Consider the following 72,089-nt stretch of genomic DNA (forward strand, 5'->3'; position numbering starts at 1 on the left):
CTTTTGTATGGTAACTGCTCTGCTCACAAATGCAAGAAAGTGTCAAGGGCTGCAGATGCAGTCAAGTCGATCACATAAATGAGCATCCCCTCCATTGACACACTCCAATATTCTTCTACCTTGGGGAAGCAGCCAGCATAATCAAAGACCCCTCCAAAACCAGGTTATCTCTGCTCTCCTCTTTCCTGGTGGGCAGAACATGCAAAAGCATGAGAGCACAACCACCAGACTCAAGGACAGCTTCTATTCCATTGTTAACAGAATCTTGAACACACCTCTCATACAATAAAGATGAACTCTCAGTCTCCCAATCTACCTCATCATGGACATTGCATTTTACTTGTCTATTTCCACTGCATTTTCTCTGGTACTGCAAAACTATATTCTGCATTCTCTTATTTGTACTACCTCGATGTTCTTATCCACTCAGTGCCACTTTACTATGTACACATGTTAACTTGCTTGTTAAAATGCAAATATATGATCAGCCAATCATGTGGCTGCAATTCAATTCATAAAAGCATGCAGACGTGGTTAAGAGGTCCAGTTATTGTTTAGACCAAACACCAGAATGGGAAAGAAATGTGATCTAAAGGATTTTGACTGTGGAATGATTGTTAGTGCCAGACAGGGTAGTTTAAGTATCTCAGAATCTGCTGATCTCCCGGGATTTTCATGCACAATAGACTTTAGAGTTTGCAGAGAATGGTGCGAGAAACAAAAAATAATCCAGGGAGTGGCAGCTCTAAGGGTGAAAATGCCTTGCTAATGAGAGAGGTTAGAGGAAAACGTCCAGACAGGTTCAAACTGACAGGAAAGCTAAAGTAATTCAAATAATTACATGTCACAATAGTGGTGTGTAAAAGAGCATCTCTGAACGCACAGCACTTTAAACTTTGAAGTGGGTGGGATCCAGCAGCAGAAGACTACAAATATATACTCAGTACAGAAGATAACTAATAAATTGGTCACTCTGCTTGGATAGCACACCTAATGAAAGCTTTTCACTGCATCTTAGTACATGGGACAATAATAAACCAATACCCCCCCAATCATGTTCGCAGATCATCGTCATCAGCAGCGCATGATAACAACATCATGCCGTTCCTTTCTGCAAGCATTATCTCCTTGCCCAATTCTTTATCTCTCATTCAAGTTCCAATTTGAATAATAGTGTTCTTTGTGGCTGAGTTAAATAGTGAATTCTCTTCTCATCTGAATCCCATAATTACCTTGGGAAGATTCATTAAATTAAGGGCACCCTTTAAATATGAACTGTTCTTGGCATTCTTGTTTAAGTTGGGCAAAATAATTAACTAACACTAGAGATAATTGTTATGACTTATCCACATGATAAGACTAGGTAGGAGGTCCTGAGCTGAAATAATCCTTCAAGAACATCAAAATGCACCTTTCAGTGACTTTAATAATTCCATAACCTTATATCATTTTCTATCATAAAATCAATAAAATAAAAGTGGCAGCTCACCTTTAAGCATCTCAGAATGTTGTGTTTGCCTGCTTCATTGCCAATTAAGGTTACCATGGATAATTAGGTTTTATGACCCCTAGTTTAACATCCCTTTAGCAACATCATGATCATCAATATCTAGCAATCAGCTCTCTAGCCCAGAAAATGAATGATTATTTTAAGTGGGGTATTATTTTGAAATTTTAACATGTAAAATTAAATCATTCTTTCACTCATTTTGTTATTCCTTCTTTTCTTGATTTGGTAAGAAATTCACACAGTTTACTTCACTCCCATTTTCTGCCTTACCTCTAAATCCATATAATTTGCTCAGGAAGTACGAAATTATAGCCTGACTCAGTAGACCACAGTCAGCCTTTTCCCTTTCTCTTTCCATTATCAGCTCACAATTCCAGCAGGTTACAAGGGAAAATATGTTTGCACTTTAAACTGAGGAACGCTAAGCTAATCATGCATGCCATGAGAAGTGCCATGGCCACTAAATTCTGGACCTTTACATTTTGACGCTGTATGTGATCCTTGCATTGTGCTGTGCACCTTGGCCCCTAAGGAATGTGGTTTTGTTTAGCTGTATAGATGTGTACTGTTGAATAGTGATAAACCTGAAGTTAAGCTTTCAAATGATGTTCACTCCTCTGTCTGTAAATTTCCTTGAGAAGGAAACTAACATGGGAATAGTGTAGTGAAGGCCAGTGCAGTCTCGATGGGCTGAAAAGCCTCTCTCCGTGCTGTGTGACTCTACAGTTCTATGAAGACACTAAGTCACATTTCAAAGACTAAAACATAATTCAGAATAAAACTTGGGACTATGAAGTTAGGCATGTTGAGGTTCATCATGTTAACTAAACCGTATTACTTAATTTTTACTGTGTTAAAGTTAAGGAATAGTTTTCAATGCATGCAGAATGCAAACTCTGACACCAAAGTCATCATTGTGTCCATCTCCTGGGACTGGTTAATGCCTCAGTGATGGCTCACCCCTGAAGGGTCTGAAATTCCCCTCACTGTCGAGGCACTACAGAGCTCTGAAATCCTTTCCCTGTGTTTCCCTAACCTTTGAGTTTCTTGCTATTCTCTTCTGCTTCCTTCTGGGCAAAACCTCCCTACAACTCCCTTCTCCTTCTCCACACCAACTTTCAGCAGTGTCACTATTGAAAACAGCATCCCATGCCCAACAACTCCCCCCTCCACTCAGCTGCTCTTTCTAAATCTCTCACTATATCACCCCAACCACTATATAACCAACTTTCACTTTCTGACTGTTGTTTAACAACTTGCTTAAATTGTCACACTCTACTCAGCTCCTGCCCTTTCCCACACTTATAAAGACCCCATTCAAGACCTTCTCCTGGATAAAGGTTCCTTACCAACGTAAGTTATTGTAGTTGGAAGACAGGATTTAATTATGCCATCTTGTGGTGTTTGCAATGAGTCATTGTGCATTCTATATTATTTTTTTAAATATCCAATTGCATTTTGCTGGGTTTCAACAGAAAGAATTAAACCAAATCACCCCCTGGAAATGAATGAGTATTGAGTTTCTTCTTTGAATGAGTAGAAAGGGTGCACTTTAAAGGATTTTTTACAGGCTGCAGGTTTAATCGTCCCTGCCTGTCAGCCCAAGACTGTGGGTGGGGTCTTGCAGAGCGTCACCAGGAGGGACAGAAGGAGGGAGTGCGGAATCATTCTTAAAAAAGTCAGCCTGACGACAGCTGGCAGAAGACGTCTCCACAATTCGCAAGAACAAGAGGTTTGAGGCCAGAGGGATGCAGCTGTCCAACACCCTCACACCTGTGGCTGTTTTGTTTTGCTCCACTGTGCTAATCCCTGGTGGTGGTGAGCCAGTCTTCAACAAAAGGGATCACTCTGACGCAGTGAGGAACAACTGGCACGCTCCCCGCATCTTCACTATTGGAACAGCAGAGGTGAGAGAAGAGAGACCCCTCCCCACCCCCAGTTTCATAGGAGATGACTCAACTCACAATAACCCAATCTCTAATCATTTGTGTAAAATTTTTCTTGAAGCTGAGCTTGGTGTGAATCTTCTCGACATGTTTTGTTGTCTTTGCTCTTTGCTTATTACCCTCGATTGAGTGGAGTGTTGGTCTGTAAATGCGTTCATCCATTTTGAGTTTGGTGACATCTACAGTGCCTTGAAAAAGTATTCGGTCTCCAGCTCTTTGTTCACATAAATGAGTATTACAACCAGGGATCTTGATCAATTTAACTGAGAATTTTTATTTGTGAATCAATGATCCTTCTTTTTCACAGGTGAGCCCAAAAAACAGAAATTATAAAGCATGAAAAATTAAAAATTCAAAAACTGAAATGTCAGCAGTTCAAAAGTATTCAGTAATTAGTTGAACCATCTCTCACAGCTATTACAGCCAATAGTCTTTTGGGATAAGCCTTTAGAGCTTTGCACAATGTGGTGGAACAGGATTTGCCCATTCCTCCTTGCAAAATTGCTCAAGCTGTGTCAGGTTAATTGGGAAGCACCAGTGGAGAGCAATCTTGAGCTATTGCCAGAGATGTTTTATCAGGTTGTCAGGACTCTGAATGGGGCACTCAAGAACATCAATTTTCTTAATTTGAAGCCACTCCATGGTAGTTCTGGCAGTGTGTTTTGGGTCGTTGTCCTGCTGAAAGATGAACTTCCTCCCCAGTTTAAGCTTTCTGGCAGAGGCTAGCAGGTTTTTATCCAGGATTTCTCTGTATTTACCAGCATTTATCTTCCCTTCAATTCTGATCAGATTTCCAGACCCTACTGCTGAAAAGCATTCCCATAGCATGATGCTACCTCCACCATACTTTACAGTGGGGATGGTGTTACCTGGCTGATGTGCAGTATTAGATTTATGCCACACATACTGCTTAGAATTGAGACTAGAAAGATCCACTTTAGTCTCATCTGACCACAAGACCTTCTTCCACATCTTTACAGTAGCTTCTAAGTGATACTTTGCAAAATCTTTACAGCAAGAATATGTTTTTTTTTCTTTGCAATATGAGATGTGGTTCAACTACGTACTGAGCAAAGGGGTTGAATACTTTTGAACTGCTGACATTTCAGTTTCTGAAATTTTAGGTTTTCTTGCTTTGCAATTTTCCCTGTGTTTTGGGCATGTGATTCATGAATAAAAATTCTCAGTTAAATTGCTCAGAATCCCTGGTTGTAATATTAGCTTACGTGAACTAAGGGCTGGGAGCTGAACACTTTTTCAAGGCACTGTAGATGCTGATCATACAGAACGGGAGCTGGTCCTCTGGGCCACCGAATACAGTCTAAACACCAAGCATCTATGTAGGTGCATGATGTCGAGGTCTGGAGGGTCAGGTACAGGGGTCTACAATTTTGCTGTGAATGGTGTAAAATCCAATCATGGTGCCTCTAAGTGTCCATTTGCAATCAGTTCATAAAATATGACAAGTTTCAGGAAATCTCCGACACCCTGTGAATCATACCTCACAATTTATCTTGATCCCATTCACACTTTTGATGTAAATTTTAGACAGTAATCCCATTCACATTAAAGGATTTTAACTACAAGTTTCCCACCCACAGGGAGTCTGGGGCTCCTTTCCTTCAAGGCCCCAGGTTCGCAGATGTCTGTCAAGTTCATTAGCACAATAAACACTGGCAAAAAAAACATTTCTATCACCCCCTGTTGTCCAATGTTATAAAACTTCAGCAGGAGATTACCAGAAGCCTGACAATTTCCTTTGTCCAAAGGCAGTACATGAAAATTATTTGGCCAAGAACAACAAATTAATTAGAGACAAGCAATCTAATCTTCCTAGGATGTAATCACTCTGGGCACCTAGTTGCCCATTATACATCTAATGTTTGCTTGGTCTGTACTAAACTGCATAAGCCCCAACATCAGGAAAAAGCAGATTACCTGTCAAGCATATCAAGCACCTCAAAGAGATTATGTCAATGTAATAATTGAGGGAATATGAGCCATTTAATGAAAGATTATTGATGAGCTAATATGCCTCTTCTAAGGTAAATAAATCCTGCCTGAAATGTAGTGCACCAAGCTAGACAGAGTACTTGAGAGTACGGGCTTCTTAAAGCCTTGGCCATTTGGACTTGTATAGGTTAATGCCAGCTCAGGTGAAAAAATTAACCCAATAAACTAGAGGTGCACCCTGAAATAATTATCTTTAAACATCCCGTGACATTGACTCTTAAAAATATTTAAAGGTAAAAGGACTTAACATTGAGATATGGATGAAATCAATGGCCTTGGCTCTAGCAATCTATTCAGCCATATTTTAGTTTCCATATAAGATGAGGTCAACTCACCTCACTGGAGTTTGTCTTTTGTGATAAAGAGAACTCGAGGAGAATGGACATAGTGATTAGCACAACTCTCTACAGTACAGGTGACCTGGGTTCAATTCCCACTATTGTCTGTAAGGAATTTGTACATTCTCCCCACAACTGCATGGGTTTTCTCCCACCGTCTAAAGACCTATCAGTTGGTAGGTTAATCGGTCATTGTAAATTGTCCCGTGATTGGGCTAGGATTAAATTGGGGATTGCTGGGCAATGCAGCTCAAGGTACTGGAAGGACCTATTCCTCACTGTATAATCAATCAATAAATAAATAAATACCAAGTGGAATAAAAGTTGTATCACTTTGGTCTGTTTTTCACTTTACCATGTTGTGCTCCACTATCTTTGAGGATGGTGACATTCATGGAACTTCATCCTCCTAACTGTAGCTTAATTGTCCATTACCTTTCCTGGTGGGAATAGGACAATTACGTAGCTTGCCAGATTATTTCAGAGGACAATATTTCCATGCCAGAAATGGGCTAGAATGCATGGGAATTATAGACTTCCTTCCTTGAAAGACGAGATTAGTTTATAAAGTAATTCTGTTGTTTCATGGTCACCATTGTTAATAGCAGTTTTTATACCTGATTATCATGCAAAAGTGGGATTTGAACTCAATACATTCAGAAAAATGCCACTGTAATGCTGGTCTGGTAAAATAACAACTGTGCCACCTTATCCAGGCAGTTGAAGCTTTCCAGATTAAAACTGATAGGACTCAATATGAAATTCTACAACTTCAGACAACTTATTCTTTCTCTCTGTTTGTACAAGAACGGGCAACTTTGCCCTGTCATTGTTTTGTTTTAGTTGTTCTCTTGTATATATATTGTCCTGTTGGCCATGGTGCATATCCTCACCATCAGCAACACATTACAGACAAGAAGTTTAACCTAATCTTTACCTGCTGCGTTAGGCCGTCCTGTCTGACTTATTCCCATCTTTGTCCCACCCGTGCACTGCTTCACCTTCACTGCTAACTAGTTCCTCTCCTCGTAAGATTTAAAGCACTGGAAGAATTCAACAAGTCAGTCAACGTTTATGGAGGGAAATAGATGCTGCCTGACCTGGTGAGTTCCTCCAGCTTATTGCTCCAGATTCCAGTGTCTCTTACTGTATCTCCACATTTCTCTCTTTCTCAGTTCTGATGAAGGTTTTCAGACTCGAGAAGTTGACTTTTTCTCTGTCTAGAGAAACTCCATGATCTGCTGAGCGTGTTCAAAGTTTTCTGACTTAATTTTAGATGGCTATGTGTTACCAAGAGCATGGAACATCGAACAGTACAGCCCAGTCAGGCTCTTCCGTCACCATGATGTTGCACTGACCTTGTAACCTACTCTAAGATCATTCTAACCCTTCCCTCCATTTTTATTTCACCAATGTGCCAGTCTTTAAGAGGTTTATGAAGAACATGGAGCTGAAACAGGCAAATGAGGCTAGCCACAGCATTTAAATAACAGATTAAATCCAAGGAGCTGGTACATCTTTGGACTGTGGGAAGAAAACCGGAGCATCCGGAGGAAACGCACGTGGTCACAGGGAGAACGTATAAACTCCTTACAGACAGTGGCAGGAAATGAACCTAGGTCACCTGTACCGTCAAGTGTTGTACTAACCACTGCACTACCATGCTGCCATAGCTCTAAAGCTTGATCCCAGCTGTAAAGACTATATGTGTGATACCACAGTGCTGCCTGGACAAGAAGGCATGACTTACGAAGATTCATTGAGCAAGCTAGGGCTATGCCTTTAGAGTGAAGGAGGATGAGAGATGACTTGATGGAGATGTACAAAATCCTAAGAGGCATAGATCAAGTGGGTAGACAGATACCTTTTCCCAGGGCAGAAATGATTATTACAAGGAGGCATAATTACAAGGAGGCAGCTGAGGAAAGAGGACCGGGTCGAGACAACAGAGACTTTTGGAGAAGAGGAGTTCGGTGGGTAATACCATTCTGGCTGACCAGAAGTGCACTGAGAGCAGTAAGCGTAAAGGAGTTGGGTGCTTACTGATCTGGTTAACAACAGATGGTGCAATCCGGGGTATATTACGATCGAGGAAAGTGTTTGCAGACTGGATATTGAACTTTTTACTGTTGGACTTCGGCCACATTCCACCGTGATACAACACTGGCGGCACAGGAGGTCGTTCCTGCCTGTGGCCATCGAACGTTGTTTGATTGTTGGGGTTTTTTGTATTGCTATATTTACGCTCTATTCTTGGTTGGTGCAGCTGTAACGAAACCAAATTTCCTTCGGGATTAATAAAGTATATCTATCTATCTATCTATCTATCTATTTAATGTGATTGGAAGAAAGTATGGGGGGAGGGGGGATGTCTGAGGTATGTTCCTTACAAAGAGAGTGGCAGATGCATGGGAGACCTTGCCAGTGGGTGTGGCAGAGGAAGATACATTAGGAACATTTAAGAAACTCTTAGATAAGCATGTGGATGGTTATGTAGGAGAGAAGCGTTAGATTGATATTAGAGTAGTTCAAAGGTTAGCACAACATTGAGAGCCAAAAAGCTTGTACCTGTCTGTACTGTCCAGTTTCCTAGGTTCTATGTTCCATGAGAGGTGTGACAATAGACAATAGGTGCAGGAGTAGGCCATTCGGCCCTTCGAGCCAGCACCGCCATTCACTGTGATCATGGCTGATCATCCACCATCAGTGTGGGGCAAGTGTTTCTACACAGAGAGTGATAGGTGCCTGGAATAGGCTGCTGGAAGCAGATATGATACTTGTGAGGGGCGTAAACCAGACACAGGCAGAACAGGTTGGGTTTAATTTTGGCATTGCGTTTGGCAAAGGCATTGTGTTCTAAAGGGCCTGCTCCTGTGTGTACTGTTCTACCTTCTGTGCTCTATAGCATCAAGCTGAGAGGGGAGGCGTTTAGAGGTGATTTGTGAAGCTGTTTTTTTTTACAGAGGGAGTAGTGGATGGCTGGAATGTGCTGCCAGTGGAAGCAGATATGATAGTGGAGTTTAAGAGGCATTAAGGTCATCACATGACCAGGCAAGGAAAGGAAGGATATGGACCATGTGTAGAAAGATGAGATTAGTTAAAACTGAAATGCCTGCACAGACATAACGGGCGGAACATAATGTTGCTGTGCTGTGTAATTTGATTACATAGAGGCCAAGAGAATTGACTTGTAACTAAGTTGTCTAAGGAGAGAGCTTGATAGGATGTTTGATCTCAAGTGTAACCTCCTCCAAATCCACCACCTAAGGGCAGGAAAGAAACATTTGTCACTTCTGCCAAAAAGCCCTTTAATGATTACTCAAGTACTGAGTCTAAAGCTTCATGTCAACAGGACACAGGCCCTTAAGGCTTGGTTAACTTTATCTCTGCACAGTGTTCATCACCATTTTGTTTAATCTAACAAATGTCTGGAGAGCTAAGCATTAGTAATTGTAAAAACTTATCCTGCAGGAATATTTGAAAAAATTTGGCTGGGGTCAACCTGTGGATTGGGAACACCAAGCAAATGGTAAGGACGTGGCTCCAAAGGAAGACAACCCTGTTGCTGGAGAAGTGCCTCAGATCATGACTGAAGGACTTTCTGGAGAGACAGCCGCAAGGAATGCTCCAAAGGCAGCCACAGACCACCCATCTTATCTTCAGAACCTCAAGGAATTCCAAGAAGCTAATGGGCTGAGACCTACTGGAGTCCTTGACAACGTCACACTTGAGATAATGAATCTGCCTCGTTGCGGTGTGCCTGATAAGATGCGCCTGGAAAACAGCTCCCAGGTCAACGGAACGACACACAACAAGTCCAACAACAGTACCTCGGAGACCACCCAGCCAGAAACAGAGCAGAGATCTGCCAGGAATAAGCGTTTCCTTGCCAGACTGGTGGAACATTCCAGAAAGAAGCGAGAGAGCCTGGATGCCCTTGGAGGAGCATCCACCAGCATGGGCTTCTCAAAGAGAAAACTGAAATGGCGCCTTATGGATGAAGCCTTCACCATCCAAATGAGTGTCGAGCAGCAGAAAAGTATCCTGCGATTGGCCTTCCGGTTGTGGAGTGAGGTGACCCCACTGGAGTTCGAGGAGGATCTGGTTTCTCTTCCTGCTGAAATTAACATCAAATTGGGCTTTGGAACAGGTAAAGAGAAACTCCCATACAAAGGTGTGCACACTTGTAAACTCTAAACAGTGTCCCAAATTAAAGCAGTGTATGCTTGAGTCCGAACAGCCATATGTGAACTGGATAAAGGGTCAGAGTGCCTGGGCTAGAAAAATGAATGCCAATTACAATCATCCTCCCTCAATAAAGCTGTATAGGTCAATCGTCCATCCAGTGGTTGCAATGGATTACAAAAGCGTTGATAAACTCCCACCATACCATTGTCTTCTGAGGACGATGGAGGTGGGAGGTCATCAATGGCCTATGCTCCACTGAGGAGCTAAGGGCCCAAGTAAGTACGTAAGTCCCTCAACAAATGATCATGAACGGACACTTGTTAGTGTAGCCTCCATCTACCAACTGCACACTGATCCTTAATATGTCAGTACTCACCTAGATGCTGAAAGGCCTGGATAGACTGGGCATGTAAAGGATATTTCCATTGCTAGGAGCATCTAGTGTCTGAGGGCACAGCTCTGCAATCAAGTTCACTACTTTAAAACAGAAATCAGGAGGAATTCTTCGACAAGAGAGTGGTGAATATTTGGAATTCATTGCTACACTCCAGTGGAGGCTAAGTCATGGGGGTATTTTGGATAGAGATTGACAGGTTATTGATTGGTATGGGAATTATGGGTTACAACAAGAAGCTGGGACAGTGGTGTTGAAAACATCAGCCTTGATTCAATGGCAGATTAGACTTGATGGTCCTGAATGACCTAATTCTGCTGTTATATCTCGTTGTCTGAAGGAATTTGGGCTTCAATGAGAATATATGCAGTTCAGTGGGCCAGGTGGTGGGGTGGGGGGGCTACCGTGGCACATTGTTGTGTAATATTTTGATACCTTCTTGAATTGGATCATTAGAGGTGTTTCAGATTACAATAACGTGGAATCCTGCTATAAAATTATTGTATCCATGAAGTCGCTACTCTGCAACAAATTAATTAAATGGAAGTCCACAGGACTGTGGTAGAAAATTTTTTAAAAATGGAAGTCCAGTTTTATTCTTGCATTTTATGCATAAAATTGTTCAATACCATCTTTTTTACTAAGAAAACTGAAATTCTGCGATTTTTTTTTCCATAAATAAATGTGCTTGTCTAATGTGAAGGAAGTCAGAGAGAGCCGGTCAGCTTATCACAAAAGTACTCCTTTAAGGAAGTAAAATGACAGGAACAGGGACCTGCAGAGTACTTACAGAACAAAGGAAAGTACTTCTTGCCTCACTGCTCACCTCCTTCATCCTTTTTTATTATATCCTTCTTCTCTGTTGTCTTGAGTGATGTACCGACTAAAGTGAAGTTGCACAATTTACCTCAACCTCTCTAGTAGGAGTGAGTTCTATACTCTAGCCACTATTGGGGTGGCACGGTAGCATAGTGGTTAGCACAACTCGCTACAGTACAGGTGACCGGGGTTCAATTCCCATTGCTGCCTGTAAGGAGTTAGTATGTTCTCTCCTTGGCCGCATGAGTTTCCTTCAGTCCCACAGTCCAAAGACGTACTGGTTGGTATATTGAAGTTGTCCCATGATTAGGCTAGGATTAAATCAGGGGATTGTTTGGAGGTGTGAATTGAAGGGCCTGAAAGGCCTATCTGCACTCTATCTTAATAAACAAGTAAATAAATAAAATTGGATTTAGTTGAGACTGCTTTATGCATGTGATCTTTTACCTTGGTCCCACTGACAAGTGGAGCCATTATGTTTTTCTACCTTATCTAAGCATTTCTTAATTTTGAAAATCTTTACCTGTAAAGACCAGCAATGACAGCCCTGATTAAATGAGGGCATATTATTAAAAAGTTACTGAGTTTGGAATTTCCTACTGTCTTCCGGCTGCTTTCATTTCGGCATGAATACAGCTAGATTGTTCGAATACTAAATGTTCAGAGTCGAGGCAAATCTCCGTAATTTTTGCTGTAGAGGGCTATGGGTGAACCTAAGTAATTTCTAAACTAAGTACATGTTTGGCACAGCATTGTGGGCTGAAAGGTCTGTATTGTGCTGTAGGTTTTCTATGTTTCTAACCACAGAACAGCATTACTGACAGAAACTTCAACACTTCCTGCACCAACTATCCTGTGTCCTTCCTGAAAACTGATGTCCAAGTAAGGCCAACTGTGAAGTTTTCTTGTACTGCTGAACACTGTCTTACTGTGGACTGCTTTTGAAGCTGACTTAAACTATCTTGGTGAATGACCCTTCCCTAATGAAAAAAGAGTGACAACCCATTTGTTTGGGCTTGATTCCAATTTAGTTTCTCAAGGTGTAAAACCAGTGTCTAATCCGCTGCCACACCCACAACCTATAATTTGGCACACAATACATACTTGTTCTCTGGCAACCTCCCAAAATGTAATGGCGGTGTAAAGGTGCTTTGGATGATAGTCAAATAAAGATATAAATAGCCATTGAAACAACCCTTTAATGATGCAAAATAATAATTGTGCTTAGATAATAGTCTTGCGACTAACATTTGCTCATCAGACACCAGATATCACATTTGTTACAATCTTTATTAGGAAGAGATACCAAACCATTTAGCTTGGATTCGCCTGACCTGCAGTCTGAAATTTACCAGCTGATTACTGCTCTGAAATAGATCTCAGCTATTGGCTATCAGCTACAATTGGCTGGATTCCCATGAGGAGTACTCAGATGGTGACTTTAAAGTGTCAGTCTTGATTAGCAGTTAAACATGTTTCTTTTGCAACATTACAGGCAATTAACTCTTGCCTCATATTGTGCCTTCTGTGTTAAGCACTAAGATCTACTTATCAATGAAAGAATAACAACTCTTGTGAAAGGCATGCCTAATATCAGAAGAGCATTGTTATATTTTGTCCCACTGCATGACACAAAGAACACCTGAAAAAATGTTTTCCTCTGAAGGAGAACCATCAGATGACATCAGATTCTTTTAGATTTCCAATCCGCAAGGTTATTTACATGCAAGTTTGATATGTCTATTAATGTTACAGAGAGGCACAGTACAAAAGCAGGATTTTCAGCATGTTCACCATCAAGTACCATTTTTACATCAACCCCATCCAAATCCACACTATTGTCTAATTCCCATCAGCTTTCCCATATGCTACTACTCCCTTACACACTGGGGGAAATTTACCATGAAGCAACCAGCCCATGTCCCTATGAGATGTTGGTGGAAAATGGAGCGCTGGGAGGAAGCCCACAGGGAAAAGATGAAAACTCTGCACTGACAGCAGCCAGGGTCAGGATTATGAAGTGTGAGTCCTCATCTCTACTGTATGTGCCACAATTAGTTGTAATGTCGCACAAACGGCATATTTAACTACTAATCAAGGCAGATCTCTATAAGTATTCCTCACACACATCTTAAACATGGTTCAAAAATCTGTGTTATTGTACTGAATGGTATGCAAGAAAGAAAAATTATATAGATTGTTTACAAAGCAATCTTTCACCACCTCAGGTTGTCCCAAACAGTTTGCAGCCTGTAGTATTTCATTACTATACCACTATAGGAACTCCACTGCAGACAGCACTAACAAATGGAACAGAGAAAAATGATAGATAATCTGGTTTTAAGCAACACACAAAGCACTGAACGAACTCTGCAGCTCCGGTGACATCTTTGGAGGGAAATGGACGATTGATGTTTGGGTTGAGACCCTTCATGTGGATGGCTCTTAACCCAATACATCAGCCCTCCTCCATTTCCCTCCATAGATACTCACTGACCCTCTGAGTTCCTCCAGTGCCCTGTGTGTTGCTCCTGATTTCCAGCAAGTGCAGTCTCCAATCTAATTTTAAAATTGCTGATGGAGAGATAAATAAAGCAAGGACACAGGGCCTTTACCTTCTTCAAAGAATGCCTCGAGAATCATAATATCCACCCAAAAGCAAAGATGGTGCCTGGGATTCACACAGTGTTTCTAGAAGTGCAGCTCCCTCAGACAGCAGTAGAGTGGGCCTAGGTTTCACTGCTGTCATGCAGCGAGCTCACACCAAATGCAAGGTGGCTTCTTTCACTTGTGCCTGCATCCTCATCTGGAGTTCAGTCAACAGTTTAAACAAATGGTAGTTATGGAAAAAGATAAAAGGCAAAAGAAAGAAATGATAAACAGGGAAATTTGAGAGAGAGAGAGAGAGAATATATTTAGAATGAGTTGACTCCAACCTCATATCTTTTGAGGAATTGAGTTCTCAAAACATTGTTTATTACATGTCTGATAGCCCCTGACAATCCTTGTAAGCCTATATTATTGAAAAATATGGGGCATGTTAACTCTTTTAATGCCAAAGCCTCATTTGCAATGCCTCTTTTATGGTGCTAACGCTCTTTAACATCCATAGTCTCTGAAGTTCACCAGTTGAATGCATTTGAGATTTAAGCTGTGTCAACAAAAGGCTGAAAGTCAGCAGACAGTCATCAGCAGTGAACGGTTTCTAGGTCAGTCATAGAGCAGCTTATTCTTAAAGGAGAATCTTTAAACCAGCTATTGATTTCTGGGATGATGAGGGACTAGTATCCTCCACCTTTGGTACACTGACTGCCACAACAAGAGAAATCAGTGGTTCATTGTTGGATCCTGGCCAGCCTGGGGTGGATGCCAGATAAATGTTTGTCTAGTGGCTGTTGGCCAGCAAAGGCAAACAAAAAAAAATCACCAGAGTGTTCCATTTGTTCAAATGGAGAAGTTTCAGGACTGTTTCTGAATGTATTATGATAGCTCCAGCTGGACGAGTTATGCTTACAATTGGACTTCAATCAGTCCATAATCTAAGGGCCATTTCCTAATGGCTACATTGCTAATTTATTATATAATAGTTACTGTCTACCTTCTTATAACTGGAAGCAAATAATCCTGGAGCATTGTAAACTGACACAATACTTATAAAGATCAATCTCGGAAGAGATTTCTATTATTTTATGAACTTACTTTCTTGGCAGTAAAGCTATTTTACTTTTGGTGGGCAATTTGACCTCTCCCCTTCTAATATTCTCCAAATATATGCAGGTACAACAGAGAGAACAATTAATAAGAAGGGACAGAATATTTATTCAATATGGGTGGAAGTCAGGAACAGGAAGGGAGCAGTTACTCTATTGGGGGTATTCTATAGGCCCCCTGGTAGCAGCAGAGATACAAAGGAGAGGATTGGGAGGCAGATTTTGGAAAGGTGCAAAAATAACAGAGTTGTTATCATGGGTAACTTCAACTTCCTTAATATTGATTGGCACCTGATTAGTTCCAAAGGTTTAGATGGGGCAGAGTTTGTTAAGTGTGTCCAGGACAGATTCCTGTCACAGTATGTGGACAGGCCGACCAGGGGGAATGCCATACTAGATCTAGTACTGGGTAATGAACTGGGTCAGGTCACAGATCTCTCAGTGGGGGAGCATCTGGGGGACAGTGATCACCGCTCCCTGGCCTTTAGCATTATCATGGAAAAGGATAGAAGCAGAGAGGACAGGGAAATTTTTAATTGGGGAAAGGCAAATTATGAGGCTATAAGGCTAGAACTTGCGGGTGTGAATTGGGATGATATTTTTGCAGGGAAATGTACTATGGACATGTGGTCGATGTTTAGAGATCTCTTACAGGATGTTAGGGATAAATTTGTCCCGGTGAGGAAGATAAAGAACGGTAGGATGAAGGAACCATGGGTGACAAGTGAGGTGGAAAATCTAGTCAGGTGGAAGAAGGCAGCATACAAGAGGTTTAGGAAGCAAGGATCAGATGGGTCTATTGAGGAATATAGGGAAGCAAGAAAGGAGCTTAAGAAGAGGCAGAGAAGAGCAAGGAGGGGGCATGAGAAGGCCTTGGTGAGTAGGGTAAAGGAAAACCCCAAGGCATTCTTCAATTATGTGAAGAAAAAAAGGATGACAGGAGTGAAGGTAGGACTGATTAGAGATAAAGGTGGGAAGATGTGCCTGGAGGCTGTGGAAGTGAGCGAGGTCCTTAATGAATACTTCTCTTCGGTATTCACCAATGAGAGGGAACTTGATGATGGTGAGGACAATATGAGTGAGGTTGATGTTCTGGAGCATGTTGATATTAAGAGAGAGGAGCTGCTGGAGTTGTTAAAATACATTAGGACAGATAAGTCCCCGGGGCCTGACAGAATATTCCCCAGGCTGCTCCACGAGGCGAGAGAAGAGATTGCTGAGCCTCTGGCTAGGATCTTTATGTCCTCGTTGTCCACGAGAATGGTGCCAGAGGATTGGAGGGAGGCGAATATTATCTCCTTGTTCAAAAAAGGTAGTAGAGATAGTCCGGGTAATTATAGACCAGTGAGCCTTACGTCTGTGGTGGGAAAGCTGTTGGAAAAGATTCTTAGAGATAGGATCTATAGGCATTTAGAGAATCATGGTCTGATCAGGGACAGTCAGCATGGCTTTGTGAAGCGCAGATCGTGTCTAAGAAGCCTGATAGAGTTCTTTCAGGAGATGACCAGGCATATAGATGAGGGTAGTGCAGTGGATGTGATCTATATGGATTTTAGTAAGGCATTTGACAAGGTTCCACATGGTAGGCTTATTCAGAATGTCAGAAGGCATGGGATCCAGGGAAGTTTGGCCAGGTGGATTCAGAATTGGCTTGCCTGCAGAAGGCAGAGGGTGGTGGTGGAGGGAGTACATTCCGATTGGAGGATTGTGACTAGTGGTGTCCCACAAGGATCTGTTCTGGGACCTCTACTTTTCGTGATTTTTATTAACGACCTGGATGTCGGGGTAGAAGGATGGGTTGGCAAGTTTGCAGATGACACAAAGGTTGGTGGTGTTGTAGATAGTGTAGAGGATTGTCAAGGATTGCAGAGAGACATTGATAGGATGCAGAAGTGGGCTGAGAGGTGGCAGATGGAGTTCAACCCGGAGAAGTGTGAGGTGGTAAACTTTGGAAGGACGAACTCCAAGGCAGAGTAAAAAGTAAATGGCAGGATAATTGGTAGTGTGGAGGAGCAGAGGGATCTCGAGGTACATGTCCACAGATCCCTGAAAGTTGCCTCACAGGTGGATAGGGTAGTTAAGAAAGCTTATGGGGTGTTAGCTTTCATAAGTGGAGGGATAGAGTTTAAGAGTCGCGATGTAATGATGCAGCTCTATAAAACTCTGGTTAGGCCACACTTGGAGTACTGTGTCCAGTTCTGGTCACCTCACTGTAGGAAGGATGTGGAAGCATTGGAAAGGGTACAGAGGAGATTTACCAGGATGCTGCCTGGTTTAGGAAGCATGCATTATGATCAGAGATTAAGGGAGCTAGGGCTTTACTCTTTGGAGAGAAGGAGGATGAGAGGAGACATGATAGAGGTGTAAAAGATAATAAGAAGAATAGATAGAGTGGATAGCCAGCACCTGTTCCCCAGGGCACCACTGCTCAATACAAGAGGACATGGCTTTAAGGTAAGGGGTGGGAAGTTCAAGGGGGATATTAGAGGAAGGTTTTTTATTCAGAGAGTGGTTGGTGTGTAGAATGCACTGCCTGAGTCAGTGGTGGAGCAGATACACTAGTGAAGTTTAAGAGACTACTAGACAGGTATATGGAGGAATTTAAGGTGGGGGCTTATATGGGACGCAGGGTTTGAGGGTCGGCACAACATTGTGGGCTGAAGGGCCTGTACTGTGCTGTACTATTCTATGTTCTATGTTCTATGTTCTATTTATCGCAACACTTCTATTTTTACAGATGAACATGCTCTCACACACCTAAATTGACTAAGAGATCCTTACCCCTAAGACTTTTACTTAAAGCAGAGTTTGATAGATTCCTGTTTAGTCAGGACATGAAGGGATACGGGGAGAAGTCATGAGATTGGGGCTGAGAGAGAAAATGGATCAGCCATGATGAAATAACAGAGCAGACTCGAAGGGCCAAAGGCCTAATTCTGCTCCTATATCTTATGGTCTTATTATGATCCTGTCTGGTCGAGACTTAACAGAAGTTTGGCATTCACAGAGAAACAGGGCGAAATTCAAAACACATAACCTTATTCTTCAACTAGTCAGAAAAAGACCTGAGGGAATCAATTTTTTCCACAAAAGAGCCGTCTCCAATACTTCCATTACTATCACAAGATTTTTAGTTTGATCCATTACAGACAAATGACTGAATGAGGATTGGTTGGTTCTTTAAAAAAAAAAGATTGGGTATAGACAACTGAGTTTTAATGGAACTGAAGTTTACAGATTTAGGAGGATGAGCATATCATGAGCTGATGGTTCCTTGGAAAACCTTGGGCTCTCTGTAGCGTACTGCTCAGCTCACTTTGGACTCCCACGCACAAGTCCAAGACAAGCTGAAGGCAAGATGCCAGTGCACTGGTGTGCTGTGCCCAAGACGAAACTCACAGCTTCTTCCCATTATCTCACCAATATGTACATGTTGAGAGGGAAAGGTTGAAATAAACAGGATAGTTGAAGAATAGACAAGCAGAGACAAAGAGGGGTAATTTTTGTTGAATTATATTTTCATTCTATTCTCTATCTGACATTCTCAATCTTCCTGCAGCTCAGGAACTGTAATTTTCTAGAAAATATCCAATAGTATTTCCAATTAATCTTACAATCATTAATCATCTTCCAACTCATCTCCGAGTAACTCTTTCCTTTTACATTAAATAGTTTTATGCCCTTCCTCATCATTCTTAACCTTTCCTTATAATATAGCAAGTCCCACTTCTGTTGCTATTAAAAGTTTTCTGCAATATTTCCATTATTTCTCTTTGACATACAGAACCAAGGCTGGACGTTTCTTAGCAATGTGTGAATATTATTTAGGAGAATAAAACATTCATCATGTAAACATTTTGTAAACTATTTTTATGCTTGTGTTCCAGGGCAACACTTTGGCTGTTCTCAGGACTTTGATGGGACAGGACAAATCTTTGCCCATGCCTGGTATTTAGCAGATATCCACTTCGATGATGCTGAACATTTTGTTGTCACCAACAACGGTCAAGGCATTAGCCTCCTCATGGTATTTCCTATTTATATCTTTACAATGTGACCATGAATACATGAATCTCTCTCACTCTCTCTCGATTGATCTCTATCTCTTTATTTCCCTCCTCTCTCTTAGGGAAAATGACACCTCTTTGAATAATGTATGTCACAGTTAATCCAAAAAGATTTACATCTTTGTAAAATTAATGCAGCCGTTGACTTTATGATGAGTGGAGTCACCAGATTAAATATCACCTGATCCAGATGTAAAGATGGCATTAAAATGGAGAGGGTACAAAAAAAGATTTACATGGATTTTATCAGGGCTAGAGTGCTTGAGCTATAAGAAAAGGCTGAATAGGCAGGGAAGATTTTTCTTCCTTGGAATCTAAGAGTCTGAGGTTGGGGGTGACCTTGTTAGATGCTTTGAATATTGTATGGTGCATAGATAAAGTGAATAGACAAAGTCCGCAGAGGAGGGGCTGGTTTGCATAGTGGACCGAGCAGTGTTGACAACTCTGTGCATTTTCTTGTGGACTTAGGCACAGAAGTTGCCATAACAAACGGTGATACAATTAGATAGGATGTTTTCCATGGCAAAGGTAGGGGTGTCCAAGGCTAGAGTCCAAAATGTTTATTGTGAGAGGAAAAATATCATTGGGTCCAAAGGGCAACTTTTTCACATCATAGGCAGTGAGTAAGTAGAAAAAGCTGCCACCAGAGGTGGTAGATCTGGGCACAATGATAACTTTTGAAAGGCATTCGGATAGCAACATGGATAGATCATTTCCCAGTTACATCAAATAACCAAATATTATCAAATGATTTTAAAAAGCAGATAATAGACAATAGACAATAGATAATGGGTGCAGGAGTAGCCCATTTGGCCCTTTGAGCCAGCACCGCCATTCACTGTGATCACGGCTGATCATCCACAATCAGTATCCAGTTCCTGCCTTATCCCCATAACCTTTGATTCCGCTATCTTTGAGAGCTCTGTCCATCTCTTTCTTGAAAGCATCCAGAGACTTGGCCTCCACAGCTTTCTGGGGCAGAGCATTCCATATATCCACCACTCTCTGGGTGAAAAAGTTTTTCCTCAACTCCGTTCTAAATGGCCTACCCCTTATTCTTAAACTGTGGCCTCTGGTTCTGGACTCACCCATCAGCGGGAACATGCTTCCTGCCTCCAGCGTGTCCAATCTCTTAATAATCTTATATGTTTCAATAAGATCCCCTCTCAGCCTTCTAAGTTCCAGAGTAAACAAGCCCAGTCGCTCCAATCTTTCAACATATGACAGTCCCGTCATCCCGAGAATTAACCTTATGCTGCACTCCCTCAATAGCAAGAATGTCCTTCCTCATACTTGGAGACCAAAACTGCACACAGTACTCCAGGTGTGGTCTCACCAGGGCCCTGTACAGCTGCAGAAGGACCTCTTTGCTCTTATACTCAATTCCCCTTGTTATGAAGGCCAGCATGCCATTAGCTTTCTTCACTGCCTGCTGTACTTGCATGCTTGCTTTCAGCGACTGATGTTATTTTATCAAAGTATAAATAACCTGCAGTATGCTGCTTAGTAATCCTTATTTTTTACAGATGTACCAAGTCCATCACAATTTGTTATGGCAACTGTTGTGCCTAAGTCTGCATGAAAATGCACAGAGCTGTCGACACAGCTCAGTCCATCACACAAACCAGCCTCTCCTATATGGACTCTTGTCTGTACTTCTGACTGGCTTAGTAAAGAAACCAGCGTAATTGAAGACACCTCCCACCCTAGTCATTCCACCTTCTACCCACCTTCCAATAGGCAGAAGATAAAAAAGCTGGTGAATATGCACTAGCAAGCTTAAGGAAAGTTTCTATACTGTTATAAGACTCTTGCACAATAAAGGTGAACACTTGATCTCTCAGTCTGCTTTGTCATGGTCCTTAAACTTTATTTATCTCCCACACTTCATTTTAGTTGTCTCTCTAACTGGAAGACTATATTCTACATTCTATTATTGCCCTTCCATTTGTCTACTTCAAAAAATACTATAGAATGATCCATATAGATGGCCTGCATAGCAAAGTTTTTCGGTGTACTCAGCACATAACAAGAATAAACTGATTACAAGTTACCAGTTGCCAGGGTGTTCAAAATCAATACTGAGTGACCATAGGAACACATGGAGGAGTACACCTTACGTGTGTGCCATTCTGATGAAAGGCCAGTAAAGTGACATAGTGCTTTGCTGGTGATCTCCAACTTAGAGAAATTGGTTAGAAATTGGTTATGGAGTGGTACAAGTTTGGTTCTTATTTTATTCTCATGAAGTAACCTGAGGCAGCCTAACATGTTGTTAGCCAGCAGTTACCTCCCTGGGTCAGGGGGTCAGGGAGAGAGAGAGAGAGAGAGAGAGAGAGAGAGAGAGAGAGAGAGAGAGAGAGAGAGAGAGAGAGAGAGAGAGAGAGAGAGAGAGAGAGAGAGAGAGAGAGAGAGAGAGAGAGAGAGAGAGAGAGAGAGAGAGAGAGAGAGAGAGAGAGAGAGAGAGAGAGAGAGAGAGAGAGAGAGAGAGAGAGAGAGAGAGAGAGAGAGAGAGAGAGAGAGAGAGAGAGAGAGAGAGAGAGAGAGAGAGAGAGAGAGAGAGAGAGAGAGAGAGAGAGAGAGAGAGAGAGAGAGAGAGAGAGAGAGAGAGAGAGAGAGAGAGAGAGAGAGAGAGAGAGAGAGAGAGAGAGAGAGAGAGAGAGAGAGAGAGAGAGAGAGAGAGAGAGAGAGAGAGAGAGAGAGAGAGAGAGAGAGAGAGAGAGAGAGAGAGAGAGAGAGAGAGAGAGAGAGAGAGAGAGAGAGAGAGAGAGAGAGAGAGAGAGAGAGAGAGAGAGAGAGAGAGAGAGAGAGAGAGAGAGAGAGAGAGAGAGAGAGAGAGAGAGAGAGAGAGAGAGAGAGAGAGAGAGAGAGAGAGAGAGAGAGAGAGAGAGAGAGAGAGAGAGAGAGAGAGAGAGAGAGAGAGAGAGAGAGAGAGAGAGAGAGAGAGAGAGAGAGAGAGAGAGAGAGAGAGAGAGAGAGAGAGAGAGAGAGAGAGAGAGAGAGAGAGAGAGAGAGAGAGAGAGAGAGAGAGAGAGAGAGAGAGAGAGAGAGAGAGAGAGAGAGAGAGAGAGAGAGAGAGAGAGAGAGAGAGAGAGAGAGAGAGAGAGAGAGAGAGAGAGAGAGAGAGAGAGAGAGAGAGAGAGAGAGAGAGAGAGAGAGAGAGAGAGAGAGAGAGAGAGAGAGAGAGAGAGAGAGAGAGAGAGAGAGAGAGAGAGAGAGAGAGAGAGAGAGAGAGAGAGAGAGAGAGAGAGAGAGAGAGAGAGAGAGAGAGAGAGAGAGAGAGAGAGAGAGAGAGAGAGAGAGAGAGAGAGAGAGAGAGAGAGAGAGAGAGAGAGAGAGAGAGAGAGAGAGAGAGAGAGAGAGAGAGAGAGAGAGAGAGAGAGAGAGAGAGAGAGAGAGAGAGAGAGAGAGAGAGAGAGAGAGAGAGAGAGAGAGAGAGAGAGAGAGAGAGAGAGAGAGAGAGAGAGAGAGAGAGAGAGAGAGAGAGAGAGAGAGAGAGAGAGAGAGAGAGAGAGAGAGAGAGAGAGAGAGAGAGAGAGAGAGAGAGAGAGAGAGAGAGAGAGAGAGAGAGAGAGAGAGAGAGAGAGAGAGAGAGAGAGAGAGAGAGAGAGAGAGAGAGAGAGAGAGAGAGAGAGAATATCAGCCATTTCTCCTGAAAATCATCCACTCAGTTCTGATATCCTTTGGGAATGAATAGACCTCTGATTACAGCTGGAGTTAGAGGGGAGAAAACTGCAAAACAGTAAAAATAACATAGTTTTGTGGAGACAAAATGATCTTTGAAGCTGTAATGTAATATTTGGGGTTAGGTGACAGCCATAAATAACTCTCACTTTGCTCTCATCATGCTTACTACCTGGGCCTACCAATTATGTGCAATCACAATACTTATTCATACGAATGTAATAATCAGTGCTTGTTCAAAACCTGCAGAGAGAAATAACAACTTTATTGGAATATTCAGGAGAAGATTAGTTTATTCGAAAAGCTACAACCAAACAGCTGGGCTGAGATCCATGAAATTCTGCATAAACTATGTGCCTTCTCATTGTTAAACATCTTAATGAATCTTCAAAAAAGCCAAAGGAAGAGGGATCCTGCATGTTTAAGTAAACCTCACTGAGTTACCCAACTCATTTTAAGTTACCTAAACACAATGTAACCAAGAAAATGATCTTGTTCAACTTTGTGCTTATAGACTGCTTCCTTGCGCTCTTCCCTATAGGTTGCTGTCCATGAAATTGGCCATGCACTTGGCTTGCCCCATCTCCTTCGAACAGGCTCTGTTATGCACCCAAATTACAACACGCATGGTGAAAACTTTGAACTAGACTGGTTAGACAGGAAGGCTATACAACGTTTATATGGTAAGTACAGGCTCTGGAAGCAGAGATCCTGTTACAGTGAGAGCGGACTATTCCATTCAACAAAAGGGGGAAATGAAAAGCTGTCTTTCTTGATCAGATTGTCTACATCCTTTATCAATTAAACTGAGAAACAAACTCTAGACAGATTTAGTGCTTGTTTACAGAAGGCCATGTAATGGATCTTCTTCAGTTCTAGCACAGTACAGAACAGTACCTTTTACTTCACTCAGATTAGTGGCACTGAAGTCTATGGGAGACTGATGCAGAGATGGCCAATCGCTGAAAATCATCTCACCCAAAGGTTTTGGAAAATGGTCCTCACAATATACCATGCACCTTGAAAATCTCATCTCAGGAGTAGATTTGAAGAAGGATGTATCTTTGTTGGTAACAAAAGCTATTTACTTTAGAGTTGAAGACTAGACCCAGTTGAACCTTACAAATTAAAATTCTCTATGCAGTCCTCTATCCTGGAGTAATCTTGTAATGAAGGTGAAGTTATTAATTTCTGTTTCTTCACCTTGCTTGTCTCCACATCCACAGGCAAGTTAGTTTAACTCATTTGCTGCTATAATCTAAGCTTGCAGATGAGGTGCCCTATCACATTGATGAAGGGAGTTCATTGTCTTTCACCCAGTTGGCATTTGACAGTTTGAGTGAGTGCCTTTTCCATATTCAGCAAGAACCACACATAACTTCCATTAATAAAATACTTGAATGAAATACTGTAAAAATTAATAATTAATAAAACACTTCAACGTCAGAATGCCATTCAAAGAACTTCACAGGGCCAGAACAGCTACTGAAAGAAGGAGTTATTCACTATGACAAAAAGCTTAAATTGTGCCAGGTTTTAGGGAGGGGAAAGGAGATGAGACAACTAAAGGCTCAGCTGTGTTTAATGGGGATGAGGGAGCAAGAGAGGGGAGGGAGCTAGAGGTGACTCAGGCAGTGGTGTTTAGAGATGACTCAATATATGATAGAGGAAGATTTAAATAAAAACATAAGGAAGATTATGTTTCCAGTGGGCCACTGTAAGACATACCGTAAGCATGAAAACTGAACAGGACTTGGAAGATTGAAAACTGGCTCCAGGGACTTCAGGGATTATCTAATTTTCACTATGGATGTCCAGTCCCTATACACCTCCATCCACCAGTTGGAGGGCCTTAAAACTCTCCATTTCTTTCTGGACAACAAGCCCAACCAGTTGTTCGTCACCATCACATCTGGCAGAACCGGTCCTCACCCTCAATAACTTCTCCTTCCACTCCTCCCACTTCCATCAAACCAAAGATGTAGCCTTGGGCACTTGCACAGGTCCCCGCAATGCCTGCCTTTTTGTCGGCTATATTGAACTACTAAGGTGTCCTCCTTCTTCAAAGAAAGGGTCTTTCTCTGCCCTCACCCACATCTCTTCCATTTTGCACATGTCTGACCTCACCTTGTCCACACCAGTGATTGAGGTTCTATTGTCCTCACCTACCACCCCATGTCCAGCCTCCATGTCCAGCACACAATTCTCCATATTTCTGCTATCTCTAGCAGGATCCCAGTATTAAGCACATCTTTTCCTCACCCCTACTTTCTACTTTCTGCAGAGATCTTTCCCTTGTTCACTCATCTCTCCCCACTGATCTCTCTCCCAGCATTTATCATTGCAAGTGGAACAAGTGCCACACCTGCCCCCACACCTCTTCCCTCACTACCGTTCAGGGCCCCAAACAGTGCTTCCAGGTGAGGCAATATTTCGCCTGTGACTCCGTTGAGAATATAATAAGCACAGTGGATAGAAGGGAACAGATGGACGTTATTTACTTGGATTTCCAGAAGGCATTCAATAAGGTGTTGCATGAAAGACTTATCCATAAGTTAGGGATGCATAGAGTTGGGGGTGATGTATGGATGGCTGGCTAACTAATAGAAAACAGAGAGTCGGGATACATGGCTAACACTCTGGTTGGCAATCAGTGATGAGCGGTGTGCCGTAAGGGTCGGTGCTGGGCCCGCACCTGTTCCTGATATACAGTAACAACCTGGAAGAGGGGGCCAAGTGTAGTACGAGGGGTGATTGATAAGTTCGTGGCCTAAGGTAGAAGAAGTCAATTTTAACAATTACAGCATGGAAACGGGCCATCTCAGCCCTTCTTTAGAAAAACTAGCACATTTATTTTAGTCCCCTCCCACATTTACACACTTAGTCCAGCAGTCGTGGAGCATACGGATCTTAGACCTCCAGAAACTGTCCACAGTAGGGATGATTGATACGTTCGTGGCCTAAGGTAGGAGGAGATGAGTTATACAGCTCTCAATACATGCACATGCAGTTCAACTCTTTGAATGATTATGCAGAAAGTTTGAAGTTAATAACTCATCTCCTTCTACTTTAGGCCACAAGCTTATCAGTCACCCGTCGTATATCTGATTTTGTTGATGATACGAAATTGAGTGGAAAAGCAAATTGTGCAGAAGGTACAGAGAGTCTGCAGAGAGACATAGGTAGGTTAAGTGAGTAGGCAAGGATCTGACAAATAGAATACAATGTTGGTAACTGCAAGGTCATCCACTTTGGAAGAAAAAATGGAAGAGCAGATTATTATAAATGGTAAAAAATTGCAGCATGCTACTGTGCAGAGGGACTTGGGAGGGCTTGTGTATGAATCACAAAAGGCTGGTTTGCTTGTGAAAGCAAATGGAGTGTTGGCCTTCATTGCTGGAGGGATAGAATTTAAGAGCAGGGAGATTATGCTGCAACTGTACAGGGTACTGGTGAGGCCACACCTGGAGTATTGTGTGCAGTTCTGGTCTCCTTACTTGAGGAAGGATATACTGGCTTTGGAGGCAGTGCAGAGAAGGTCCACCTGGTTGATTCCAGAGATGAGGGGGTTAGACTATGAGGAGAGACTGAGTCGTCTGGGACTGTACTTGCTGGAATTCAGAAGAATGAGAGGAGATCTTATAGAAACGTATAAAATTATGAAAGGAATAGATAAGATAGAGGCAGGAAAGTTGTTTCCACTGGTAGGTGAGACTAGAGCTAGAGGACAGAGCCTCAAAATTCAGGGGAGTAGATTTAGGACGAAGATGAGGAGAAACTGAATTTCCCAGACGGTGCTGAATTTGTGGAATTCTCTGCCCAGTGAAGCAGTGGAGGCTACCTCAGTAAATATATTTCAGACATGGTTGGATAAATTTTTGCATAGTAGGGGGAATTAGGGTTATTAGGTAGGTGGAGATGAGTCCATGGCCAGACCAACCATTATCTTATTGACTGGTGGAGCAGGCTCGATGGTCCAGATGGTTTACTCCTGCTGCTATTTATTATGTTCTTATGTTCTTATATCATCTAATGCATTTGGTGCTCTTGGAGAGCCTCCTGCATACCAGTAGATTGGGAGATCACTTCACTGAGCACATATGCTACATCCACCAGAAATAGTGGGATCTCCCTGTAGTCATGTATTTCAGTTCTACTTCCCATTCCCATTCCGACATGATAGTCCATGGCCTCCTGTACTGCCGTGATTTGGCCACACTCAGGTTGGAAGTGCAACACCTTACATTCTGCCTGGGTAGCCTGCAACCTGATAGCATGAACATCAATTTCTCTAACTTCCAGCAATTGCCACCACCACCCCCCCCCCACCATTCCCCATTCCTTAGCATTTTCTGTGTGTTTCCCAATCCACTAGCTTTCCATTATATTTTGCTTTATTTTATGTCTTCTCTTTTGCTTTTATGGTGTCTTTGACTTCCCTTGTCACCCACAGTTGCCTCAGCCTTCCTTTAAAATACTTCTTTGGGTTATATCTATCCTGTTCCTTCCAAATTTCTCCCAGAAACTCCAGCTATTCTTATTCTGCCATCATCCCTGCTAGTGTTCCCTTTCAATCAACTTTGACCAGCTCTTCCCTCATGCCTTTGTAGTTTCCTTTATCTGCAGGTTGAATTCTATTATATAATGATTACAGGTCAGGCAACGTATGCAGAAAGAGAAAGAGTAAAGATTTCAAGTCAAAGACCACTTGTCAGAACTGAGAAGGGGGGACAAAAAATTTAATTTTTAAGTTACAAAGTTGAGTTGGACAGGACAGAAGGAATTCTTCTGATGATGTGAGGCCAAAGTTGACATGGTGATATACTGGGTTAAATTAGCTTCTATTTCCCAGATGTTGTTTGTCCTGTAAACTACACAGTTTTGAACCCCTGAAAAAGGGATTCACAAGGCTGACTCTGAGGATGAAAGAGTTGTCCTATCAAGAGAGACTAGGCAGTTTCAGTCTGTTTTCCTTTGAGTTTAGAAGAATGAATTCAAAACACTTAAGATCCTAAGGGGGCTTGACAGTGTAGCTCGTGAGATGTTTTCAGGAGAGGCAGAGTCACAAACAAGATGGATGTAGCTACAAAATAAGGGGTCAGTCATTTAAAACTGAGGTGCTTTGAAATTTATTCTCCTGGATGGTGGTGATTCCTTGGAATTCAATGGCACTTCGGGTGATAGAGACCACACAGTTAGAAATATTTAATGTGGAGATTGATAAATATCTGAAATATCGAGGAAATGACCGTTACAGGAGTCTGATGCAGAAGTGGAGTTGAAGCCAATATAGATCAATTTTGATCTACATAGCCCTATTTTCTCGAGAATATTTCCATCATTATTTATTTCAAATTTTCAGCGTCTGCGGATTTCTGGTTTTCAGAAATGAGGTGGTGAAGGTCAGCAAATGGGAGAGAAGCAAAAAATATATCATTGAGATCCTCTGTGAATTACAGTAAAAGAGTGAGAAAAGTCTTCATGTCAGATTGTCTAGGTTAGAAAGCATGAGAAGTAACATTATTTTTGACAGAAATTACAGACACTACAGTCAGATTGTCTGTACATTTCTTCCATCACTTCACTACTTAATAACTAAGTAATCATAGACCCAGACTGGGTAGTGAGTCTGTGAGCAAGAGGTTGCAAAATTATCTTGCAATTTTGCAAATCTGGTTCATTTCCTCTACTATAGATGCTTTAATAGCAGCATTAGATTAATGGTCCCAAGTTATCGAGCAACTAAAGGGAAGAATGAAAAGGAATAAAATCACAGAAAGAAGTGCTGAAAATACTAGAATGTTATAAAAATATATGACTTGTAGTCCCGATTCAACTCTCTAGAGTCATGCGAAAATCAGGTGCTACAGTCAGAAGCAGGCCCTTTAACCTACTGCATCCATACCAACTTTTACACCTATCTGTACCAATCACATTCATTACTTTAAGAAGTTATGATGCAACTTTATACCCAGTTTGATCACTCTTGGAGTAGTGTGTTCCATTCTTGAGAATACACTTTAAGAAAGGCATGAATACCTCAGAGAATCTGCAGAAGAGACTTCTTATAAGGATCAAAGAGACTTATAAGGATCCTGGGGATGAAGGAATTTATTTACGTGAATCACAGAAGAAGCCAGAGTTGTTCCCATTGGTACTTCGAATCTGCATTGTTTACTTTTTTCCCTTTCATGAGTCAGTTTCCCTCGATGTGTAATTAAGTTGATGTAGTTTCTGGGATTATGGAAGCACAGCTGGATCACTTTGGATGGATGACTCCTTTCTGTCATTAGTTCTGTGAATCAGCTTCAGTACTTGTCTAGAGAAGAATAGCACTCCTTCATTTTCTTAGGTCGCACTAGCCAACTTGTAATCAAAATGTTGTTGGCTGAAGAAGCCGAATATAAAATTTAATCACTAAAAGGTTCCGGAAAGAGGATTAGGAAGATAAGTTCTCAGCACTTCAGATGGGATCATGTAGCATCACTAAATATAGTGGATATATTTATACACCATATAAATATATACAGTAATGTATGTTGTTCATTTGGATTTTCAGAAAGCCTTTGACAAGGCGCCAAACATTAGGCTTCTTAACAAGTTAAGAGCCAATGGTATTACAGGAATAACACCAGCGTGGATAGAAGATTGGCTGACAGGAGGAAAAGAGTGGGAATAAAGTGAACCTTTCTGGTTGGCTGCCGATGACTAGTAGTGTACCACAGGGCTTGGCATTAGGACTGCTTCTTTTCATGTCATATGCCAATGAAATGAATTAAGATCTTGATGGCTTTGTGGCCAAGTTTGCAAATACTACAAATACAGGTGGCAGAGCAGGTGGTGTTGACGATGCAGGATGTCTGCAGAAGGACCTAGACAGATAGGGGGAATGGGCAAAGAAGTAGCAGATAGAATATAGTGTAGGGAAGTTGTAACACCTGTGTAGTGCTTGATCTCATATGTCTGGGAACCACACTCTTTATGTGAAAATCTATTCATGTAGTACATACTACACTGGGCGCTAGTGGGCCCTCAGAAACTCTAGGTATTGAAAGGAGGCAGTGAGGAGAAGACACATATTTCCAGAGGCAAGTTTATTTATAAAAATAGCAAGATATACAAAATATTTACAGGGGTAAGCACAACTCAAAATTCTGTTTTAGGTTCCAAATCTCAGATATCAAATGAAAACCGAATTCCATTTTAGTTAGAATCAGTGAGTTTCATTAGAATAACCAGTATTACTCCAATTTCTCTAACTAATTAGATCTAGTACCCTTTTTAAAGGTTTACAGACTGACCTTTCCTTTTTACTTATCCTTAGTTAGTCAGAAAACTAATTGAATTTCTATTCTTAAGTAGTATAGTTAACCTTAGTTTCGGTTCATGTCAGCGTGTCTACAAATTCAAACTCAACACCTCCAAAATTATATACCATATATACAGCGTAACTCCCTTTACGACAATTTACGACTTAATCTCCAACTCTTAAACAAAATAAATCTCATTCAGTCACTTATCAAAGTTCTTGTAAAATAATCAGTTCTTCCAAAAAATCAAATTCAGATCCTTCAAATGAGAACTAAACTTATTTATCCAACCATATTAAATACTCTATGTCTTGAAACATTTCATTCCCTTGATGATTCTTCAATCTTGGGTGGTTCGCCATCTTGTTTCTTGGCCTTTTGGAGGAAATAGTGAGTCATCCATGGAAAGTCCATTCACAAAACTTACACAAAAAAAATCTGACCTGTGTACAGCAAGACTATAATCCGTAAGTTCTTACTGTATACGCATTTTATTTTCTATTTCAAAATAACTCAATTTCACATTGTCATTTCGAAACATTTCTCAGTTACAAAACTACTGAACGTATTTCACACACAAATGGTACACTCAGAACAGTAAAAGTGTTTTAACTCACCAATCCCTTGGTGTGATTTAACAGAACTAATTCCTGGTTGTATGGTAGAGATCACTTTGCCGATATCATCTCGCTACAGCTGGCGCTCATTATAGATGTAGCTTCAATAAATCTTTTATTTATATTATCTCCCTCCAGGGGTTTCACCCTGAGGATTTCCAATAAGTTAGGTAGAGATACTAACTTCTAATTCCACTTCTAACAGTTTTTTTATCTTTAGTTGGTTTCTATAGTTTGCTGTGTTTCTGTCGCTCATCCACGCTTCATCAACCATGTCTTGTTCTGACATAGATTTCTTTTTTTAAGTTCTCTTGTTTTAAGAAAATTTGGGAAACCTCATTTTCATCCCTTCACAGGTGGAGCTTTCCAACTTTATATCCTTGGGTTTAATTAACCTGGGTTACAAAGTGTATGGTCATGCACTTAGGCAGAAGGAATAAAGGCATGGAGCGGTTTTGAAATGGGGAGAAAATTAAAAAATCAGAGGTGCAAAGGCCTTGGGAGTCCTTGTACAGGATTCCCTAAAGGTTAACTTGTAGGTTGAGTTGGTGTGAGGGAGGCAAATGCAATGTGAGCATTAATTTCAAGAAGTCTAGAATACAAAAGCAAGGCTAGGATGCTGAGTCTTTGTCAGACACTGGTGAGGTCTCACTTGGAGTATTGTGAATAGGTTTGGGCCCCTTCTCAAGGAAAGGATATGCGGGCACTGGAGAAGGTCCAGAGGAGGTTTACAAGAATGATCCCAGGAATGAAAGAGTTAACATATGAGGAATGTTTGATGGCTCTGAGACTGTACTCCCTGTAGTTTAGAAAAATGAAGAGGTATCTCATTGAAATATATTAAACACTGTAAGGTCTAGATAGAGTGGATGTGGAGAAGATGTTTCCTAGATGGGGGGAGTCTAGGACCAAAGGGCACAGACTGAGAATTGAGGGACATCCATTTAGAACAGAGATGAGGTAAAATATTTTATCAGAGGGTGGTGAATCTGTGAAATTCATTGCCACAGGCAACTGTGCAGACCAAGTGATTTATTTAAGGCTGAGGTTGATAGGTTCTTGATTTATCAGTGTGTCAAAAGTTATGGGGAGATGGTAGGAAAGTGGGACTGAGAGGGATAATGAATCAGCCATGATGGAATGTTAGAGCAAGTTCAATGTGCCTAATTCTGCTCCTAGGGTGTGGTCTTATGGGCTTATGACATATTGTCAAATTTATAATCCAAGGGGTGTTAAGTAGAAATCCATCACAACATTTTTAGAAATTAAATTCAGTTGAAGGTAAAAGATGTCTTTTCCATACAATAAAACTGATCATAAAACAAGAGCGCTATTGAAAAAAGCACCTGGTTTATAAATGTCATGAGTTGTCCATAGCAAGTCTGGTCCATTTGTGATCAACACAATTCATTATGATAAAATCAATCAATGTTGGAAACACACAAGTCGCTATGCATCCATGGAGAGAGAAGCAAGAGCCTTTGTTACAGGCTGATGGACTTTAATTCAAGTCAGATAATTTCAGAAAACCAAATTTTAATCTGCATTAGTTCAAGAAGAAAGTCATCACTGCGGCTGAAATGGCTAGCACAAGTGGGCACAGTTTTAAGGTGCTTGGAAGCAGGGACAGTAGAGGTGTCAAGGTAAGGTTTTTACGCAGAGAGTAGTAAGTGCATAGAATAGGCTGCCGGCAACGGTGGTGGAGGTGGATTCGATAGGGTCTTTTAAGAGACTCCTGGATAGGTACATGGGGCTTAGAAAAATAGAGGGCTATGGGTAACCCTAGGTAATTTCTAAGATAAGGACATGTTCGGCACAGCTTTGTGGGCCGAAGGGCCTGTATTGTGCTGTAGGTTTTGTATGTTTCTATGTTTCTACTTTAAGGATACCAGGGATGAATAAACTTTGCAGATATCCCTTACAATGTTATAAAATAAACTGTCATTTCACAATCTCAGACCAGGACAGAATGTTGCAGTTTATACTGAGTAGTTTTGCTGGAATTGCACTTAAATTGCATCACATTGCTAGATCTGATACCCATGAACTCTGCCCCTCATCAGGTATTAGCATAAACCCCATTCAATGACAAGTAACTTATCCCGGCGATGTCAAAATTGGTAACGTGTGGTTCCTCCCTCAATTCTTAGGTGTTTGTGAAGGTGCTTTCAGTACAGTTTTTGACTGGATCTACCAGCGTAAGAATTCCGATGGCACTGTGACTTACCACTTCAACACGTACTTCTTCAGAAAGAGCTGGTACTGGCTGTATGAAAACAGAAGCAACAGAACTCGCTATGGAGATCCAATTCCCATCTCCATTGGATGGCGAAATCTTCCTGAATCAGATATAGATGCTTTTGTTCATATCTGGGCCTGGAGTAACAATTTTGAGGAGAAAAGAGATGTACAGTACTTCTTCAAAGGTAAAATATAAGGAAGTTTATTACAGGGTAAATTATAATTGCCCCAGTTGTCTCAAAGATAAATAAGATAGTACAATGGTGCAGCTGGTAAAGCCGCTGAGTCACAGCTCCAGTGACCTGGGTTCGATCCTGACCTCGGAAACCATCTGTGTGGAATTTACTCATTCTCCCTGTCACCATATTCTTTCCTGGGGGTGCTCTGGTTTTCTCTTTCATCTCAAAGGTATGTTGAGTGGTTAATTGGCTACAATGAGTTACCCTTAGTACAGGTAAATGTGAAGACAATTAAATGGGATTTGATGAGTATGTGAGAGATATGGAGAGATGGAAGTTGTATCCTAATGAGACGGAGAGTTAGACTGATGGGATTACTCTGATGGGAGCTAGCATTGATCTGATGCATTGATTACCCTCCTGTGTTACAAGTAAGTTTCCCAAGAGTGAAATTTGAGCTAGAAAGATTCAATGTTCAATTTTACACTGCACTGAAAAAAAACATTTATCCCATCATTTCCATACCTGCTTCCAAGGGGACAATCTCATGAGTTCCATTCAAATAATTTTCCCTTTACATGTGTCCATCAGCTTCACAGTGATTCCCTCTGCTTTTAATATACATCAAGAAATAATTAAGCTACCAATCCAAACATTTTTGGAATATAAAAAGAGAGTGGAACAATCAGCGGAAATCAACACGGTCTTGGCGAACAGATGCAAACTCCACGCAAGCAGCTCATGAGGTCAGAAACAAATCCAGTTTATTTCTACATCAGTGAGGCTCCCCACCTTTCCACTTACCATAGAAGGTAAGATAGTGGCATGGCCTCGCTACTCCAGGATTTGACCCTGAGTTGCTGGTGCAAAGTGTGTATGGTTGAATTTTCAAGGTGGGGTGGAGCTCGCCGAATTCACAGAGAGCACTGGGTATTGAGGTATAACAAAGAGTTTCAGTTTCTGCATCTAATCAATGCTATAACTGGACTCCCTGAAGTGGACTCTAACCTAGATTACATGGTGAAATCCACAAACTTCTCCCTCCAGGCAAGAGCTCTACCACTGGGCTACATCCAGAACTGAAATCAAATTGAATTGCCCTTGCTGGGAGTTTGCAATTGCACTCAGCAGATGATGCAATGTCATCATCTTCTGTGACATTTTCCAAACTGGCTCTTTCACTATCACGCATTACAAAAAATTCACAGTAGATACTGGAAATATGAAGTAAGTTTGCTGGAAACACTTCACAAGCTAGAGAGTATCTGTTACTTTTCTTTTCTACTCAACTAATTTAATATTCCCTTTCCCAGTTCTGATGAAGACTATCTGACATGAAATATTAATTGTCACGTTCCACAGGTACTGCCTGTCCCGCTGAGTGTTTCCAGTATTTTCTGTTTCAAACCTTTCCCAAAGTTCCTGTTAGTGTGTCCAGAATCAGAATCAGGTTTAATATTCTTGGCTTATGTCATGACATTTGTTTATTTTGTGGCAGCAGTACAATGCAATACATATTAATGTTTTAAAAAACCTATAAATAACAATATATATATCAATTTAATTAAATAAGTAGTGTAAAACGAGAACATGTAGCAGTGAGGTAGCATTCGTGGGTTCACTGTCCATTCAGAAGTCTGGTAGTGAAGGGGAAGAAGCTGTTCCTAAAACATTGAGTGTGTGTTTCAGGCTCCTGTACCTCCTCCTTGATGGTAGCAATAAGAAGAGGGCATGTCCTGGGTGATAGGGGTCCTGAATGATGAATGCAGTCTTTTTGAAGCAGTACGTTTTGAAGGTTTCCTTGATGCTGAGTAGCTAGTGCCCATGATGGAGCTGATTAAGTTTACAACTTCCTGCAGCTTTTTCGATCCTGTGCAGTGACCCCTCCATACTGGATGGTAATGCAACCAGTTAGAATGCTCTCCAGAGTAAATCTGCGAGTATCATTGGTGACGAACCAAATCTCCTCAAACCCCTAATGAATAATAGCTGCCAAATTACATCAATATGTTGGACTCAGGATAAATCTTCTGAGATGTTGACACCCAGAAACTTGAAACTGCCCTCCCTTTCCAGTTCTGATTCTTCAATGAGGACTGGTGTGTGTTCCCTCAGCTTCCACAATCAATTCCTTGGTCTTATGACGTTGAGTGCAAGGTTGTTGTTTCAATGCCACTCAATCAGCTCATCTATCTCGCTCCTGTACACCTCCTTGTCACCATCTCAAACTCTACCAACAATAGTTGTGTCATTGGCAAATTTATAGAAGGTGTTTGAGCTGTGCCTATCCACACAGTCATTGGTACAGAGAGAGTAGATCAGTGGTCTAAGTACATAGACTTGAGGGGCAGATGTTACTTTCGATCTGCACAGATTGTGGTCTCCCAGTGAGAAAGTCAAGGATTTAGTTGCAGGGTGAGGTACAGAGGCCTAGGTTTTGGAGCTTGTTAATTAGAACTGTATGATTGTGTTGAACACTAAGTTGTAACCAATGAACTGCAGCTTGATGTAGGTATTACTATTGTCCAGGTGATCCAAGGCCAGTGAGATGGTAGACCTATTTTGGTGATTGGCAAATTGTAGTGCGTTCAGGTCCCTAAATAGGCAAGAGTTGATTCTAGCCACAACTATCCTCTCAAAGCATTTAATCACAGTAAATGTGAATACCATTGGGTGATAATCAGTGTGGCAGGCTCACCCTGCCCTGCATGGGCACTGGTATGATTGACACCCTTTTGAATCAGTTGGGAACATCCAACTACAGCAGCAAGAAATTGAAGATGTCCTTGAACACTCCTGCCAGTTGGTTGGCACAGGTTCTCAGAGCCCTGCCAGGTACAGCATTAGGGCTTGATGATTTGTGAGGGTTTACACTCTTGAAAGATATTCTGATATCTGCATCTGAAGGTCATTAAGTACTGCAGGGATTTGCACAAGTTTAATTTTATTCTCCCTTCCAAAGAATGTATAGAGGGCATTGAGCTCATCTGGGAATAAAGCATAATGGCCATTCATTATGCTAAGTTTCTCTTTGTAGGAAGTAATGGCCTGCAAACCCTACAAGAGCTGACATGCATTCAATTCCAACTCGAGCCTCAATCAGAATTGTTTTTTTGCTCTTTAAATAGCCTTCTGTAAGTTCTACCTGAACTTTTTGTATAGCTCTGAATCACCAGTCTTGAATGCCACAGATCTAGCCCTCAATAGGCTATGAATCTATTGGTTCATCCAAGGCTTTTGGTTTGGGTATGTCCAATATGTTCTTAAAGACACACACTCATCCAAGTAGATCTGGATGGTCCACCATAATTTATGATGACAGGTTACATAAATGGTTTTATTTCCTTGTGAATGGCTGTCTGAGGTGATCTCAAAGGCTCTTACAAAAGATCCTGTGCTTTATTGGGTAAGGAAGTTGCAAGAATGAGGGCACGTAACCTGAAAATCAAGTTGAAACCCTGTAAAAGCAGAACTGGGAGCATCTATTCACAGGGAGTATTGGAAATCCAGAGTGGATTCCCCCCCCCTCCCGCCAACCAATAGGTGAGAGTCAACAAGATTCTCCAAGACAAAAATTGCAAATCATTGGTGAGTTATAATGTTAATGGACGTGGACCAAATACAAGAAAATGGAGCTGAAACATAAGTAAGTCATGATTTGACTGAACAACAGAATAAGCTGAAGAAATTAACGGAGCCTCCATATGTCTGAACAATTTTTGATCTCACCCTCTTCACTGGAATGGGCAAAATTGCTAAGGGACAGCTAGTGTGGCTGGTAGAACCACTACATCACAGCTCCAGTGGCCTGGTTCGATCTTGAATTCAGATCCCCTCTGTATGGTATTTTCACATTCTCCGGTGATTGTTTGGGTTTCCCTTGGTTCTTCAGTTTCCTGCAATATCCTAAATGTTCCCTAGTGTGTAGGTGAGTGGTAGAATCTGGGGGGCTTGATAGGGTACACAGAAGATTTTAAAAAAGGGTGATGAGGGTAAATGGGTCAGAATCAGTAAGCCAAACGGCCTGCTTCTGTGTTGCATGACTTTGTGCATGATCCTTCACCAGTGCAACTGGGTGATGAGGACTCTCGAAGTACTTGAGCATCAGACATCTTTAACTCCTCCATTTCGTTTATAGGGACACAGTACTGGCACTACGACCCCATTAATGATATGGCTTTTACTCAAGACGCACATGGCAACACCTACCCCAAGCCCATCAGTGAAGGGTTCCCCGATGTCCCCAACCCAATAGACACAGCTTATTTCAACAGAAATGACAGGAGCATTTATTTCTTCAAAGGTGATGAGGTAAGTTGCCACATTTATGGCACCTACTGTATATATTACAATTCCTACATATCAATGTTCCCATTTACTTAAAAACTCAGCATGATATCAAGAATATAGTAAAGGATCCTCAGTAGCCATTGCACTAAGTGGTACTGAAACCCAAATTAGAGAGCTCTAAAGTACTCCTGGTCAGGTAGTGATGCAAACTCTTGGCTATTGTGTATTGCTCTGAGATTTTTGTCTTTTTCCCAAACTCACTGTTATTTCCCCTATCTTTCAGTATTAGGTGCCCTGGATAGATGGCCAGGTTTTCCCTTTCCCCATTCTCAGACTCTTACTGCCCAACTCTTAGATGCTCTATCCTATTTCCCAGCTTCCCCTTTCAGTTCTCAGCCACTACCTAATAGTTTATCCGTTCCCCTCTCTATTTATCTGCTCACAAGAAATAGTGACATGGGTCTTTTACATTCCAGCTGAGTAAGAACACAGGTAAATTTAAGGGTGCATGCTTCCTCAGTGAGACACAGAGATGTTAGCTGAGATCATTTGGCAGCACAGAAGGTGTGGTTGGTAGTGACGCTTCCTCACAGTACTGTTCGATCCTAACCTTGGGTTAATGAATGTGGACCAAAGGAGTGAAAGCAGAATTGAGGCACAAGTCAGCTGTTTAGGATGGTGGAGAATATTGGTAGCTTGGGTTGAGGCATTTGATGTTGCAGAATGGAGTTAAGAGATTTAATAGGGCCTCTGTATGTCCAAACTGTTCTTGCATTAACAAGGCATCTCTCTCCACACTGAGATGCCTGAAGTTGTTATGGGATAGAGCCTCAGAGCCCCAGTGACCCAGGTATGATCCTGACCGTATCTGCAGTTTGTGTGGAGCTTGCACGTTCTCCCTGTCACCGCATTGTTTGCCCTTGGTGCTCTGGGATCCCCGAACAGCCCAAAGGTTTGTGGATCGGAACGCTAAGTGGGTAAGTGGAGAGTTGATCAAATTGGATTGGTGAAGGTTAAGTGTAAATGGATGCTTGATGGTCGGTGTCTCCTCAGTGTGATGAAAGGCCTGCATGACTCTATTACTCCAGACAAACCATCTGTAAAGACTCACTATGCTTTTCTATAAATCTAGTTGCTCATCTCCATGGCATAGGTGCAATACTTTTGCTTCGGGTAATGTGTTCTCACCATCAATACCTCACCCCCTGCTGGAAATATGGAACTTAGGAATGAAGGGTTAATGGAAAGGAGGGGAAGCTCAAGTTCGGTGTAAAATTGTCTGTTTGATTCATGGTGCCCTTTCACTTCAGGTGACTGCCTTCAGCATCGATGTTAACCAGAAGGTGAATGGCTTTCCCAAAAAGATAGTGGACTTCTTTCCATCAACGGTGGCTGGAGACCACCCTGTGACCAACCTAGATGCAGCCTTTTATTCCTACACTCACCGTGCTCTCTTCCTCATAAAGGACCACTACTCCTGGAAGGTGGTGACTGAAGAGGAGCGTCAAGCCAACCCCGCACTGCTGGCCAGAGGCTTGCGTGGCCGCATCAGAGTGTCCGAGCAGTGGTTCGATATCTGCGATGTCCATTCGTCAATGCTCAGCCTGTCATCTGGTTAAACCCTTGGTGTCCCTGTACAGGTGGCTGGAGGGGTGAGGAATGAGGCACAGGGCACATGGGTGGGCAAATGAATGGATTGCACCTGCATTTTATGAATGAATTCCAGCATTAGCACTAGATCCCCCTTTTTAAATACATTTTAGTTAAACAGGCAGGTAAGAGTATTTTAACAAGGTACTGTTTCCTGTTCTTTTTTGAATTTAACGATGGGTGTCTGAAGCTTGAAAAGACCACCCGAAAAAGGGAAATGATGATGCTGAACATTGGTGGCACAGGTAGGACAATAGTATAATAGCGTAACACTGCTTCCTCTTACCATATGGAGATACTTTCCAATGAGCATCAGTTCAGAACAGGAACAAATCTTAAGTCAGCAATAAACTGTCTGGAAAAGAAAAAGTAAACTCCCCATTTTAAAATAAACTTTATTTTTGTACAGAAATTTGTAAGATTCTTCAAGCACCAGAGTTTATTGAAAACAGCCCCACTCTTTAAGGGCTGATCTCAACCACTCTTGTGGTCAGTCAGTGTACGGTCAGAGTCTAGTGATTAGACCATTGCCAGGTCTTTCTTTATTTTTGCTTTTCAGGATAAGGCAGTGTTGCTTAAAACTGAGGCCCAGGGACCTCTGTGTCACAAAGAAACATGAGGAAATTAGTGTTTCCATTCCCTTGTCCATCCGTCCCTCCCCACTAATCTCCCTCCTGATACTTAGCCCTGCAAGTGGAGGAAGTGCCAAGCCTGCCCATTCACCTCCTCCCTCTCCTCTGTTCAGGGCCCCAAACACTTCCTCCTGGTTGAAGCAACACTTCACCTATGAATCTGTTGGTGACACTTACTTTATTTGGTGCTCCCAATATGGCCCCCTCTAAATTAGTGAGACCTGACATACATTGGGGATCGCTTTGACGAGCAGTTTCACTCTATCTGTAAAAAGCAGGATTTCCCAGTGGCTGAACATTTTAATTCAAATCCTCACTCTCATTCCGACATGTCGCTGCATGTCCTCCTCTTCTACTCTCATATTTCATCTAGATACACTCCAACCTGATATCATAAACATTGATTTCCACAAATTCATGTAATTTTCCTGTTTCCCTTCCCTCTTCTTCAATTCCCCACTCTGCCCCCTCTTCTCCTTACCTACCTATCAGCTCCCCCGGTATCTCTCCTTCTCCTTCTACCATAGTTTTCTCTCCTCTCCTATCAGATTCCTTTTTCTCCTGCCCTTTACCTTTTCCACCTATCACCTCCCAGTTTCTTACTTCATTTCTGCTCCATCACCCATCTGTATTCACCAATCACCTTCTAGCTTGTACCTCTTCCCCTCCCCCCACCTCCTTTGTCTGGCATCTTCCACCTTCCTTTCCATGCTTAAAGAAGGGTCTCAGCCTGAAATGTCAACTGTTTATTCATCTCCGTAGCTGCTGCCTGACTTGCTGAGTTCCTCCAGCATTTTGTGTGTGCTGCTTAGGAAATAAGTCCCCCTCCCCCAATCAGATTCAGGTTTATTTTCATTGGCATATGTCGTGAAATTTGTTATTTTTGTGGCAACAGTACAATGCAATACATACAAAATGCTATAAGTTACAAGAATAAATAGAGCAAAAGACAAATAACAAGGCAATGTTCGTGGATTCATTCACTTCAGAAATCTGATGGCAGAGGAGATAGTGTTGTTCCTAAAATGTTGAATGTGAACTTTCAAGTCCCGTACCTCTTCGCTGATGCAAGCGTGAAGAGGGCACGTCCTGGATGGTGAGAGCCCTCAATGATGGATGCCACCTTCTTGAGGCCCTGTCTCTGGAAGATGTCTTTGATGGCAGGGAGGGTTGTACCCATGATGAAACTGGCTGATTCTACAATCCTCTGCCATCTCTGTGATCCCGTGCACTGGAGGGTCCATACAAGGCCATGATGCAACAAGTCAGAAAGCATTACATCTGTAGAAGCCATACATTTGTAGAAATCTGCAAGAATCTTTGGAAACATGTAAAATCTCCTCAAACTCCTAACAAAGTAAAACCACTGACCAGATCATGGCTGATAATCCACTCAACCTCATTTCCCAAGTTTATCTTGATCACTTGAAATGTTTACCAAATATAAATCCATCAATCTCAGTACCAGGTGGTCTACCGGTCCCACTGTATGCTACTTTAAGGGTATGGAGAGTAGTAAACATCCGTAACCCTTTACTTGACCTTTTTTGGGTCATTTCTGGCTTTGTGTAGATCTATCTATGTTAATTACATTCTTCACTATGCCTTGTTATTAGAGCCAAGAATTAAGAGGGCACCATCTTATTTTGTGCCAATTGGAAGCAGAATAATCTCCTATATGTCTGCATCTGGTAAAATATTGCTCTTCAAACATCCATTCTATGCTTGTTGTACATAATATATACTTTTTCACCTTTCCCTGAGGAAGGCTGCATGAAAGCATGGCAGCGGATCATGGAACTTGTTTAGGCTTTTAGTTCAAGTATCAGCAAGTTAGGTCGCAGCTTTTTAAAATTCTAGTTAGGGTGCCTCTAGAGTATTGCATTCAATTCTGGTCACCGCATTAATGAAGGATATTGTAGCTATGGAGTGGGTACCAAAAAGGTTGTCCAAGATGCTGCCTGGATTAGAAGTCATGTGCTATAAGGAGAGGTTAACCAAACCCAAGTTGTTTCCCCTGGAGTGGTGAAGGCTGAGGGGAGATCTGATAGAAGTTCTTAAAATTATGGGAAGCATAAATGGAGTAAAGAGCCAGTACCTCTTTCTTGGGGTCAAACTGTCCATTACTAGGAACACTGCCAGGAATGGTGGTGAAAGCAGGTAGATTGACATGCTTAAGAGTTTCTTACACAGGCACATGAATATACATAGAATGCAGGGATGTGGATCATGAGCCGGGAGAAGGGATTTGGAGTCTTCAATTAGTTCAGCACAACACTCTGGGCCGAATTCCCTGTTTCTGCATTGTACTGTACTGTATACTACCTGCTTTCTGGAGGAGAGTTGACCTTGAGTTGTTTCACATTAAACTACCAAACCATGAGTTGGCCCTCAAGGTAGGCACCTCAATTCTATATCAAGAGGATAGTCACTGGCTGTCTCAGAAGTGTGCTGACATATCCTTCTCACACAATACTCAGCCATGCATCCTATAAGTAACAGTGCCATTATAGGGGACAGTTTCTTCAGCAGGATCAATTAATAACTTTAGGCTGCTGCAAAACAGCCAAGGAAAACAAATCTGAATTGCTGTCAGTTTCTGAATTGCATTTCTCCTGTAGCCTAAGAAGAGGACACAGTCTTTTCCTGCAGCTCTAGGAACAAGGTGCTTTAAGGTCACAGTTGGCAACCTGGACAGAAACTCCCTCCTTACCCCCAAACAGATGTGAACAGTCTGTGGTGAAAGTGTTAGCTACTACAATGCATCCCAAAATTCAGGCTCCATTTCTTCTGCATTTCCTATTCTATCAAGTGAACTATTACGCATGGTCCTCCAAAGGTTTAATGCGTTCCTCCAAACAACTTGCATACTTATCCTACTGCCTCAGCATGTGTCTGGTTTGCGACTGTCGGTTAATGGACTGCCTTCCCATTTCTAAGTGTCCAACCATGTCAAATAGTCACTTTCAAGATTATATAACTAATAATCAAAAGGCTCAAAGTGGGAAAGGAATGCCATATTAAAAAAAGATACTCTGATTTTTCACTGCAGAAGTGTTTCCAATTGTAATATTTAATTATTGCAAGCATTGGGACAATTCTGAGAGTTGGTGATTAATGTTCAGTCAGGGGTAGATTGTTGCTGGGGTCTTTCTGTACTGGTAGACTATCCGCAACTTTGTTTCTGACCCTGAGATGCTGGTCCACTGAGTTATTTTTAATTTAAATTTGATCCCTTTCATTCTCTCTGCCTGAGCATTCACACTTCTCCAAATATTTCTTTTTTTTAAATCTTTTTATTAATTTTCAAAATTATAAACATAACAATATTAATGAACAGAGATTGGGATTATATTATTAACAATTGACATTTCAAATATAGCGTTGGTAATAATACAGATGTATAAAGTTTCCCAAACTCTAAATATAATTAAACATGGTAGAGGGATAAATGAGTAAAAATCTAAAAAAAAATCCCAAATTACAAAAAGAAAAAAAGACATATTAATTAAACTAAGTGACATTAACCTAAACTAAATAAAATTAAAATCAAAGCTATAGAAAAAAAAAGACAGGCTAACATATTACATTGGATAGAATTATTAATGTCCTTAACTCTACTGCTGTATCCATGTATTTTTAAATTTAAAAAAAGGATTCGAAAAGGTCAAACTACATCATATGGAAATGTTGAATAAATGTTGTCCAAGTTTCTTCAAATTTAATCGAAGGGTCAGAGATGCCACTTCTAATTTTCTCTAAATTTAAACAAAATATAATTTGAGAAAACCATTGAAATGTTGTGGGAGATTGACCTCTTTCCAGTTCAATAAGATAAATTTTCTAGCTATTAATGTTAAAAAAATCAATCATCCGACAGGCTGAAGGAGATAATTAATTATCTTCCATCATTGGTAACCCAAAAGTTGCAGTAACATGGTGTGGTTGTAAATTAATACACAAAACAGTAGAAATAATATCAAAGATATCTTTCCAATATTTATGCAAGAAAGGACAAGACCAAAACATATGAGTCAAGGAAGCAACCTCAGAATGGCACCTATCACAAATTGGGCTTATATGTGAATAGAAACAATCGAATTTGTCTTTCAACATTTGTGCCCTATGCACCACCTTAAATTGTATCAATGTATGTTTAGCACATAAAGAGGACATGTTGAGTTTATAGAACAAATGTACCAAAAGGTGAGGCATATGGAACCTCTGAGGGACTCATTGACTTAGATCCAGGAATTTGAGGGTGGGAGATAGTCAGCTTACTGAGAATAAGGAATCTGCCTAGTGGCTCAAGCATTAAAGAGTGTGGGTATAGTCGCATCTTGGCAAGTTCAGCTCTTTTGAGGTCGATGTTTCATTTCATAAGTCACTCACCATCAAAATCTTGAGGGTCCCAGAATGGATTGGCATATGAATATCTTGCAAGCAAGGATGGATCAGAGACTGATTGTCCTGGAATAGTGGATCACCTCCTGACACCCCTGTACTTTATCACCACTTACAAGATATGTCAGGATGGCAACTTCTCCATTTGCCTGATTGAGAGCAGCTCCAACAACCTCAAAGTTTGACATCACCCAGAACAAAACACCAGTGAGCAGAGACTGCAGTGAACACCATCTACAAAATGCTAACCATTCTAATAGCATTTCCCAAACCCACCACTTAACAAGTATAGGGCAGCACCACCACCTGCAGCTTCCCTCTAAGTTGCACCTCATCCGGACCTGGAAATATGTTACTACAGTTTTATTCTTTAATCATTGCTGGATCTATTTCTTGGAATGCCGCCCAGTTCCTCCCCACCGTCACCCAATGACAGAGTGGTTATACCTTGCAGGGTTGAAGCAGTTCAGGAAAGATGCTCATAAAAACTAGTTTTACCAGAGATTCCAAAAGCCTAGAAAAAAAAGCACAATGCTGGAGGGGCAAATGTTTTGCAAGAATGAATAGTCTTCCAAAAGGATATCCAGTAATTCCTTTTTACTTCTTCTAAGAAAGTGTAAAATTTAACACAGGTTTGGTTTGCTTATTCATGGGAACTATTTCAACGATTTCTGCTGATACTTGGCATTAGGTTTATGACTTCCTTCAACGACTTCTGTCAAATGTTATTTATAATTGCTGAGAAGAGTACTGTAGATGATTATTTTAAAATCATTGTTTGTCTTGTTTAATGTTCCTTCTCTTAATTTTGCTTACTCATTTGGTTTGCACAGTTTAAGGATTTGAGGGCATGTAATGCTTGACAAGATAGTTTACTTTAATTATACTCTGACTTGCTGGTTAATCATTACAGTTAAAATTTAATATATTTATATCATAAACATGCCTTTCCCAAAAGCTAAGGTGGATAAGACTGTGAGTAAACAGAGCATATGGTCCCACGCAATTTGGCAACCTTTACCTTTCAACAAATTCTCTTGGTCTCAAGGATGATTTGATATTTCAGAGGTTCTGAGGTGGCTGAGGAGGCCAATGGGTGAATCTCACAACTATTCTTTACATAGGACAGGAAGTTGCTGATGCACTAGATGGTAAAGTGTGAGGTGTTGTGCTCCTTCTGCTAATTACACAGGGCTTCTGTGTGCTTACAATATGTGAACCTGATATTTTCAATATCACCCTGAAATAGCCAGCACCGTTTTAGACCAGAGCTTCTCCATGGGTCAATAGAGATGCTGCGTTTCCACAAGGAGACTTTGAATATTTTCCTCACTCCAATTGCTAATCTCATCTTCTGACAGAGCTCAGAATAATGTGTCCTGATGAAGGGTCTCAGCCCGAAACATCGACTGTTTACTCTTTTCCATAGATGCTGCCTGGCCTTACGGGTTTCTCCAGCATTCTGTGTGTGTGTTGCTCGGAATATAGTGTCTGTTTCGGGAGAACGATGTCACACAGGAGGCTGACACAACCTGCCTATTGTATTGGGGATGGTGGAGGGCAAGATTACACTGATGATGATTTTCTTATCTTTTCAGTGTATCTGGATGATCTTGCAGAGACAGAATTGATAATATAGTGCCCTGAGATGCCTACTGTAAGTAGTCCAGGTCTCAGAAGCATATAAGGGGGCAGGGATCACTGCTGCCTGGTAAATCGTGAGTTTAGAGCCAAGTATTAATCTCAAAATGCTCTTTTTTTCAATCAGCCTAAGACTGTGATACATAGTGGTGAATTCATTGTAGCCTGCAGTTGGGTTCACTTCTCATGGGAGAGGGAGGGTTAAATCTATCAGCCTCTTATCACTTTTCAGGGACCAGAAAAATACTGAAAGAAGCCTCCTGTGAAAAGGTCATCATTTATGCCACTTTGTTTCTCCTGGGTGAAGCGGTGGCTGAGGAACTATTAATCATAGGACTGTATGCTATTGATGGACTCCTGTGCTATGGAGAACTGGAGAGGGTTTATGAAAACCAATACAGATACTAACCTGCAAGTTGACCTTGAATTCAGAAACTTAGTAAGATAGATGGTCAATGTAGTTCTATCTCTGACAAATGACATATCATGTCATGCTGACTGAAGTTTTTAGAAACATAGAAACATAGAAACATAGAAAATAGGTGCAGGAGTAGGCCATTCGGCCCTTCGAGCATGCACCACCATTTATTATGATCATGGCTGATCATCCAACTCAGAACCCCGCCCCAACCTTCCCTCCATACCCCCGACCCCTGTAGCCACAAGGGCCATATCTAACTCCCTCTTAAACATAGCCAATGAACTGGCCTCAACAGTTTGCTGTGGCAGAGAATTCCACAGATTCACCACTCTCTGTGTGAAGAAGTTTTTCCTAATCTCGGTCCTAAAAGGATTCCCCTCTATCCTCAAACTGTGACCTCTCGTTCTGGACTTCCCCAACATCGGGAACAATCTTCCTGCATCTAGCCTGTCCAATCCCTTTAGGATCTTATACGTTTCAATCAGATCCCCCCTCAATCTTCTAAATTCCAACGAGTACAAGCCTAGTTCATCCAGTCTTTCTTCATATGAAAGTCCTGCCATCCCAGGAATCAATCTGGTGAACCTTCTTTGTACTCCCTCTATGGCAAAGATGTCTTTCCTCAGATTAGGGGACCAAAACTGCACACAATACTCCAGGTGTGGTCTCACCAAGGCCTTGTACAACTGCAGTACTACCTCCCTGCTCCTGTACTCGAATCCTCTCGCTATAAATGCCAGCATACCATTCGCCTTTTTCACCGCCTGCTGTACCTGCATGCCCACTTTCAATGACTGGTGTATAATGACACCCAGGTCTCGTTGCACCTCCCCTTTTCCTAATCGGCCACCATTCAGATAATAATCTGTTTTCCTATTTTTGCCACCAATAGAATTTTTGTACAATAGAATTCTATAAAGATTTCTCTGGAAACGGTGATGTGTGTACTCTCTGATTATTTTTTAATTTAACACTGAACTATTTAGAGGCCAACATGAATATTGCATCCATTTCAAATTTCTTGCTTAGAAAAGCTGTCAAAGCCTTGGCAAGAAGCAAAGGAGATTTTCTAAGATGATATGCCAGATCAATCCTTGAGCTATATTGAGAAACTGGTGCCAGAGGCAGAATCAAAGCTAGTTTTCAAAAAGCGAATGTGTAAATATGGGAAAAGGATAGATCAAAGCTTGAGATAATTGGCTATCTCCATCAAACAGTGATCACAGACAAAGTCTATGTATTGCAGCATCGTGTCTCTTCAGATGTATGCTTCCAATTGCAATTTTATATTTAAGCTAGACAAGGTGGGTGAATACTAATATGAGACACATCCACCTCCTCCCAGTAGTACCAGATTTTGTATGACAAAGCACACAATGGCTGCAGAGATTGATAGTTTTCATTGGCTTATCTTTCCATTCTTGATATGAAGTGGAAAGTAAACAATTTTGTCCAAGTTCTAATTTCCCATTTATCACAATCTTCTTTGTTAGGCTTAGGTACATTATTGTTGCTCAGATCCCCAGCAAACAGTTTCTATACAGGACCGGAACAACAGAGGTAGCTAGATGAGGAATTGAATCACCAATTCATAGAAGTTATGGACCAACAGATGCTAAATGAGATTAATATAATTAAGTACTTGATAGTCCACAAGGACATGATAGCTAAAGAGCCTGTTTTTGCACTGGATTACCCTTTGAAAATGATTGAATGTATCATTATTCCTGCTCAGTATCATAATGGTTGGGTTTATCTTGAACTCATTTTCCTATGAGTCCTACACCTACACCTCCTCCCATGCATTCCTTCAACAAAACCCCTCATTCCCTTCTCACCCCAACCTGCAGATCCATAATCTCTTGGATAGACAAAGTAACAGAAAAGCCAAGATGGGAAAAATATCCAGGGTAATTTCTCTCCAACTTCTTTAGGCAATTGAAATCAAGCTTGGTGATCACATTACTTTCTATAACATTGTCTCTGTCCAAGTTAAGAAATAGTTCAGTTCATTCTAGAAGGCAAGCAGAGATAATGCACACAACACACCAATCAGAAGTACATTCCAAAGATTCAATGTTTTCTGGCAAAAGAACAACCAACTTATTTCCAACTTTTGTTACTCTTGCAAAATTTTAAATTTACACTTTACCAATGATAGTCAATCACACCAGAACTGTTAATGCAACTAAAAAGTGAGCCCCCACCACACCACTGAGTTGAAAATAAATCTAGACCTTTTATTTATTTGTGCTTGATTATTATGTGTAGTTATATGTAAAGTCTGAGTGAGATAATACCTCACATGAAAATAGCAATCATCTGTCATGCTACTGCGAACAGTGCTTGGTGCAAAATTGAAAAGGCCTGCTCATCTTCAAGAAATGAAAGCAGGCACCAGCTCACCCAGATTAAGCCAGATATTTACTACTGGGCTTCATATTCTACCACAGGATGGGGGAAATTAGAATCTAGCAAAGAGTTCTGCCCAATAAATTAACTCAAGTTGCTCACCTAAATTTGTGGTTCCAATTCTGTACCCAAGCTGGGCCTAGCTTTGTCTATCATAAATCCTCTGTAATGCAGCCAAGCTTAGTTTCCTTATGACACTGAGATATCAGGTTCCAATGGGATCAGAGAGTAGATCTCTAATGAGTGAGTACTGGGTACTAACCTCAGTGGAAATGTTCATATAAAGTACAGCAAACTCACCCATACAAACACTTCACTGGGAGAATGATAGAGGGAGCTTGCTAATACAGAACCAGAAGGACTTGTACGCAAAAGAAGCACATAAGCCTATCATGTTGCACCCAATTCATAAGTGTCCCACTATCCAATTTCTTTACACAGGGTAGTGCTAACAGATGTAAACTTGGACTGAACACATCGTATTAGTATATGGCGTCAGGCACATATCAAATAACATTATCATTTACTGCACACAGGTTCCTGCCCCTTGGGCATACAGTGGAGTAAAAAGCTCTATATAGTAGGGCCAGGAGCATGTGGTGCTTGGTAATTTCTTTGCTATTTAAAGGGATACTCTGTTGACATTGGGACCATCAACTGAGCACCTTCAGAAAATAACTTTAGAGTCCACAAAGTTTGCTAAAAGTAACAGAAATACCTTTTGCGTCATTTAGCTGCTGAGATACTGATACAATGGATGTCACAGTGCTAGCTGTCTGAAACTGTAGGCATTATTGTGCCATGATGCCAATTGCTGGCCTCTAAGGATGGTTTGAAGTCCAAGGGAAGGACTTGTCTGTCACTAAGAAGGTATTCCTCAAGAGTCCTCAGACACGTTTCCTGCATTTTCTTCACCAGCTCAAATTTTCCTCTGTGACAGTCCTGATATCTCTTTTCTTTGCAGCCCCCATAATGCCAAGGAGAGAGGAGGTTCTGCACGGTAAGCAGCCTGAAAAACCTCTACATCTCACCTCCATAGGCTCACATCATGCCTTTAAATATCAACAGATGAGATGCTACAAGATCTCAACAGTCGGGCAGCATCTGTGGTGGGCTAATGGACCCAGCCTCAACCTGAAACATAGATTTTCTATTCCAGCATCTGCTGTCTCTTATACCTGCTTTTCACTGGGTTGACATGGACTAGTCTGTGGGATGCATTGAGTGAGGTCACATAGTATATGAAGTGCTTGTCATATGAAGAGCGTTTGATGGCTATGGGCCAGTATTCACTAGAATTCAGAAGAATGAAGGGTGACCTCATTGGAACCTATAGAATGGTGAAAGGTCTTGAAAGAGTGGATGTGGAGAGGATGCTTCCTACGGTGTGGGAGTCTAAGACCAGAGGATACAGCCTCAGAATAGAAGGGCATCTTTTTAGAACAGAAATGAGGAGGAATGACTTCAGCCAGACAGTGGTGAATCTGTGGAATTCGTTACCACAGGCAGCTGCGGTGCTCAAGCCTTTATGTATATTTAAGGCAGAGGTTGATAGATTCTTGATTGATCAGGGCATGAAGGGATGTGGGGAAAAGGCAGGAGATTGGGGCTGAGAGGAAAATTGGATCAACCATGATGAAATGACAGAGCAGACTCAATGGGTCATAAGGCCTAATTCTGCTCCTACATCTTATAGTCTTACATGGATTCATTTATAGTGTTTCAGAGTAAATGACCCTAATACCATTTCATTCTGGACTCTATCAAACTTAGGGAACATTTTCTCAAGGGTGTTATTTGGCATTAAATACAGCTGTAATTTAATGTGTCAGAAGTGGGCACAGTCTTATTCACTGCAGATACAAGGAAACTTCTCCCCGTAAAGACAGGCAATCCTCACTCCTCATGATTATCCCTAATTTCTCCCTCAATAATGATTTAATTCCTCCATAAAACAAGTAAATAAAACAAGTAGTTATGGATTTCACTCAGAAGGGAACTATGTCACATGATTCTGAAATTTATTTTGAAAACATAGACTGACATTACAAGTTAACTTATGTTCAAAGTTCAATGTAAATTTATCATTAAAGTATATAAATAATAGGTCCCAATACACAATTAAGAATTAGGAATACAGAAAATGACAAAAAAGAGATCCAGAGCACAATAAATGTGTAAATGTTAGAAACTGGGAATATGTTTGAATTTAAGCATTAATATTTCCTACTCTTCACACCTGGTGTGTTGAATGTGCCCAGCGTTTACTGTTTTATTTTTCTTAAAACATAAAATGATCAAGTTAGTCTTGTCCCATGTTGCTGGTTACACAACACAATGATGATGAACTTGCTCAGCAATAAAAAAATAAAAGTTGCTTTGGGCCCAGGGAGACATCGATATATCAGTCCAGATTACCATATCCATTTAGCATTATAATAATCAGCGAGTGAGTGAAGTAAAGACTTAATGACTTCATAGTCTGCTCATGAACCCAGTCACTCTGAGATCAAATAATTAGAGTCATTAAGTCATAAAGCATAGAAACAGTCCAGTCTATTCAACCAGAGAACACCTTTCCATAAAAATCCTATCTTCCAGCACTCAATCTTCTTTGCCAGCAAGGAAGAGGGAAGGGAAAGAGGAAGAGAAGAAGGAAGGAAAGAAGAAAGGGAACAGATAGAGGAATAGAGGACAGAAGGAACAAATGGTTGTAGGGAGGAAAAGAATACAACATTTATGGTAGGGAGAGGAAAGAGAAAGGATAGAAGGGAAAGAGGGAGCGGAAGAAAGGAAGGAAGACTTGTTTTGCTATGGCACCTTTCACAATCGGTCCTCAAGGACTTTAAAGTTGAAAAGGCAGTTTCTAAAGCATCTGTGGCTGTTGTAGTGAAGGTGCAGAAGTAGTGGGGCAGTCTATAACTATATATTCTCAACTTACTCTTTGCAATCCCATTAAAACAATACAGTTTGAACTGATGGTTTGCCCACCTGAGGACTGGGAGAAATTCAGAGTTCAGCAGAGGAGGACAAAGGGCTTAATTAGGAAGGGGAAAAAAGATTATGAGAGAAAACTGGCAGGGAACATAAAAACTGACTGTAAAAGCTTTTATAGATATGTAAAAAAGGAAAAGACTGGTAAAGACAAATGTAGGTCCCCTACAGACAGGAACAGGTGAATTGATTATGGGGAGCAAGGACATGGCAGACCAATTGAATAATTACTTTGGTTCTGCCTTCACTAAGGAGGACATAAATAATCTTCCAGAAATAGTAGGGGACAGAGGTTCCAGTGAGTTGGAGGAACTGAGCGAAATACATGTTAGTAGGGAAGTGGTGTTAGGTAAATTGAAGGGATTAAAGGCAGATAAATCCCCAGGGCCAGATGGTCTGCATCCCAGAGTGCTTAAGGAAGTAGCCCAAGAAATAGTGGATGCATTAGTGATAATTTTTCAAAACTCGTTAGATTCTGGACTAGTTCCTGAGGATTGGAGGGCAGCTAATGTAACCCCTCTTTTTAAAAAAGCAGGGAGAGAGAAACTGGGGAATTATAGACCGGCTAGCCTAACGTCGGTGGTGGGGAAACTGCTGGAGTCAGTTATCAAAGATGTGATAACAGCGTAAAAAGTCATCGGACAAAGTCAGCATGGATTTGTGAAAGGAAAATCATGTCTGACGAATCTCATAAAATTTTTTGAGGATGTAACTAGTAGAGTGGATGGGGAGAACCGGTGGATGTGGTATATTTGGATTTTCAAAAGGCTTTTGACAAGGTCCAACACAGGAGATTAGTGTGCAAACTTAAAGCACACGGTATTGGGGGTAAGGTATTGATGTGGATAGAGAATTGGTTAGCAGACAGGAAGCAAAGAGTGGGAATAAACGGGACCTTTTCAGAATGGCAGGCAGTGACTAGTGGGGTACCGCAAGGCTCAGTGCTGGGACCCCAGTTGTTTACAATATATATTAATGACTTGGATGAGGGAATTAAATGCAGCATCTCCAAGTTTGCGGATGACACGAAGCTGGGCGGCAGTGTTAGCTATGAGGAGGATGCTATAAGGATGCAGGGTGACTTGGATAGGTTGGGTGAGTGGGCAAATTCATGGCAGATGCAATTTAATGTGGCTAAATGTGAAGTTATCCACTTTGGTGGCAAAAACAGGAAAACGGATTATTATCTGAATGGTGGCCGATTAGGAAAAGGGGAGGTGCAACGAGACCTGGGTGTCATTATACACCAGTCATTGAAAGTGGGCATGCAGGTACAGCAGGCGGTGAAAAAGGCGAATGGTATGCTGGCATTTATAGCAAGAGGATTCGAGTACAGGAGCAGGGAGGTACTACTGCAGTTGTACAAGGCCTTGGTGAGACCACACCTGGAGTATTGTGTGCAGTTTTGGTCCCCTAATCTGAGGAAAGACATCCTTGCCATAAAGGGAGTACAAAGAAGGTTCACCAGATTGATTCCTGGGATGGCAGGACTTTCATATGAAGAAAGACTGGATGAACTAGGCTTGTACTCGTTGGAATTTAGAAGATTGAGGGGGGATCTGATTGAAACGTATAAAATCCTAAAGGGATTGGACAGGCTAGATGCAGGAAGATTGTTACCGATGTTGGGGAAGTCCAGAACGAGGGGTCACAGTTTGAGGATAAGGGGGAAGCCTTTTAGGACTGAGATTAGGAAAAACTTCTTCACACAGAGAGTGGTGAATCTGTGGAATTCTCTGCCACAGGAAACAGTTGAGGCCAGTTCATTTAAGAGGGAGTTAGATATGGCCCTTGTGGCTACGGGGATCAGGGGGTATGGAGGGAAGGCTGGTGCAGGGTTCTGAGTTGGATGATCAGCCATGATCATAATAAATGGCGGTGCAGGCTCGAAGGGCCGAATGGCCTACTCCTGCACCTATTTTCTATGTTTCTATATACTGAGCCAAAGTCAGCTGTGTCCCTATATCTTGTATGATTATAAAATTAACTTTGAGAACATGGACTAATATATCGAGTTGATTTATGTTCCAAGTTCAAAGTAATTTTATTATCAAAGTACATTTATGTCACTGTATACAATCCTAAGATGTTATTCTTGCAGGCATACTCAGCATATCCAAGAAACATTATAGAATCAATGAAAGACCACACTCAGCAGGATGGGCAAACAACCAGTGTGCAAAATACAACAAACTGCAAATTCAAAAGAAAATAAAGAAGTAATAGTAACAAATAAATTAGAAATAAGTATCAAGAACATGAGATTAAGAGTCCTTGAAAGTTAGTCAATAGCTCGTGGAATAGTTCAATGATGGGACAAGTGAAGTTGAGTGAAGTTATCGTTACTAGTTCAAGAAGCTGTTGGTTGAGGAGTTATTATGGTTCCTGAACTCAGTGGTGTGGGTCCTGAGGTTCCTGGACCTTCTTCCTGATGACAACAGTGGGAACAGAGCACGGCCTGGGTGGTAAGGGCCCTTGATGATGGATACTGCTTTCTTGTGACAGTGCCAAATGGTGGGGAGGACAGGGCTGTATCCACTACTTCTTGTTGGACTTTCTATTCAAGGGCATTTGTGTTTCCATACCAGGCTGTGATACAACCAATCAATATACTATCTATCACACTTCTATAGAAGTATTTGCCTACCTCTTCACTGGCTCTATAGACCAGTCCATGTTCCAAGCATTCCCTGGTAATGCTCCCCAACTCTTCCTCCGCTACACCAATAACTGCATTGGCACTGCTTCATACATCCACGCTGAGCTCATCAATTTCATCAACTTTGCCTCTGACTTACACTCTGGCCTTAAACTCAGTTGGTCCATTTCTGACACCTCCCTTCCATTTCTCAATCCCTCTAGCTGCATCTCTTCAGGCAAACTGTTGACAATCATTTATAAACCTATCGATTCCCATGGGTATCTCGACTGAACCTCTTCCCATACTGCCTCCTGCAGAAATCCTACTCCCTTTTCTCAGTTCCTTTCCAGGACATCAAAGATGTCCTCCTTCTTCAAAGAACAGAGTTATCCTCCTCTAGCATTGATGCTGCCTTCACCCACATCTCCTCTATTTCCAGAGCATCCATGCTCACACCATCTTCCCACTGACTTGACAGTGATAGAGTTCCTCTTGTCCTTACCTACCTCCGTACGACCCTTTGCATCCAAAATATCATCCTCCACATTTTTCACCATCACCAAAGGAGTTTTACCACCAAATATGTCTTTACCTCTCCACCCCTCCATTCTCCAGCAGAATCGCTCCGTCTGTGATTCCCTCATCTGTTCCTCCACATTAATCTCCCTCCTGGCACTTACCCCTGGAAGTGGCCATGGTGCTACACCTGCCCATTCACCTCCTCCCTCACTTCTGTTCAGGGCCCCAAACAGTCCCCCAGGTGAGGCAACACTTCACCTGTGAACCTGCTGGAGTCATCTGTTGTACCCAGTGCTCCTGATGTGGCCATTGGTGAGAACCATTGTCTATTGGGGGACCGCTTCGTCAAGCACTGCTGCTCCATACGCCAAAAGTAGAACTTCCTAGACCCCAAACATTTTAATTCAGATTCCCATTCTCATTTTGACATATTGGTCTATGCCTCCTCTTGTACCAAGATAAGGCCATGCTCAGGGTGGAAGAGAAACACCTTATATTGCATCTGGATAGCCTCCAACCTGATGGCATGAATATCGATTTCCCTTCTTCTATTCCCATTCTAGCTTCTTACTTCTTTTCACCTGCCTATCACTTCCCCCTATGTCTCTTCCTTCTTCCTTCTCTCCTATAGTCCACTCTCCTCTCTCATATCAGATTCCTTCCTCTCTGGCCCTTTATCATTCCTAGCCACCCGGCTTCACCTATCATCTTCTAGCTACCCTCCTTCCCGCCCCCCATTTTTTTATTCTGGCATTCCCCCTCCCCCCCCTTTCTAGTCCTGAAGAAGGATCTCGGCCCAAAACATCAGCTGTTTACTCATTTCCATAGATGCTGCCTGACCTGCTGAATTCCTCTAGTATTTTGCATGTGTTGCTTTGGATTTCCAGCATCTGCAGACTTCCTCATGTCTGTAAAGTTTATCAAAGTTCTAGATGTCATGCTGAATCTTTGCAAATTTCTGAGGAAGTAGAAACGCTGCCACAGTGGCACTTAAGTGCTAGGCCCAGGACAGATCTTCTGAAGTGGTAACAATGAGGAATTGCACAATTAATGTGATATGCACCACAGACATCCCACCTCTCCCAGAAGTTCTGGGAGTCTCTCGCATATTAATAGTGGCTCCCTGATGCCCGCAAATTATATACAATATCACGGAAATCAATTTTTTGAGAGAGAGCGCGCGAAAGAGAGCGGGAGAGAGAGAGTGAGAGTGAGAAAGCAAGCGCGAGTGAGAGTGGCCACGAGAGAGAGAGAGGGAAAGAGAGTGCGCGCGTGAGAGAGCGAGCGAGAGCAAGAGCAAGCAAGCAAGGACGAGAGTGAGCGCGAGTGAGAGCGGCCACGAGTGAAAGAGCGCGCGGGCGAGAGAGAGAGAGCGAGAGTAAGACCACGAGCGAGAGAGTTCCAAAAAAAGTCAGAGCGGCAGAGTGTTCCAAAAAAAGAAAATATAAAACGTACGTCACCCCAGACTACACTAAAGTGTACCCCTGCCTAATAGGGGTCAAAAATAATGACAGTGTTGCTCGCTGCGCTGTTTGCAACAGCGACTTTTCTATTGCCCATGGCAGGTTAAGACTGTATAAGACATGTTGAGGTGAGATTAACAGGTGTCATTTGTTCATTAGCATAGCTAACGTTATTTAAACTAGCTGACTAGCTGCTAAGGAGCTACTCTATTGCAGATGTCCCACCTCTCCCGAAAGTTCCGGGAGTCTCCCACAAATTGATGGTGCTACCTCCCTGAAATGGGTTTTTGCAGGGTGGGATGTCTGGCACCATGACGTGATGGTCCCGTGTATTTTGAATTTGTCTAATGTAAATATGATACAGTTGTTTTATTTTCATTTACCTTCAGATCAGTTTCTTCCCTTGCTTCACCTATTGGATGTTACCTTGGTGGCAATTCCACAGCTGCAACCAATAGGATTCAGCTGCTTGATCACATGACCATTCTTCAATACGCTGAGAAACCTGCAGATTATTTGGTCATGAAGGTAGCTGAGTAGGCAATACCTAACATGTTAGTGTGGTCATCCTCAAGAAACCCCCACATATAAAGAGCTAAGATGCCCAGTAGTGTGGCAGGTAGTGATGCAGTTTCAAAACTACAGACACCTTTTCAAACCTGACCTCCCTACTGTAAATGTGGAGTTCACTCACTCTCTGTGACCGTGAAGGTTTTCCTGGGATGCTCCAGATTCCCTCACACAAAAACATTCATTAGTGGCTGTAAATTACCTCTGCCGCAGGTAGTTGGTGGAACAATGGTCGGACATTAATGGACATGTGAGGGGGAATGGGTGGTAGCAAACTAGTGGGAAAATGGGATTGATTGTCTGGTCTGAGAGCTGGTATAGATTAAATGGGTAAAATGTTTTTCACGTACATTGAACCTCATCAAATCAAATTCAAGTTTAATTGTCATTCAAACGTACATGAATACAACCTAAATAAACAGTTTCCTTCTGGGGCCAAGGTGTAAAAGATAAACAGCACATCCAAGATAGTGAGCACTCATACAGTTATGCAAAACAAAATACATAGCCCAAGTCCTGAGTGACAAACTGCACAAATTGATGGTGCAGCTCCTGGTAGTCCATAGACAAACACAAGCACGTAATCCAGCTTGTCATTCCAAAAATCGAACACAGGAGTGTAGCACCAACAGGAGAGGGCAACCGCAACCGAGCATGGACATCACACTACACCGCCTCTGGCGTCTTCTCCCCTGGACTGCAGCAGCAGGCAAGCCTGCAGCTTGAGGCCTAGTCCTCGCTATAGCCGGGGCCATGCAGCTCCCCTGTCATTTGTTGCACCACCAAACAAGGGAAACATCTTACATTATCAATAGTATGGATACCTGGCATGGACTAGGAGTGTTCTTGCATCTATGACTTTTACATCATAGGGGAATTAAGGGTTATGGAGAAAAGGCAGGTAGATGGAGCTGAGTTTATGGACAGTTCAGCCATGATCTTATTGAATGGTGGGGCAGGTTCGATGGGCCGGATGGACTACTCCTGCTCCTATTTCTTATGTTCTTATGTTCTTATCCCACTGACACCCAGTCTGACTGTAGCTCATCAGCACTCATCAGACATGGAAGAGGGACATTGGGATAGACATGTTTTTTGAGAATTAAATCATTAATGAAATCCAGTTCTGAAGTAGACTTTAGCCTTATCCAGGGATGGTTTCACATTCTTCTTAAACCATTACATTAGTGGCACATTATGATGTTTAGTTGATTTAACCATGTTCTACCAAACTGTTCAAACCGTTCCAGTTTCATTTTGTTCACTGCCTTCAGGGACTTTTGATGACAGCTCCTACAGTTGTGGGTTCTTGGGTGTGCACACAAGACTGATTCCTCTACCAGTGAGGCATGAAAACCGAAGCACAACAGGTAATCTCAGCCTAATGCCAGTTGGGAGTGCAGCAGCCTTGTTCTCAAGTGCATGTGTCTAAGATGCCCACCTGCACACTTCAAATAATCTTCAAATTTCATCGTGCAGATCAGATTCCCTTCCATTGACTCCATCTACATTTCCCACTGCCTCAGGAAAGTCCCCAAAATAATCCCCTCCCTCCCTGATCATTCTCTCTTCTCTCCCCTTCCATTAGGAAGAAGATGCAAAAACTTGAGAACATCATCAGGCTCAAGAACGGCATCAATCCTTCTGTTATAAGACACTTTTGGGATAAAGTTGAACTCTTGATCTCGTTTTTACCTTACCGTTTTATTTGTCCACCTGCACTGTGCTTTCTCTATAACTGTAACACTATATTGTGCAATCTGTTTTCCTTTTATATTACTTCAAAATACTTATGTATGGAATGATCTGTATGGATAATATGCAAGCAAAAACCTTTCCTGTAATTTCCGTACATGTGTCCATAACAAACCAGTTTCAGCCTGCAAAAGAAAAAGAGCTGAAGGAGCTCAGCGGGTCAGGCCAGCATCTATGGAGGGAAACAGACAATTGACTGGGTGGGTGAAGGAGTGAGATTGGAAATACTGGCTGTTCACTTCGCTCTATATATACTTCCTGACACATTGAGTTTCAACAGCGTTTTGAGTGTTGCTCCAGATTCAAACATTTGCAGTGTCGGTTACTACTCCGCTCAGAAGTATTGTTGGTCCCAGAAGGAGAGATCTAAAACATGTTAGATCAGAAAAATCAAGCTGCTTCCCAACACAGGTCAATAATCTGCAGTGTTAGCACCTAATGATGAGCTGGATGGATGAATGCACGTCCAATAGGGAAACATCAGTCCTCTATTCTTTCCTAAGATATAGCCAGTCTGAGGAGACCTGAGATGGTGGGCTATAAAAGGTAGTTAAATAGACCTGATTTGATAAGTCAGAGGCAATGACTGCCATGTCAGTGTGGACTGGAGTCAGACACTGAGTGAAGAGTGGAGAGGGCTAATTTCATACACACATCTGGTGAACCCAAGGGAACAGCAGACACCGATACAGTTTGGTACCAGCAGTGTTGCAGGAGTCAGCACAGTACTGCCTTAGGGACTCCAGCTCCGGATTTTTCCCTCAGGGTGTACTCCTGAAGCCTTCCCCATGAGTGGGTATAGCCGCGAAGCAGCGGAGGTTTGAGATCAGTGTTTTCCTTCTCCTGGATGAGCTGCCAACCACAGCTCTTAAGCCCCCTCTGCCCAAAGTGACTGGTTTTAAGGCACAAGTAATCTGCCTTTGCTCCTTCTCCTGTCAGTAGAAACCATTCTGCCAGGCTTAGTAGCTAAACCACACGTGAAGGCTAAAAGCTAGACTTGGTCGTCAGAGCCTAATTGAGACGCATGCCATTGGGAGCATTTAATAGGTAGTGGGAGCTTGTCCCCATTACCACCCCCAGCTGTAACAACCTTAAGGAACCATTAAATTGATAAATTAGTTTATAATTATCATATGTACCAAGGTACAGTGAAATTGTGGTCTGGCACACTGTCTGTACAGATCAATTCATTATAATGGTGCATTGAGGTTCTATGAGGCAAAACAATAACAGAGTGCAGGATAAAGTGTACAGTTACAGAGAAACTGCAATACAGGGGTAAACAGTGAGGGAAAAGGTCAAAAGTCCATTCTACCGTGCCAAGGAAATATTCAATAGCCTTCTAACTGCAAGATAGAAGCTGTCCTTGAGCATAATAGTATGTGCTTTCAGGCTTTTGCATCTTCTACCCAATGAAAGTGCAGAGAAGAGTGAATGTCCGGGTGGGTGTGATCTTTGATTACGCTGCTGTTTTACTGAGAGAGCAGGAAGTGTAGACAGAGTCCGTGGAGAGGAGGCTGGTTTTCATGATGCACTGGCCATGTACTGACCAAGCTTCCTTGGCCGTGGCATCAACATGGTAGGACCAGGACAGGCGACTGGTGATGTTCACTTCGAGGAACCTGAAACTCGGAACCCTCTCAACTTTAGCACTTCTGCTGTAAGCAGGAATGTGTCCACTGCATGTTCACTGCCGATATTAGCAGAAACGTGTTCACTGCCTTGCCTCCTGAAGTCAGTGACCTGCTCTTTGGTTTTGCTGACATTGAGGAAAAGGTTCTGACATCAGCCATTACTGTCTGCTTCGGCACAGCATCCTCTTACAATACAGTATACAAAAATTACAACAAACTGCAGCATCCTGTTACAGTACAGTATACAAACATTACAACAAACTGCAGCATCCTGTTACAGTACAGTATACAAACATTACAACAAACTGCAGCATCCTGTTACAGTACAGTATACAAACATTACAACAAACTGCAGCATCCTGTTACAGTACAGTATACAAACATTACAACAAACTGCAGCATCCTGTTACAGTACAGTATACAAACATTACAACAAACTGCAGCATCCTGTTACAGTACAGAATACAAACATTACAACAAACTGCAGCATCCTGTTACAGTACAGCATACAAAAATTACAACAAACTGCAGCATCCCGTTACAGTACAGCATACAAAAATTACAACAAACTGCAGCATCCTGTTACAGTACAGTATACAAACATTACAACAAACTGCAGCATCCCGTTACAGTACAGTATACAAAAATTACAACAAACTGCAGCATCCTGTTACAGTACAGTATACAAACATTACAACAAACTGCAGCATCCTGTTACAGTACAGTATACAAAAATTACAACAAACTGCAGCATCCTGTTACAGTACAGTATACAAACATTACAACAAACTGCAGCATCCTCTTACAATACAGTATACAAAAATTACAACAAACTGCAGCATCCTCTTACAATACAGTATACAAAAATTACAACAAACTGCAGCATCCTGTTACAGTACAGTATACAAAAATTACAACAAACTGCAGCATCCTGTTACAGTACAGCATACAAAAATTACAACAAACTGCAGCATCCTGTTACAGTACAGTATACAAACATTACAACAAACTGCAGCATCCTGTTACAATACAGTATACAAACATTACAACAAACTGCAGCATCCTGTTACAGTACAGCATACAAACATTACAACAAACTGCAGCATCCTGTTACAGTACAGTATACAAACATTACAACAAACTGCAGCATCCTGTTACAGTACAGTATACAAACATTACAACAAACTGCAGCATCCTGTTACAATACAGTATACAAACATTACAACAAACTGCAGCATCCTGTTACAGTACAGCATACAAAAATTACAACAAACTGCAGCATCCTGTTACAGTACAGTATACAAACATTACAACAAACTGCAGCATCCTGTTACAGTACAGTATACAAACATTACAACAAACTGCAGCATCCTGTTACAGTACAGCATACAAAAATTACAACAAACTGCAGCATCCCGTTACAGTACAGCATACAAACATTACAACAAACTGCAGCATCCCGTTACAGTACAGCATACAAAAATTACAACAAACTGCAACATCCTGTTACAGTACAGTATACAAACATTACAACAAACTGCAGCATCCTGTTACAGTACAGTATACAAACATTACAACAAACTGCAGCATCCTGTTACAGTACAGTATACAAACATTACAACAAACTGCAGCATCCTGTTACAGTACAGTATACAAACATTACAACAAACTGCAGCATCCTGTTACAGTACAGTATACAAACATTACAACAAACTGCAGCATCCTGTTACAGTACAGTATACAAACATTACAACAAACTGCAGCATCCTGTTACAGTACAGCGTACAAAAATTACAACAAACTGCAGCATCCTGTTACAGTACAGTATACAAACATTACAACAAACTGCAGCATCCTGTTACAGTACAGTATACAAACATTACAACAAACTGCAGCATCCTGTTACAATACAGTATACAAACATTACAACAAACTGCAGCATCCTGTTACAGTACAGCATACAAAAATTACAACAAACTGCAGCATCCTGTTACAGTACAGTATACAGTATACAAACATTACAACAAACTGCAGCATCCTGTTACAGTACAGTATACAAACATTACAACAAACTGCAGCATCCTCTTACAGTACAGCATACAAAAATTACAACAAACTGCAGCATCCCGTTACAGTACAGCATACAAACATTACAACAAACTGCAGCATCCCGTTACAGTACAGCATACAAAAATTACAACAAACTGCAGCATCCTGTTACAGTACAGTATACAAACATTACAACAAACTGCAGCATCCTGTTACAGTACAGTATACAAACATTACAACAAACTGCAGCATCCTGTTACAGTACAGTATACAAACATTACAACAAACTGCAGCATCCTGTTACAGTACAGTATACAAACATTACAACAAACTGCAGCATCCTGTTACAGTACAGTATACAAACATTACAACAAACTGCAGCATCCTGTTACAATACAGTATACAAACATTACAACAAACAGCAGCATCCTGTTACAGTACAGCATACAAAAATTACAACAAACTGCAGCATCCTGTTACAGTACAGTATACAAACATTACAACAAACTGCAGCATCCTGTTACAGTACAGTATACAAACATTACAACAAACTGCAGCATCCTGTTACAGTACAGCATACAAAAATTACAACAAACTGCAGCATCCTGTTACAGTACAGCATACAAAAATTACAACAAACTGCAGCATCCTGTTACAGTACAGTATACAAACATTACAACAAACTGCAGCATCCTGTTACAGTACAGCATACAAACATTACAACAAACTGCAGCATCCTGTTACAGTACAGTATACAAACATTACAACAAACTGCAGCATCCTGTTACAGTACAGTATACAAACATTACAACAAACTGCAGCATCCTGTTACAGTACAGTATACAAACATTACAACAAACTGCAGCATCCTGTTACAGTACAGTATACAAACATTACAACAAACTGCAGCATCCTGTTACAGTACAGTATACAAACATTACAACAAACTGCAGCATCCTGTTACAGTACAGTATACAAACATTACAACAAACTGCAGCATCCTGTTACAGTACAGTATACAAACATTACAACAAACTGCAGCATCCTGTTACAGTACAGCGTACAAAAATTACAACAAACTGCAGCATCCTGTTACAGTACAGTATACAAACATTACAACAAACTGCAGCATCCTGTTACAGTACAGTATACAAACATTACAACAAACTGCAGCATCCTGTTACAATACAGTATACAAACATTACAACAAACTGCAGCATCCTGTTACAGTACAGCATACAAAAATTACAACAAACTGCAGCATCCTGTTACAGTACAGTATACAAACATTACAACAAACTGCAGCATCCTGTTACAGTACAGTATACAAACATTACAACAAACTGCAGCATCCTCTTACAGTACAGCATACAAAAATTACAACAAACTGCAGCATCCCGTTACAGTACAGCATACAAACATTACAACAAACTGCAGCATCCCGTTACAGTACAGCATACAAAAATTACAACAAACTGCAGCATCCTGTTACAGTACAGTATACAAACATTACAACAAACTGCAGCATCCTGTTACAGTACAGTATACAAAAATTACAACAAACTGCAGCATCCTGTTACAGTACAGTATACAAACATTACAACAAACTGCAGCATCCTGTTACAGTACAGTATACAAACATTACAACAAACTGCAGCATCCTGTTACAGTACAGTATACAAACATTACAACAAACTGCAGCATCCTGTTACAGTACAGTATACAAACATTACAACAAACTGCAGCATCCTGTTACAATACAGTATACAAACATTACAACAAACAGCAGCATCCTGTTACAGTACAGCATACAAAAATTACAACAAACTGCAGCATCCTGTTACAGTACAGTATACAAACATTACAACAAACTGCAGCATCCTGTTACAGTACAGTATACAAACATTACAACAAACTGCAGCATCCTGTTACAGTACAGCATACAAAAATTACAACAAACTGCAGCATCCTGTTACAGTACAGCATACAAAAATTACAACAAACTGCAGCATCCTGTTACAGTACAGTATACAAACATTACAACAAACTGCAGCATCCTGTTACAGTACAGCATACAAACATTACAACAAACTGCAGCATCCTGTTACAGTACAGTATACAAACATTACAACAAACTGCAGCATCCTGTTACAGTACAGTATACAAAAATTACAACAAACTGCAGCGTCCTGTTATAATACAGTATACAAACATTACAACAAACTGCAGCATCCTCTTACAATACAGTATACAAACATTACAACAAACTGCAGCATCCTGTTACAGTACAGTATACAAAAATTACAACAAACTGCAGCATCCTGTTACAGTACAGTATACAAAAATTACAACAAACTGCAGCATCCTGTTATAATACAGTATACAAACATTACAACAAACTGCAGCATCCTGTTACAGTACAGTATACAAAAATTACAACAAACTGCAGCATCCTCTTACAATACAGTATACAAAAATTACAACAAACTGCAGCATCCTGTTATGGTACAGTATACAAACATTACAACAAACTGCAGCATCCTGTTATGGTACAGTATACAAAAATTACAAATAACTGTGAGGACAGCCGAAAAGGTCACTGGCTGCAATCTACCATCATTGCAGGACTTGTATGCTTCCAGGACAAAGAAGTGAACAGCAAACATCACTGAAGACACTACCCGCCCCTGCAAACTGCCTTTCCCAAAAGCTCTCTTCTGAAAAATGCTATAGGGCTACAAAAACAAAAGAAATGCTTCACTCCATGTTAATAGTTTCTTCCTCCAGACAGTTAATGTGATCAACCATTGTAGTTATTCCTCCAAAACCCCTCTATCACCTCAGTCACTGCACTTTAAATTCTTTAACCACTTTTTATAATGCTGTTTATATTATAATTGTATGCTGGTGTTTATGTATTTCTCTAACTTCCGTTAATGCCCTTCCTCCCCTTCTTACCCCATCCCTTATTTATTTTTATTCCCCCCCTTTTTTTTTCTTCTCTCTCTGTCCCTCTCACAATCACTCCTTGCCTGCTCTCCATCTTCCTCTGGGCTCCCCTCTCCCTTTCTTTCTCCCTCCTGTCCCATGATCCTCCCCCTTCTCCAACTCTGTATCCCTTTTGCCAATCAACTTTCCAGCTCTTAGCTTCTTCCTTCCCCCTCCTGTCTTCTCCTATCATTTCGGATCTCCCACTCCCCCTCCCCCTTTCAAATCTCTTACTATCTCTTCTTTCAGTTAGTCCTGATGAAGGGTCTCAGCCCGAAACATCGACTGTACTTTATCCTACAGATGCTTCCTGGCCTGCCGCATTCCAGCAGCATTTTGTGTGTATTGTTTTATGTATTTGTGTACATTTTATTCCATATCCATTTTCTAACTTTATCTTTGTATCATTCTTGATTCTTTATTTGTCAAGTGTCATGGTTTTGTTGCATGTTATGCCAACATACTACATCAAATTCTGAATACATAATAATATACAGTATATGACAAATGAAGTTGATATTTGTTCCTTCGCATTATTATAATGACACCACATACTAAGCTTCCTAGCTCCTTCCAGTATTCTGACTAATCATTATTTGACAATCAGCCCACTAACAAGATGGCAAAGTGCTTGTTTGCTGCAGCTTCAAGCTCCCCAGATCAGGCAAACATTCTGTGATATAGCCAACAGCAACTTCTGAATATCAATATCAAGTGATTTAAGAGTATTAAGAGCTCTCAGCTCACTCTCACATGCCATTGATGATAGAATGGTGATGCAACATAACAGGAATGGAGAAGTGAGCTCTGTTCCAACACCATCCCTTATGATAGATAGCTCAGCCTTCAGTGAGTACAGTGCAGAGTCAATAAGGAATGCTGTGGTTTACAGTTTGAAGACAATATACGTAAAGATTTCTTGCATTGTCTCTCAGGTCCTCTTTAAATTTTTCACGCAAAAATTAAATCTATGTTCTTTTATTTTGGACTCCTCTACCATGGGAAAAAGATTGTCCATTCACCTTATTTATGCATCTCAGCATTTGATATACATCTGAAAGGTCACCCCTTCGCCTGATATAGAACATAGAAATAAAACACTACAGCACAGCACGTCTTTGGCCCACAATGTTATCCTACTCTAGTATCCTACTTCCCTCCTGCATAACCCTCCATTTTTCTCCCATCCAAGTGCCCATCTAAGAGTTTCTTAAATGCCCCTAATGTATCTATCTCTACCACCACCCCTGGCAGAGTGTTCCACACACCCACCACTCTCTGTATAAAGAACTTACACTTTCCTCCAGTCACTATAAAATTATGTCCCTTGTATTAGCCATTCCTACTCTGGGAATAAGTTTCTGGTTATCGACTCTGTCTCTGCCTCTCATCACCTTGTTCACCTCTATCAAGTCGACTCTCATTCTGCTTCACTCCAAAGAGAAAAGCCTTAGCTCACTCAACCTACCTTCATAAGACAAGCCCTTTCATCCAAACTGCAACCTGATAAATCTCTGCAGCAACCTGGTAAATCTCCTCTGCACCTCTTGAAATCTTCCGTGTGTCAGGACTTTGGGGTCCATCCCACAGCTAGCCACTAGAAGTTCTTACTAGGCTTCTGGTTTCGAAAATTCACACCTTGCCGTGTTACTCGTATGGTAATTGACTATACCTGGGCCTAGTTTTTCTGAGTATTTAGGCTTGTGAATTGTACTGTTCTGTGCTCAGTCTTTGGGGCAATTTGTGATCGTGTGCCTGTATGAATAGCCAGTTCTGGATTCCTGTTGAAAGTTTTTTTTTGCCCTTGCCTTGCTGTTTTCATATTTTGGACCTGTTTCATTGTAGAACTTTGGATTCGGTCTGTTGTGTTGTTTGGAATTGCTTTCCTGCTCCTTTTTGACTCCTGTTATGTTGAAACACTGCCTGGCCCTCTGATTTGTGTAAGACAAAGAAACACTTACCAATCCTCATAGAGGGATCAGAAGTGGAGAGAGTGAGCAGCTTCAAGTTCCTGGGCATCAAGGTCTTTGAGGATCTAACCTGGTCCCAACATATTGTTGTAGTCATAAAGAAGGCAAGACAGCGGCTATACTTTATTAGGAGTTTGAAGAGATTTGGCATGTCAACAAATACACTCAAAAACTTCTATAGTTGTACTGTGGAGAGCATTCTGACAGGCTGCATCACTGTCTGGTATGGAGGGGCTACTGCACAGGACTGAAAGAAGCTGCAGAAGATTGTAAATCTAGTCAGCTCCATCCTGGACACTAGCCTACAAAGTACCCAGGACATCTTTAGGGAGTGGTGTCTCAGAAAGGTAGTGTTCATTATTAAGGACCTCCAGCACCCAAGGCATGCCCTTTTCTCACTGTTACCATCAGGTATGAGATACAGAAGCCTAAAGGCACACACTCAGTGATTCAGGAACAGCTTCTTCCTCTCTGCCATCCAATTCCTAACTGGACATTGAAGCTTTGGACTTTTTTTTAATATACAGTATCTCTGTTTTTACACATTTTTAAAAAAAATCTATTCAATATATGTAATTGATTTACTTGTTTATTTATTATGTTTTATTTTATTTATTATTATCATTATTTTTTCTCTCTCTGCTAGATTATCTATTGCATTAAACTGCTGCTGCTCAGTTAACAAATTTCACGTCACATGCCGGTAATAATAAACCTGATTTTGATTCTCTTGCTTTTATTTTGGAATTGTACTGAAAAGGCAAAATATCCTGTAAAGTACCGGTCTGAATAATCATTCTGGTCTCCTGCGTAATCTCTGCACCTAGGTTCATTTCTTACTCAGCCCGTTGGGCAGAGTGCTGGACTGCCCAGAATGGCCTGACACCCTATCCTTCCTATAAAGAGGTGATCAGAATTGAGCACAATATTCCAATTCTTCAGACTTAGACCATACGACAAAGGAGCAGAATTAGGTCAATCGGTCTATCAAGTTCTTCTCCCAGCTGATCCTGGATCCCACTCAACCCCATGCACATTCTAGTTCTAGTCTCACCCAACCTCAGTGGGAAAAAGCCTGCTTGCATTTGCCTTATCTATACCCCTCATAATTGCGTGTACATCTATAAAATCTCCCCTCAATCATCTACATTCCAAGGAATAAAGTCCTAGCCTATTCAATCTGTCTTTATAACTCAGGTCCTCCAGTCCCAGCAACATCATTGTAAATTTTCTCTGTACTCTTTCAACCTTATTTACATATTTCCTGTAGTAAGTGACCAAAACTGCACACAATACTCCAAATTAGGCCTCACCAACATCTTACACAACTTCAAAATAGTATCCCATCTCCTGAACTCAATACTTTGATTTATGATTTAAGAAGACCAATGTTCCAGAAGCTTTCTTTACGACTCTATCAATCTGTGATGCAAATTTCAATGAATTATGGACTTGTATTCCCAGATGCCTTTGTTCAACCACACTCCTCAGTGAAAGACCTACCCTGGCTGGTCCAACCGAAGTAGAACACCTAACACTTCTCTGCATTAAACTCCATCTGCCATTTTTCAGCTCGTTTTGTCAATTGATCCAGATCCCACTACAAGCTCTGATAGGCTTCCTCACTCTTCTCTACACCCCATAATCTTGGTGTCATCTGCAAATTTGATGATCCAGTTTATCCCATTGTGATCCAGATCATTGATATAGATAACAAGCAACAATGAACCCAGCATCAATCCCTGTAGCACTCCACTAATCATAGGCCTCCACGTGGAGAGGCTACCATCTACTACCACTCCCTACCTTCTCCCACAAAGCCGATACTACCTCATCTTGAATGCCAAGTGACTGAGCCTTCCTGATCAACCTCCCATGAGGGACCTTGTCAAATGCCTTGCTAAAGTCTATGTAGATAACTTCCATTGCCTTGCCTTCATCAACTTTCCTGATAACTTCCTCGAAAATTTTGAGAAGGTTCGTCAGACATGACCTACCATGCACAAAGCCATTCTGATTATCTCTAATCAGTCTCTGTCTATCCAAATATTCATATATTCAGTCCCTTAGAATACCTTCCAATAGCTTTCCCACTACTGATGTCAGACTCACCAGCCTATAACTTCCTAGTTTACCTACTATAACAATTTCATGTTTCTTGCACCAGTCTGTGATCTCTCTATAAATTTGTTCTTCTAAACTCATACAATGCCTTTCCTAGCAACACACATCAAAGTTGCTGGTGAATGCAGCAGGCCAGGCAGCATCTGTAGGAAGAGGTGCAGTCGACGTTTCAGGCCGAGACCCTTCGTCAGGACTAACTGAAGGAAGAGCGAGTAAGATTTAAAGTTGGAGGGGGAGGGGGAGATCCAAAATGATCGGAGAAGACAGGAGGGGGAGGGATAGAGCCAAGAGCTGGACGGGTGATAGGCAAAAGGGGATACGAGAGGATCATGGGACAGGAGGTCCGGGAAGAAAGACAAGGGGGGGCGGACCCAGAGGATGGGCAAGAGGTATATTCAGAGGGACAGAGGGAGAAAAAGGAGAGTGAGAGAAAGATTGTGTGCATAAAAATGAGTAACAGATGGGGTACGAGGGGGAGGTGGGGCCTTAGCAGAAGTTAGAGAAGTCGATGTTCATACCATCAGGTTGGAGGCTACCCGGACGGAATATAAGGTGTTGTTCCTCCAACCTGAGTGTGGCTTCATCTTTACAGTAGAGGAGGCCGTGGATGGACATGTCAGAATGGGAATGGGATGTGGAATTAAAATGTGTGGCCACTGGGAGATCCTGCTTTCTCTGGCAGACAGAGCGTAGATGTTCAGCAAAGCGGTCTCCCAGTCTGCGTCGGGTCTCGCCAATATATAAAAGGCCACATCGGGAGCACTGGACACAGTATATCACCCCAGTCGACTCACAGGTGAAGTGTTGCCTCACCTGGAAGGACTGTTTGGGGCCCTGAATGGTGGTAAGGGAGGAAGTGTAAGGGCATGTGTAGCACTTGTTCCGCTTACACGGATAAGTTCCAGGAGGGAGATCAGTGGGGAGGGATGGGGGGGGACGAATGGACAAGGGAGTTGTGTAGGGAGCAATCCCTGCGGAATGCAGAGAGAGGCAGGGAGGGAAAGATGTGCTTAGTGGTGGGATCCCGTTGGAGGTGACGGAAGTTACGGAGAATAATATGTTGGACCCGGAGACTGGTGGGGTGGTAGGTGAGGACCAGGGGAACCCTATTCCTAGTGGGGTGGCGGGAGGATGGAGTGAGAGCAGATGTACGTGAAATGGGGGAGATGTGTTTAAGAGCAGAGTTGATAGTGGAGGAAGAGAAGCCCCTTTCTTTAAAAAAGGAAGACATCTCCCTCGTCCTAGAATGAAAAGCCTCATCCTGAGAGCAGATGCGGCGGAGACGGAGGAATTGCGAGAAGGGGATGGCATTTTTGCAGAAGACAGGGTGAGAAGAGGAATAGTCCAGATAGCTGTGAGAGTCAGTAGGCTTATAGTAGACATCAGTGGATAAGCTGTCTCCAGAGACAGAAACAGAAAGATCTAGAAAGGGGAGGGAGGTGTCGGAAATGGACCAGGTAAACTTGAGGGCAGGGTGAAAGTTGGAGGCAAAGTTAATAAAGTCAACGAGTTCTGCATGCGTGCAGGAAGCAGCACCAATGCAGTCATCGATGTAGCGAAGGAAAAAGTGGGAGACAGATACCAGAATAGGCACGGAACATAGATTGTTCCACAAACCCAACAAAAAGGCAGGCATAGCTAGGACCCATATGGGTGCCCATAGCTGCACGTTTAGTTTGGAGGAAGTGGGAGGAGCCAAAGGAGAAATTATTAAGAGTAAGGACTAATTCCGCTAGACGGAGCAGAGTGGTGGTAGAGGGGAACTGATTAGGTCTGGAATCCAAAAAGAAGTGTAGAGCTTTAAGACCTTCCTGATGGGGGATGGAAGTATATAAGGACTGGACATCCATGGTGAAAATAAAGCGGTGGGGGCCAGGGAACTTAAAATCATCGAAAAGTTTCAGAGCGTGAGAAGTGTCACGAACATAGGTCGGAAGGGATTGAACAAGGGGTGATAAAACAGTGTCGAGGTATGCAGAAATGAGTTCGGTGGGGCAGGAGCAAGCTGAGACAATAGGTCGGCCAGGACAGGCAGATTTGTGGATCTTGGGTAGGAGGTAGAAACGGGAAGTGCGGGGTGTGGGAACTATAAGGTTGGTAGCAGTGGATGGGAGATCCCCTGAGCGGATAAAGTCGGTGATGGTGTGGGAGACAATGGCCTGGTGCTCCTTAGTGGGGTCACGATCGAGGGGTAAATAAGAGGAGGTATCCGCGAGTTGTCACTGTGCCTCGGCAAGGTAGAGGTCAGTACGCCAGACTACAACAGCACCCTCCTTATCAGCGGGTTTAATAATAAGGTTAGGATTAGCGCGGAGGGAGTGGAGAGCAGAGTGTTCCGAAGGAGTGAGGTTGGAATGGGGACAAGGTGCGGTGAAGTCGAGACGGTTGATGTCCCGTTGGCAATTAGCGATAAAGAGATCCAGAGCAGGCAGAAGACCAGAGCGGGGTGTCCATGAAGAAGAGGAGGGTTGAAGATGGGAGAAGGGGTCATCGGTGGGGGTGGAAGAGTCCTTGCTGAAGAAGTAGGCTCGGAGACGGAGACGGCGGAAGAAAAGTTCCGCATCATGACGAACACGGAACTCGCTGAGGTGTGGGCGAACGGGGACAAAGGTGAGGCCCTTACTGAGAACAGAGCGTTCTGCCTCCGACAGTTGAAGGTCGGAGGGGATGGTAAAGACCCGGCACGGATGAGAGCTGGGATCAGAGGGGGGAGGGGGGAGGCTGGGTGTGTCAATGGAGAGGGGAGGGTTGGGATGAGAGGAAGATGGAGCCTCTGAGGGCCCAGGAGTTGACGGTGGGATCTGAGGAAGACGGGGCTGCGGAGTGGTGGTGGGGGAAGGGGAGACGGGAGTCACAACAGCAGCCTATCACCTGTCCAGCTCTTGGCTCTATCCCTCCCCCTCCTGTCTTCTCCTA

General features: G+C 41.8%; 1 protein-coding gene across 1 annotated transcript; it reads left to right on the top strand.

The window, feature by feature from the left end:
* Nucleotides 1–3,258: 3,258 nt before the first annotated feature.
* On the top strand, nt 3,259–38,925 carry LOC134349918 (matrix metalloproteinase-21-like). The gene is made up of 7 exons (XM_063054875.1): nt 3,259–3,417; nt 9,279–9,957; nt 18,806–18,945; nt 23,211–23,352; nt 32,747–33,022; nt 37,155–37,327; nt 38,617–38,925. The coding sequence occupies exons 1-7, from the start codon at nt 3,259–3,261 to the stop codon at nt 38,923–38,925; spliced, it is 1,878 nt and encodes a 625-aa protein (XP_062910945.1).
* Nucleotides 38,926–72,089: the final 33,164 nt, after the last annotated feature.

Source organism: Mobula hypostoma, chromosome 7 (genome assembly GCF_963921235.1).
Source record: "Mobula hypostoma chromosome 7, sMobHyp1.1, whole genome shotgun sequence".
Lineage (NCBI taxonomy): Eukaryota > Metazoa > Chordata > Chondrichthyes > Myliobatiformes > Myliobatidae > Mobula > Mobula hypostoma.

What these genes read in the sequence shown, in the direction of transcription:
- LOC134349918 (XM_063054875.1), top strand. Translation starts at nt 3,259, where the DNA reads ATGCAGCTGTCCAACACCCTCACACCTGTGGCTGTTTTGTTTTGCTCC. An exon ending in GGCTATACAACGTTTATATG is followed by an intron (nt 23,353 to 32,746) that starts GTAAGTACAGGC and finishes CTCAATTCTTAG; the next exon opens with GTGTTTGTGAAGGTGCTTTC. An exon ending in TGTACAGTACTTCTTCAAAG is followed by an intron (nt 33,023 to 37,154) that starts GTAAAATATAAG and finishes TTTCGTTTATAG; the next exon opens with GGACACAGTACTGGCACTAC.